The 65,309-nt window shown below is 41.5% G+C and overlaps 2 protein-coding genes across 4 annotated transcripts; both read right to left on the bottom strand.

Moving 5' to 3' along the window:
* Positions 1-25,115: 25,115 nt before the first annotated feature.
* On the bottom strand, positions 25,116-43,622 carry LOC139157533 (mitochondrial amidoxime-reducing component 1-like). Of its 2 annotated transcripts, none has more exons than XM_070734379.1 (7): positions 43,278-43,622; positions 35,614-35,787; positions 31,598-31,760; positions 29,348-29,488; positions 28,804-28,865; positions 28,613-28,684; positions 25,116-27,678 (listed from the first exon to the last, which is right to left on the bottom strand). In XM_070734379.1, exons 1-7 carry the CDS (start codon positions 43,544-43,546, stop codon positions 27,552-27,554), a joined length of 1,008 nt encoding a protein of 335 aa, XP_070590480.1. In that variant the 5' UTR covers positions 43,547-43,622; the 3' UTR covers positions 25,116-27,551. The 2 variants fall into 2 exon arrangements, with proteins under 2 accessions (XP_070590480.1, XP_070590481.1); XM_070734380.1 differs by lacking the exon at positions 43,278-43,622 and adding an exon at positions 41,515-42,346.
* A 1,712-nt stretch (positions 43,623-45,334) lies between these two features.
* LOC139157532 (mitochondrial amidoxime reducing component 2-like) lies at positions 45,335-60,642 on the bottom strand. Of its 2 annotated transcripts, XM_070734377.1 has the most exons (8): positions 60,065-60,531; positions 55,938-56,111; positions 51,648-51,810; positions 50,385-50,525; positions 49,085-49,146; positions 48,933-49,004; positions 47,868-47,961; positions 45,335-45,469 (listed from the first exon to the last, which is right to left on the bottom strand). In XM_070734377.1, the coding sequence occupies exons 1-8, from the start codon at positions 60,325-60,327 to the stop codon at positions 45,365-45,367; spliced, it is 1,074 nt and encodes a 357-aa protein (XP_070590478.1). In that variant the 5' UTR covers positions 60,328-60,531; the 3' UTR covers positions 45,335-45,364. The 2 variants fall into 2 exon arrangements, with proteins under 2 accessions (XP_070590478.1, XP_070590479.1); XM_070734378.1 differs by lacking the exon at positions 45,335-45,469 and having other exon boundaries at positions 47,666-47,961; positions 60,065-60,642.
* Positions 60,643-65,309: the final 4,667 nt, after the last annotated feature.

Consider the following 65,309-nt stretch of genomic DNA (forward strand, 5'->3'; position numbering starts at 1 on the left):
ATCTTTGATTATTTTCATTAACTTCCTTCTAGAGCTGTCTGGCTGCATAATTAGTAGTGCATCCTCTGCATAGCATATCATTTTAAATTATCTTCCTTGAAATTTGATCACAGTTATTTATCTGTCTCCAAGACTTCTAAAGCAGTTATGAATAGTAGAGGGAAACAGCATGCCTGATGACCTTAGGTATTAAATAAAACTTATGAAAAGTATTCAATTTGCTGTAATTTTTGCTGTTTGCTATCGATATATACTTTCCACCTGCACTTTAATTTTTTCCTAGCTTTCTCTTTCCTGATTTGATATACCAGAGGTTTTCTTGGCACATTTGCATTCTCAGAATGATTTTGTTTGACATAATTTTAAAGCTCTTCCATTTCTCATAAGACTAATAGTTGTTTCTTTAGTTATTTCAATATCTGTCATTTGGGTTAGCTTTGTTAATACTTTTCTTTTTTTTCTTACAATTGTGGTTTCAATCTATTTTTCCTGATTTTTGTAATCCTTATAATGATTCCTTTCGTATAAGTTTTACTTCTCTCTAATCTAGTTGTCTCTGACAACCCTGCATTGCATTTATATTTAAAAAAACATTTTAGTTCTTCTTTAGATTTTTGTAGAGTACCATAATACGTTTTCTTGGATTAATAGCCATTCATTCATTCTACATTTGAAAAGCAATTTTTCTCCTTGAAACTATGATATTAAAATTGGATAATGATCTTCATACATCATTGGAGAATCTTCATTTCCCTGATAGATGCTATAAGACCCTTAGAAACCCAACACATATCAATTCTCGAATATGCATGGTGCTTTGCTGAAAAGAACATATAATCCCTTACTTTGGGGATTTTTAGCCTCCAAACATCTGCCAAGGCTAACTAACGTGTTCATGTCTAAAAAATCTTTTTGGGGATCATATGGAAAGAATAAAACAGGATCTTGAAAGATGGAAAAACAGAACTTTCTTGGCTGGGACTGAGCATATTATGGTACTGCAACAATGAATGCAGTGCTCAAGGTGGACTTCTTATTTTTTTTACGTTTTTTTTATTTTTCTGTATATTCATACATATATCATAATTCATAACAAAATATACTTATACATTTCTTGTGAAATAAATCATAAATCAACATCCTAATTTTCCCCTTTTATATTTTTATTTCCCGTCTGTTTCCCCCTCTTATTATTATTATTATTATGTCAATACAACACAGCAAACAAGATCACTATGCTGGATTTCGTATTTCATCACCAGTCGGGCGCTTCCCAAGCACCTAGGACTGCGTGATGTAGCGGCGAATTATGTTTGCCGATCCCAGTAAAGCGGCATTTTGCAATTGACAGATGGAGATTTTGTCAATTCTGATGGTTTTTAAATGTCCGCCAAGATCCTTTGGCACTGCGCCCAGCATGCCAAGTACCACTGGGACCACTTTCACTGGCTTATGCCAGAGTCGTTGCAGCTCAATTTTTAGATCTTCGTATTTCACTAATTTCTCTAGCTGCTTCTCCTCAATTCTGCTGTCCCCTGGGATTGCAATGTCGATGATCCATACTTTCTTTTTCTCCACAATCAGGATGTCTGGTGTGTTATGCTTCAGAATTCAGTCAGTCTGAAGTCGGAAGTCCCACAGTAGTTTTGCTTGCTCATTTTCAACCACTTTTTTGGACTTATGATCCCACCAGTTCTTTGCCACTGGCAAATGGTAGTTCCGGCACAAGTTCCAGTGGATCATCTGTGCCACAGCATCGTGTCTATGCTTGTAGTCAGTCTGTGCAATCTTTTTGCAGCAACTGAGTATGTGATCAATTGTTTCATCTGTTTCTTTACAGAGTCTGCACTTTGGATCGTCTGTTGATTTTTCAATTCTGGCTTTGACAGCATTTGTTCTAATGGCCTGTTCTTGTGCCGCCAGTATCAGTCCTTCTGTCTCCTTTTTGAGTGTTCCACTTGGAAGCCATGACCAGGTCTTTTCTGTTTCCCCCTATTATTATTATTATTATTATTATTATTATTATTATTATTATTATTATTTATTAGATTTGTATGCCACCCCTCTCCGTAGACTCGGGGCGGCTCACAGCAATAATAAAAACAATATACAACAACAAATCTAATATTTAAAAATATCTAAAAAACCCTTATTTCTAAACAAGATACACACACAAACATACCATACATAAATTATATAGGCCTGGGAATCTCAATTCCCCCATGCCTGACAGCAGAGGCGGGTTTTAAGTTTACAAAAGGCAAGGAGGGTGGGGGCAATCCTAATTTCCAGGAGGAGCTGGTTCCAGAGGGTTGGGGCCGCCACAGAGAAGGCTCTTCCCCTGGGTCCCTCCCAGCGACCTAACTGGTCACTGGCATTCGTGCGGCAGAAGGCGGTCCCGGAGATATTCTGGTCCAATGCCATGAGGGCTTTATATCATGTCACTCCTCTCCCTATGTCTCCCTTTTTCCTACAAAATCACTTTAATATGAAGTGTGATTTCACGTTGATTCTCAGTTTTAAAACCTTAAAATAATATTGTCCTATTGAGCTGCCTTTTAAAGAAGAACTGGAACCTGTATCTGAATTTTTACAAAAAAGCACAGCATCTGAAAACATTTCTGCCAGATGTCAAGAGATTCTGCAGGGCTCGGCTGCCCTCTGCAACTGAACAAGGGAAATACACTATAATTCAAATAGACTTTTTAAAAAAACCTTAGCAACAAAAATATTTTTGCCATTTTAAAAACTATGGGTTTATAAATATATCCAGCAACCCTGTATCCTGACCAAACTTTTTTCCTTGTCAACTAATTGCCATTTCCAACTGAAAACAATCCTAAAAAATATTTTGCCCAATAGTTACTCAACCATTGTATGTATATGTACATCAGTTAAACAGGACTCAGTCCAAAATAAGGTGGGACAAGACAAAAACTGATTATTAATTCAATTAATGACTATTGTTTAAAATATTTGCCTGTACGGTAACATTTGTAAGATGAATTGATCCTCTATTTGTTTCTACATATCCAAATCATCCTCTCACACAGAAATTGGTTTCTTTAACAGAAGTTAAGCATAAATATGTATTTATACAGAGAAAGAGAAATCAGAATATATATTTAAGACTATGCATATCGGAGGATACGCGAGGTGTTGCCCTGTGTCAGCTCCAGCATGCATGCGCATGCTGGACAGCTGATTTTTGACCTTGGGAAAGGCTATTTCGCCCTCTGGATGCCTCAGGGAAGCTTCCCTGAAGCCCTGGAGGCAAAAAAAAAAATTACCTAATGTTCTGCCTGACTGGCTCGACAATGCGTAATAGTCCAATGAAAAGAAATCAAACACACACATGCTCTGCTAATCAGCAAACTTGTATTAGATAAACAAAAATAGCTTACACAAAAACAGTTCTTAATGTCCGAAAACAATGCAAGGCTTACTTCAGCCGCATACAAAAAACACAGGGAAAAACAAACAAAGACAACCTGGAATGAGCAAAGACGTTTCAGGAGTCCTTTTGAATCTTTGAAGCAAACAGCAAGTCCCAGAGTTTTCACCTCCCACTTGTCTGAAAAAGCTGGGTTGAAAACTCCAACAGCACAGAAACTTCGAAGCAGGAACCACAAAACAACACAGATAAACAGCCACAGTTTGCCTTGGCCTTTGTTCCCTTTTATCCCTTTAGCCCTCATTAAGGGAACCACACCCAGCCCAGGTGCTCCTATAATGATTTGTAATACTCCTTAAAGCGATCCCTTCTTTGCATAGCTCTTCGGCTACGTAGATCAATATATTGATCTGCAGAAGAACTCAGGGAGGAAAGACTGTCTGAGGGACTGCAGGCCAAATTCCCTGGGCTGTCTTCTGAATCCTGTGTCCCAGTGGCCTCATCCTCCTGGCTGTCTGCCACATCTTCCTGGCTGTCTGCCACATCTTCCTGGCTGTCAGCCAGGCTTTCATATTCACTTTGTGCCGCATCTCTCCCATCTGTGGGAGCAACGGCTGGCCCAGGCCCAAACACAACACCTAATGGACAAATTGGAAGTTTGGAAAAACGCACATCAGGTTTTTTTCACCTCCATACAGTAATGGTAGGTACTCACTGATACAATTTCTGGTGATTTTTTTCTGGTGTCCCCCATCAGAAGAAGCCTTCCTGCCCGCCCCCATCTTAATTCTGACCTTTGTTCTTCATCCGAAGCACAGCTGGAAAGCTCCTTTTCAGGAGATGCCAGGGAAAAAAACATCGAAAATTGCATCATCAGTGGGTTCCTACTGATGCAGGTCTCTGTACCACGTCAGTAGAAACCTACCATTGCCCCCGGGGCTTCATAAAGGCCTGTGCACATGTGTGGAAGGCAGTGCAGAGGGGTTTGCATGCATGGGGGGAGAGGAAAGGGGAGGCATGTGAACGCATTCTAGCATACCCATGCACCCCCTTTGGGCACGCGAACCAAAAAAGGTTCGCTATCACTAGATAGGGATTCCTGCATAAGCAGGAAGTTGAACTAGAAGACTTCCAAGGTTTCTTCCAGCTCTGTTACTGTGTTAAATTTTGGTGTACAGCCCATAATCAACATTTCTCTACAGATGTACACAAAGAAATGAGAATAGAAAACATGCTAGTGAGGTCAACTGGTAAACAGGAGAGTCTGGGGTGATTAAACAAGGATTCTTGTAATTATAATTAGGAGTGTCATTACAAGAGAAAATAGATAGATCTATATTTAGACTATAGAAAGCATAAAGCAAAAAGCAAAAAGGCCAATGTTTGCATACTAGTCATGGCAATTGAAAGGCTGGGCTCTCTTGGCACTGGGCTGACATTTGCGTTGGTGCCAATAATAATAATAATACTGATAATAATAATAATAATAATAATAATAATAATAATAATAATGATTTATTGGATTTGTATGCCGCCCCTTTCCGTAGACTCGGGGTGGCTAACAACAATAATAAACACAACATATACAATCCAATAATAAAAAACAACTAAAAACCCCTATTATAAAACCAAACATACACACAAACATACCATGCATAACTTGTAATGGCCTAGGGGGAAGAGCTATCTCAACTCCCCCATGCCTGGCGGTATAAATGAGTCTTGAGTAGTTTACGAAAGACAGGGAGGGTGGGGGCAGTTCTAATCTCCGGGGGGAGTTGGTTCCAGAGGGCCGGGGCCGCCACAGAGAAAGCTCTTCCCCTGGGGCCCGCCAAACGACATTGTTTAGTAGACGGGACCCGGAGAAGGCCAACTCTGTGGGACCTTATCAGTCACTGGGATTCGTGCGGTAGCAGGCGGTTCCAGAGGTAATCTGGTCCATTGCCATGTAGGGCTTTAAAGGTCATGACCAACACTTTGAGTTGTGACCAGAAACTGATTGGCAGCCAATGCAAGCCATGGAGTGTTGAAGAAATGTGGGCGAATCTTGGAAGCCCCACGATGGCTCTCAATAACACAGCACTGACTTCCTGCGGCTGTATGAGACCTCCCAGCATGCTTCGCACAGCCCTCGCGGTCTGGGAAGTGAGCTGGGTGGAGCGAGGGGCCTTTTTAAAGGCCTACAGCCACCTAGCTCTTCCCTTTTCCTGCCTGGCTGCAAGCGAAAGCAGGCATCCACCCACCCTCCGCTCAATCCAGGGTGATTAAGGGGGTCACCCAATTCCTACTGGGAGCCGAGTAGGAATTTTTGCAATCGCAGCACAATTGAGTCTAGATTCTTTTTTGCTTACTCCACCCTGTAGGACGAAGAAGTGAATTTGTGGTTATGTGGTGTGTCTGGGGATAAATAAGTCGGTATGTAACAATTGACTAATTTTCTCTTCGGTCACTGTTTTGACAGTAACGGGGCAGAAAAGGGTATCATTAGCAACTGTGTGTTCTCCCTTGGGCATCTTTTGGAAGATGATGGGCTGTCCCTTTTCACAATTCAAGCTGTCTACACGACCAGAGTGGTGGAGAGGGGGTCCCTTTGGGGCTCACTCACATCATTTCCAGTTCCAGGTCATGGGGGTAAGCCCTCCCACCTGCTTGAGGTGTGGCTTATATGGCTGGGTATAGGCTAAAGATAGCCTCGCACTGTCCAGGCAAGGAGTTACACCCATTTAGTTGCCCAAGTATGTTGTATATAGGAACCTTAGCCCCATTTAGCGACCTCTGCACCTCTCTATGTTTATATTTTAATAAAGTGACCCTTATTACCCAGTTTTCGGGTTGATGTGTCATTCTGCATCCAATGTAATGTTGAGGCAGTTTCCACAATGGTATAAACTAGCTAGTGAAAATTAAATCACAAAAAAATGTATACCATGCCCCAAAACCCACCACCACCACTAAAGTAAGGCAATTTCTCTGTTGCATTATTTCCTAAACAATCTTCCTCAGCTCCTCAGAGAATATAAATGCAAAAGGAAAGTTACACATAAAGGTTCTCTCTATTTGATCAGAAGATGCCTTAAGAAGCATCATGCACACAAAATACCCTGTTTCCCCGAAAATAAGTCACCCCTGAAAGTAAGACGTAGGAGAGATTTCGTAGAATTGCCTAATATAAGGCATCCCCCAAAAGTAAGATGTAGGAGACGTTTCATTTCTCAGCATTCCCAAACAGAACATTAGAATAGAATAGAATAGAACAGAACAGAACAGAATAGAATAGAATAGAATAAATTTTTTTGGCCAAGTGTGATTGGACACACAAGGAATTTGTCTTGGTGCATATGCTCTCAGTGTACATAAAAGAAAAATATACATTTGTCAACAATAACACTGCTGTCCATAAATTGCATCCCAAAATGCTGCATCAATCAGATTTAAAACACATCCAACACGCATCCAACATGCAGCTGCATGTTTGGATGCATTTTTTCTGCAGCAGGATACAGGATACAGGATACAATTCATTGGAAAAAAATAAGACATCCCCTGAAAGTAAGACATAGCACATCTTTGGGAGCAAAAATTAATATAAGACGCTGTCTTATTTTCGGGGAAACATGGTACATGCTCTCTTTCTGGCAACCTCTAGCTGTCATAGCAACTTGACAAAAGCTACCATTGCCCACTGATTGATTGTGACAAATATGTTGCTGAGCAATTTTTTTTTTCAGATTCCAACTTGCATCCCATTGCTGTCTCATAACCCTGGCTTATGTATATTGTCTGTTGCTAATAGATGGAGACTGCCTATTGTTCCTATCACACAAATCTGTGTCCAGCCACTACCTTGCAAATATCAAGTGACAAGTTGGTATAAATGTTAAATAGCCATGGGCCCTGGAAGCTGAGCTACCCAAACATTATACCAACACCCAGGACCCCCACCTCCTTTGTTGGAAAATATGCCATTGCAAATATTTACAACAGCTGATTTAGAGTTATACAGTTTCCCTTCAGCCATAAACCAGAACAAATACTAAAAGATTTATTGCATCCTTCCCTCCAGGGACTTAAGTAACTGTAGTTAAATAATAGAGCAGTTAAATAACACAGAGTCCCATTATTTTACATCCAGGATTCCTGAGAGGCATATTGTTTTCCAAAAGGATTAAGGTCTAAAAACTAAACCTCTAAATATGCCCTTTGTCATTCTCACTGAATAAAAGGGCCATTTGTAAAATTTTCTTTCATTTGCTACAGTATTACACTCTGTTGACTCTTGAACCAATCTTAGAGTCTTCTAGGCTTACTAATATGTGATTTGTAGATTTTCTTCTACATTGAGGAAACCTCTTAAAACAAAGTCTTTATGATGACTTCCTCCAGTAACTGTAATAACTCCAAGTCAATGGTAATCATTTTACCACACCCAAATTTAGTACCTGTATATACATCTGATGTATAAGGTTATTGTTACAACTGACCTTAGCATTAAATGCTGCAACTGATACAATGTGACTGAAGTTGTAAAGTAGTGTTTCTGTCTTACTGCCCTGTTTTCCCAAAAATCTCCCTTTTTGAAGATGGGGATGACAATGGCTAGTGACCATAGGTTTGTTTGGGAACCGGTCCTGTAGGATTTTTCAAAGATGATGCTTAGTGGTTCAGCTATGGCTGTGGAGAGCTTTTTTAGGAAGTATAGCATTGCATAGCCCATCAGGTCCAATTGACAGGGAAGGTTAGTGCTTTTTAAACATTATCTTCAATGAATTTGTATTAAATCGTTGTGAGTATTTGTGGTACGACTATGGAATTTTGAGTATGAACCATTGCTGTTTACAAAGGCTGAGCCAAATAATGTGTTGAAGAGGTTAGCTTTGTCTGTTTCATCATAGCATTCTTTGCTGTTGGGTCCTTTTAGTAGTGGAGGGATCTTGAGTCCTTGAGTTTGTTATTCATGAAGTTGTAGAAGGCGCTGTTGTGTTTTGTGCGCAGAAGGTTTTCTTCTTGTTTGCTGTGATAGTTGGAGAATTCTGTCTTTATTTGGTGGCATATATTTTTGTAGCAGTTACATAGCCTGTTTGTTCACCAGAGGGGGGGGGGGTTTATTGTAGCTTCCTTATTGATATGGGTAGTTTGTTTTTCTTGATTATGGTGATTATCAGTGGTACGTGTAGTCTGATAGTTCTTTTGACTTCAACCAAGATGTTATAGAGGTCATTGGCAGTGTTACAGCCAGAGAGTAGAGTTTGCCAGTTAAGAGTTGAGAAGTTGGCGTCTATGAGTTTATAGTTGGCTTTTTTAAAGTTGTACTTGGATGTCCCATTATTAAGGTGATTCTTGCAATGGTGTAGATGGTATAGATTTGATAATAATCATAATCATTTTTATCAGGTAGTTGTGGGCTGGTGATAGTTTCTTGTTATACAAGAAATTACTTATTACTATAATAAGTAATAAAATTGAAGAATCTCATATCAGTTTTGGGGGAATTTGTGCAACATTTTGCATGAATGAAATTAAGAGGAAACAAAGTGATAAATTGATTGGCCTAAAACTTAAATTAGGGAATATGGAAGAAATAGTTTATAAAATTGTATAGGACTAATACCAATATGGTCAAAGAGAGTAATTGAAATAAATATGAGTGTTAATCAAAAATGATGAAGTGAAGTCTGTGGGAATAGAAGGGGTAGCAGAACAAATGTTAAGGCCTGTTTATTTTATAAACTCTATCTTGGATTCAGGATTCAAAGGACGGCATTATTGTTCTCCTAAATAAAAAATAAATGAAACTACAGGAGGCTTAATTGAGGCTTGAGAAGTACATGGCAAATTTCTGATTAAAAGTGTACAAGAGTTAGCATTATGCAAAATGTACAAAATATAACATAGCTTTATGGCAGAGAAAGACCGTGGATAAAATTTCAAGTCTTCAACAGATCACTGAGAAATATAGAAACGTGGGAAAGAAGATTTATTGCATATTTGTTTTAAAAGAACATATGATAAAAATAGGTTTGAACTATGGGGTTGAAAGTTGGTTACTGAATGCAATTATCATAGTATATGATGGCGTAAAACGTGAGAAATGGAATTACAAAAGCTTTAACTTTGAACAGAAAGTAAGACAAGGCTGTGTGGCATCCACTTGATTTCATATACTTATGCATAAATGTATATAAATATTTGGGGGTTGATATCAGGGATATGTTAGCTGAAGAGCAATATGGATGAATATGACAAGCTGTTGGCTGAAAACTGAAATCATTTGCACTGAAAAATGATACAATAAAGCACGGATCTAAAAATTAATGTATCCCAGATCAATGTAAGCTGTGTTTGACAAGGAATGTGAAGTGAATAATTGCAGCCTATATTTAACTGGCAAAAACATAAAGCAAATACATTAATTTGCACTTTGGCAGAATGTTTACTAAAGATGAGAAGTGGGTAAATTTTAAGATGTGCAAATACAGCAGAAAGACAGGGAATAGCATGTGGTTTGTTACAAAAATGAACACTTGTCGAAGGAAGTAAAAATGCTTCTGTATAATTGTGATTGTACCCTCTTTATTATAGGGAAGTGAGAGTTGGTGTGTTAGCAGAAATACAAACATTGAATGCAATGGGAGTGGGATATTTAAAGAATGTGTGTGATAAAACAAGGGGAAGGTCAAGAGTGAATTGTTTAATGTAATAAATAGAAAGAAAAGTGAATACAGTAACCAGCATAAACAAGTATATTATGATCTATTCATAATATAGAAAGAATTAATTATGTTTTAGCAAAACAAACATATAAAGGAAGAGTGAGTGGATCAAGAAGAAAGGAGAGATTGAAAAAGTCAAACTTAAATGGATCTGAGGTGAATCTCAAAGACAAATAAGAGATTTAAAGAGCAAGGAAACTGCTTTGGTCATGTTGATGGATGATCTCTGGTGGACCCGGGACAGGGGTTTATCCTCTGTCCTGGTGCTTTTTGACCTCTCAGCGGCTTTTGATACCATCGACCATGGTATCCTTCTGAACCGGCTGGAGGGGTTGGGAGTGGGAGGCACTGTTCTTCAGTGGTTCTCCTCCTACCTCACTGATCGGTTGCAGTCGGTGTTAGTGGGGGGTCAGAGGTCGACCTCTAGGCTTCTCCCTTGTGGAGTGCCTCAGGGATCGGTCCTCTCCCCCCTGCTATTTAATATCTACATGAAACCGCTGGGCGAGATCATACAAGGGTATGGGGTGAGGTATCATCAGTACATGGATGATACCCAGTTGTACATCTCCACCCCATGTCCAGTCAACAAAGCAGTGGATGTGATGTGTCAGTGCCTGGAGGCTGTTGGGGTCTGAATGTTTATGTTTATGTTTATGTTTGTTTATGTTTATTTAGATTTGTATGCCGCCCCTCTCCGCAGACTCGTGTCAACAGATGGGTGTCAACAGACTCAAATTCAACCCTGATAAGACGGAGTGGCTGTGGGTTTTGCCTCCTAGGGACAATCCCATCTGTCCATCCATCACCCTGGGGGAGAGGATCATTGACCCCCTCAGAGAGGGTCCGCAACTTGGACATCCTCCTCGATCCACGGCTCACATTAGAGAAACATCTTTCAGCTGTGGCAAGGGGGGTGTTTGCCCAGGTTCGCCTGGTGCACCAGTTGCGGCCCTATTTGGACCGGGAGTCACTGCTCACAGTCACTCATGCCCTCATCACCTCGAGGCTCGACTACTGTAACACTCTCTACATGGGGCTACCTTTGAAAAGTGTTCGGAAACTTCAGATCATGCAGAATGCAACCGCGAGAACAATTATGGCCTTCCCTGGGTATGCCCATGTTACACCAACACTCCGCAGTCTGCATTGGCTGCCGATCAGTTTCCAGTCACAATTCAAAGGGTTGGTTATGACCTATAAAGCCCTTCATGGCATCAGACCAGAATATCTCCGGGACCGCCTTCTGCCACACGAATCCCAGCGACCAGTTAGGTCCCACAGAGTTATTTATTTATTTATTTATTTATTTATTTATTGGATTTGTATGCCGCCCCTCTCCGGAGACTCGGGGCAGCTAACAGCAATAATAAAGCAGTGTACAATAGTAGTCTGATGTTAGAGTTGGCCTCCTCCGGGTCCCATCGACTAAACAATGTCGTTTGGTGGGACCCAGGGGAAGAGCCTTCTCTGTGGCGGCCCCAACCCTCTGGAACCAGCTCCCCCCAGAGATCAGAACTGCCCCCACCCTCCTTGCCTTTCGTAAGCTCCTTAAAACCCATCTATGTCATCAGGCATGGGGGAATTGAGATATTCCTTTCCCCCTAGGCCTATACAATTTATGCATGGTATGTTTGTGTGTATGTTTGGTTTTTAATAAGGGTTTTTTAATTATTTTAAATATTAGATTTGTCATATGCTGTTTTATTATTGTTGTTAGCCGCCCCAAGTCTACAGAGAGGGGCAGCATACAAATCTAATAAATAAATAAAATAAATTAATAAATAAAGTGTGTTGTAGCCAAATACATGAAACTATGCATGAGTGTAATGGGAATAAGGATGCTTTGTGGCGGGGGGGGAGTTGAGGTGAGATATACCAACTGTTGCTGTTGTAAATTAGTTTTAGTTCTGTTTAGTTAAAGGCCAATGGAAAACCATATTATTGCCATGAATTCCCCAGGACCAAACTTGATTCAAGGGAATCTTTAATCAGGGATACCAATACAGCAAACTCAAAATTGCGGGAACTAAATTCTACTTAGTTTGACTCCAATTAAAAATTAAGATTGTCAATAATGTATCCAATGAGGAGTTAATTTAGAAAGTCTATCTGTATTCCTGAATGTTCTGCACTTTGGACTAGAACTAGTGATCCAGTGAAGGCCCTAATTATATTACAATAGATCTGTAACCTTCTTTAACAACTATGAAGGAGGTAATTACTATTCCAGGAAAAGAAAAAGAAAAAGAAATAATACAGGGCGAATAGGAGGGAGATCATATTCTGACAACAATGTGTTTCAGCTGACTCAAACATTCTCTTTCTCACACAAACACATAAGCATACAGACCCTAACGTTATGAGCTTCGCTTGGTTTGAAATATAGCCTAGCATTTATCTTGGCTACATTAACAAGATCTGTTTTACCAATACATTTATATTTATGATGACTAAGGGTGGATTATAGCTGTTAAAGTTGGTCCTCCTGACATGAAAACACGACTTTGTCATTAATACATTTTATAATATAAACTGTGATGTCAGGTCAGTGGAAAGGGTGAAAACTTTCCTAAAGTATGCGCCCACCACTTTTTTTTTTCTTTCCAAGCAATTGAGCACTAATGGAATAACAAAAGGTCATAATAACAAACCATTACAGCTTTGGTCTTGGCAACGGAGCCCACAAAAGAATCTGCAAGAAACAGCTATCATTTCTGCAGTGTTATGGCATAAGGTTGACAGAAATGGTACACAGACGTGAGTACAGCATGGCGGTAGCTATGTGAAAGCTAAACGATCAATTAGTCTGTTGTTTACCAAAAGCTTTCTTAAGTGATGCTAACCAGAGCTCAAGGCAAGAAAGAAGATCCCAGAGACTGTCATAGGAAGCTCTCGGAGGCTTAATATGGCACTTTTATTCAATCTAACATTTCAAATGAAACACCAGTGCAAGAAGCAAGAAAAGGATGGGATTGAATTATGCTCCAATATTCTTATCCTGTCTCACAAATTGAGTGCATGCAACCTCTAAAGTTAAGAACACAAAGGAAAAGCAACTTCACGTATAAATTATCACACTCAACATTTTGCAACATTAAATGATGCTACAAAATGTCTTTCCTATCTTACACTTTTCAAACATTAGTTGCCATTGGAGAGGAGCTGGCAGACACTTCAGAAAGTTATGATGAGGCTCACAGTTTTTAGGAGGCTAAAGGCTGCAAAAGAGTTGGAACCATTGTGGGAAATACATACTGTAGCTTTCTTTTCTTTTTTTCCTTTTTGTAAATATGCTTTTACGCTTTTTTTAAATAAAGGGGTGCTTATTTGAGGATTCAAGCTACAGTTCCCATATGTTTTCCAATTCAAAATGATAGGTGTTGTGGTTAGCTCTGGCCCAGCTCATGCCCCAAGGAATGTGGAGGTGGATGCGGGGGAAACATCCACATGCCGCAGGCCTGTTTTGCTCCCAGTAGAATCTGCCGATGAAATCTCCTCTGACCAAGGAAGCGTGAGTGACAGGGAAGAGGGGAGTTTGGCAGACAGCCCAGGAAGAGATCAGTCATCTGTATCATCCCTGGATTCTGAACAAGAATTAATGACACATCCACGCATACATAGAGTGATGCATAGGAGACAACAACTGAAGAATTATTAGAAGAGAAAATGAGGCCACCTGTGGTTGGGTGGGGCTGCTGTAATTAATGCTACAGATAAAAGTGCAGCCTGGTGTTTTAGCCTCATGGCAGTTTATCTGATTCATTGTTTCATCAAGATCGTGGTTTTTGCTCTTCGGGATTGTGTGTGTGGACTCTCTGGACTTTAGAATTGGACTCAATTTCCCAGTTATTGGGTGAGCAATTGGACTGCATTTAACCTGTGCCTTGTGTGTACCAGAAAATCCCTTTTGACATTTAAAAAGGGAGCTGTTTCTGTTTTTCTGTTTATAAAAACTTTTGGGTTTTCCTTTTATCGTGTGGTGTGTGTCTTCCTGGACTAATTACCCTGTAATTACTGGCGGTTGAGACACGCCGGCAGAACAATAGGGAAATATGCTTAATATTTAACTATTATGACTGGGAGGGGAACTGTAAGGTCCAACACTGGAAGTTTTAAAGAAGATGTTGGATAACCATCTGTCTGAAGTAGTGTAGGGTTTCCTGCCTAAACAGGGAATTGGATTAGAAGACCTCCCAGGTGCCTTCCAACTCTGTTGTTGTTATTGTTATTTATTGTAAGTGTTGTGTAATGAGGTTGCCTATTACTGCACTAAAATACATATTGGAGATGAATACATATTTCATCTCTTTTGCTTGTGAAGCTCTCTTGTCCTTCTCACTTCTGAAGACTTAGCAACACAGATTCCAGCAGCTACATAGAATTAGAGGAAATGTTACACTTCGAGCACAATCTGATGTCATTCTGAGGTTTCTGTTATATTGTGTTTCAGAAATAATATAAAATTTACTTCTAGGAAGATGGTTCTTACTTCGAATTCATACTGAATCTCATGTTCTAATTGATAAACTGTATTACCCTCAGTGATTCTTAATATATAAACTGATATATATACTGTATACAGTATATCAAAATATATACAGTATATTTCTGAATGGACTAAGATATAATTTCTATCCCTTTGGCAAAGTTAATAATTTAGTCTTTTTGGTAGCCTTTTCCAATTGCTTTCAGCTGTCTTGAAAATCAACTTTTCATTTTCATACTGTATTAAGGAATTCTAATACTATATCACTTGCAAAACATTAAGATATAAAACATTCTATTATAACATTAAAACAAAGAAGCCAAGTAATTTATATTGAATCCAGATGTTAACATTTGTCCAAGTAACCGTGCACTTACAGGAGTATGTTGCACAATACTGTAAATTCACATGATTGCTCCATGCACACTTAAACAAAAAATCATCCCCACCTTTGGTAGATGTTCTGCCCTCTCTACTATAATATTCTGGTATTTTATGCACAGGGTTTTAAAGACTTTTAAACATTCTAATCTTATCAACTCCAAAAAAAGTTTGGAAAAAATGGAGCTATTTTGTAAGGGTACTTCAGAACCAGATCATACATGCCATAATTGCAATCAACGAAAGGTGCTTATTATTGAAAATATTAGGGGGGGGGAGATATCTACATATATAAGCATATGAAAACACTTATGCATTCATATTCTTCTCAAAAGGATTATACATCAAGAATGAGATACATTTATTTTTGAATGCTTATTTCAAATTTTGGCAACCCCAATTGAAAAGATTGTGTCAGGAAGGATATGCATGCGGGATACAGTATCAGATACCATAAATTTAAGGGCTGGGTTCTTCCCAAAACTCAGCCATAATATTGTTGCATTGTGGCCTACTGCTTTAAGTGATCCCAATAATTGTGGCTTGACAAATATGGCTTTTGGCCTAGTAAATGAACCTAGAGTGGTACCTCTACTTAAGAAATGAATTTGTTCTGTGACCAGGTTCTTAAGTAGAAGCATTCTTAAGTAGAAGCAATTTTTCCCATAGGAATCAATGTAAAAGCAAAGAATGCGTGCAAACCCACTAGGAAAGAAATAAAAGCTCAGAATTTGGGTGGGAGGAGAAGGAGGAAGAAGAGGAGGAGGACAGTCACTGCCGAAGGAAGAAGGTGAGGTGAGGGGAATCAAAAAGATCCAAAACTTTAAGGCTTAAAAAAAAGAGGGACTCTGGGGCGGTGAGGAGGAGCATGTGCCTCCCATACACCCGGTGAAAGGCTGCCTTCCATACACTGCGCCAGAGAGAGAAACCCAGGGGGAATGGCAGGAAACTGGCCGGGCCTTCATGCCACTCTCAAATTTCCTGGGAAATTTTTCCGGGCTCAGGTTCTTAAGTAGAAAATGGTTCTTAAGTAGAGGCAAAAAAAATCCTGAACACCTGGTTCTTATCTAGAAAAGTTCTTAAGTAGAGGCATTCTCAAGTAGAGGTACCACTGTAATTGTAGTTTATTCAACAATCCATAGTTAAGCAAGCTATGGTTTAGCAAATATGAACCACATCATAATCTCAAACAGCTCAGTATTGCTTTAGATATCAAAGGGAAATTATAAAAAATTGAGTTCACAGATTTCAAGTTAGTTCTACATTGATCCAAACTGATTAGACCTAGTGAATGTTACTCAGACTAAGAAACTCACAGAAATACAAGGAGGAAGCAGTGTGTTGGTTCTAACAGTTCATCTAATCTGTTTTATCAATAGTTTGTTTAACTACAGAATTTCTGTAAGTCATACCTGCCTAAATTTACAAATATATTAAGCCAATATACATATACCAAGATTTATACATCAAAATGGCTAGATCCATACAACATGCTAAGCTAAAATCCATCTCTTTTTTTAAAATAGTGTCTCATTTGACTCTCCTGGGTGGCTAGAATTAGAGCAGAAAGCATTAAAAATGCTCTTAAATTAAGTTGCTACATCTTAATTTATTTTCGTGGCAGCAACACTGTTGTCAGATTAAGTAATGAGGTTGTAGGGGCAAGGATATTTTCTGCTATTTGGACATCTTGGAGATAGACTGGTAGAAGAATTATTTTCTTTTTGACCATTTACCCAGCTGAGATTTAGTATCCTGTCGTGCTAAACTCTTCCCACACAGGCATGGAAAGCACTCTGCATTTGCCAGGAGAGCTTTTGGGATGATTATGGAAGATTTTCCTCCACCCAAATTTATGATGCCCCCCCTGAAAAGTTTACACTTAGTTATATTTATAATGGCTTAAAGGCTCTGTAAAAACCTAGACTTTGACTGTGCTGTGTTAAGATCCTCAGACTTTATTACACAAAATGAGGATGGATGCTCTAATGTTAGAAAACAGATGACAGGAAGGGAGCTTGTAGGGTCTTTGGTGTTATCATTAGACTTGTCAAGCAATCAAAGAGTTATTAGTAGCTTAAGGGGATTTTAAAACTGTTGATTAAGTAACTAATAAAACTAAATAGATCTGTCTATTACCAAAAGCCTGATACCAATGCCTTCTTGAGTTGGTGAAAAGTAAATTAACTTGCAGTGGGGTAAACAAAGCTACTTGCTGTTACAACTATTATATTTAATATAATCTTTTACATTGTTTATTAGATTAATCCATCAGAAGAAACGTAAATTTTAAAACATACACAAACGTTTAGTGAATTAATTGATAAGATTAATTGCTGATTCTTAAGCCCTGTTGTAGAAAAATATGGAAATGTAATGAATTGATGCATAGTTATTCATACATAATTATTTTTAATCAGAGATAGGAACTTGTTTACTTTCCTGTTATTATACTGAAAAAGGCTATTGATATTCCACTCTGCTAAGAATGCTGTTCATCACTAGGCAAAATGTTGTCAGTAATAAATGTAAATCCAACAAAAAGCAGCTTCAGGCATAACAGCAGCCCTTGAGACAAGCCTACACACTGGTTATCCATAATCTGATGAGGCATTTGCTTAGATTATAAGAAAATATTTATTTGTTGTTGTCAATATGTAAAGGCAAACTTCCCTTCCCCAGTGGGCCGACCTCTAGGAGGGCACAGGGTGCCATGATTGCCACATCAAAATGAAGCAAGGCAGAGAATATTCTCAATGAGACAACCTCGGTTGTATCAAGATCGCTCCTTTTATTGTATTTCACTTTTCCTGACATGTGGTACAGAATAACCAATTCGCGAACGCCACATACATTAAGCCATCCCCCAACTACCATTCACTTCCCTATAGGTAATTAACAGAAACTCCATTCTTTGCCTTTTCCTGGATTGTGTGTTTACTGGTGATTGGCAAAGGAATGAGAGTAAGGCATATATTTCCTTATATGGAAGTTAGCTATAAGTTTTCTTCATGGTGTATATCAAGTTAATTATTTTCCACATGGTCATGGATTCTGCAGCTTGCTTGCTCAGCCTGGATTTTGCTGCTTTTCATAGAGGAAGAATAAGGTTTTATTCAGCACCCAATTAGGCTAAAACATAACCCTCCAGTAATATTCCATCCCAAATTTCAGTGCCTATAAACCTATGATTACAACAAATATGGTTCTTTAAATTAATACTAATGCCTTGATTATTACAGGAAGAAGTCCATGTTGTTTTCTTAGCAACCTTTTTCTGAAGTTAAAATTGCCACTGCTTTCCTAGGCTGAGAAAGATAAAGCGAGCAACTGGCTCAAAGTCACCCTGTTCATGCTTAAAACAGGATTAAAACCCATGGATTTGGCTTCTAATCCAGCACCTTTAATCATCTCAGGTAATCCTCCCTTAACCACCGCAATTGGGACCAGCAACTTCATCACTAGGTACCGAACTTGCTAACCATAAAATTGTATGACCACAATGAACTTGTATCCTTTTCATTCAATTGTTAAGCAAATCACCTTGATTGTTAAGCAAGACATCACATGACCACAACTTGCAATTTTACTTTGACATTCTGCATGAACTCTGCACAAGCCAGCTGGGAAGCATGGAAATGATCACATGACCATGGGATGCTACAATCATCAGAAATGAAAACACTAGTTGCCAAGCTGAGTGGGGGAGGTTTCCTTTGTTGTAACTTTTTTTCCCAATAAAAGCTTTTTATATTTTTCCTCCACATCAAAAATATAGATAACATACATCACATATGTTGTGGTTGGCTCTCAGCCAGGCTCTCTGGCCACGGACTTTGAGCCTGATGAGCTGGGGCCCTCTGGGTATGTTCTGCCGGCGTGTCTCAACCGCCTGTAATTACAAGGTAATTAGTCCAGGAAGATACACACCACACGATAAAAGGAAAACCCAAAAGTTTTTATAAACAGAAAAACACAAACAGCTCCCTTTTTAAATGTCAAAGGGATTTTCTGGTACACACAAGGCACAAGTTAAATGCAGTCCAATTGCTCACCCAATAACTGGGAAATTGAGTCCAATTCTAAAGTCTAGAGAGTCCACACACACAATCCTGAACAGCAAAAACCACAATCTTGACGAAACAATGAATCAGATAAACTGCCATGAGGCTAAAACACCAGGCTGCACTTTTATCTGTAGCACTAATTACAGCAGCCCCACCCAACCACAAGTGGCCTCATTTTCTCTTGTAATAATCCTTCAGTTGTTGTCTCCTATGCATCACTCTACGCATGCGTGGATGTGTCATTAATTCTTGTTCAGAATCCAGGGATGATACAGATGACTGATCTTCTCCTGGGCTGTCTGCCAAACTTCCCTCTTCCCTGTCACTCACGCTTCCTTGGTCAGAGGAGACTTCGTCAGCAGATTCTACTGGGAGCAAAACAGGCCTGTGGCATGTGGATGTCTCCCCCACCTCCACCTCCACATTCCTTGGGGCAGGAGCTGGGCCAGAGCTAACAACAACAGGGTCTGCGTGGCTGCAGGGGGAGTCAGAGAGCGAGCCAGAGCAAGAGGGAGAGTCTGCGGGTGAGGAGCCTAAGAGGTTATAGATCCCCAAACTAGGGATGTGCAGCCTTCAACTGCTTCTTCTGCTTCTTTTTCTTTTCTGCTGGACTCTTGTTCCAAATTTGTTCTGGTTCCATTCCTTGTTATTGTACTTCCAAAGTCTTTATTGTTTTTTAATACTTTCTCTATTTCTTTTATCACTCCATCTACAAACTCCATAAAACATCTTTGTAAATCCTTAGAGCAGTCAATACTATCTTTAAAGTCCCCTGCCTCCATGCTGTTAAAATCACAAAGCCACAGCTTTTTGGCTTAAAATCAATCAATCCAGCTGTCAACAAATTTCTGTTTTGCAGCCTATTATAATTAGTCACACCTTTCTTTAAGAGTAATATCCATTTTGAACCTTTAATCCTTCCATATTCATCCTAGGTTAATTTTTTTCTTTGAAGCCAAAACAAGTCATCTACTACTTTATATTTTCTCAGACAGTTCCAAAACTCACATGTTTTCTCAGATAGTTCCAAAACAATTTTCAATTGAAGGATAGCAGTTATTCACACTTGAAGCAATTATAATAATTCCAGCCAGCAGATATCCCTCTTTAGTCATCTGAGAATTCTGGTTTTCCCATTCAGCAAAATACTTTAAAATAATTAAAATATTATTTCAGCCAAATCCAAATGAATAGAATTCCAACCATTTAAGAAAGCTTCAAAAATTTCTCTAAATTAGGCTTTAGTTATCACTCCTTTCATGTATTTACTCAATAATCTTTTATTAATATTCTATACACTTAGCCTCCTTTACCTTTTGTTCTCCTTTTTTTTCTACTTGGTAAAGAAGTCTCAAAGCTTCATCTCAGCAATGTAACTCACCAACTTTAGTTTCAATTCTTCTCTCCAGCACTTAATTTTTAGTCTTTCCAGATGACATCCAATCTTTAGATTAACAATCCTGTCCATTGCAGCCACCGCAGCTAGGACAAGTCATTTCATGGCACCATTGGTCGAGGGGTCTTTGTCAGCTCCCTGGCGGGGTTGCCACCCCTCCCAGGAAACCTGATGAGGTCCCCCTTCTTCACCACCCCTTCAGGGTGGTTCAGACTTGGTTCCTACTCAAGTGGCGTGGGTAATAGAATTTCCCATGGAGCGCAGGAAGCTTCCCTCTCCTTTGTTGTAACTTTGAATGGTTGCTAAATAAGGCAATTGGAAAGCAAGGACAGTCTAGACACCAAATTAGCTCTTCCAAAAAGGATGGGCAGATGGCAAAAATAATAGCAGTGATCAATAGATAGCAGCAAAATATTACAGTATAGCTTTTTATATCTGTTTGCTGACATCAATGGTTGTCCAATATGCCTGTGCTATCCAAAACCTTGATTCCATCCTGTAACAAGGGGTCTTTAAACTTTTTAAACAGGGGGCCAATTTACAGTCCCTCAGACTGTTGGGGGGGGTGGCTAGGTGGTCAGGTGACTGGGTGGGTGTGGCCAATTTAGCAGTCCATTAAACCAGTGATTTTCAACCTTTTTTGAGATGCGGCACATTTTTTACATATACAGTACAAAATCATGGGGCACATTGAGCAGGGGGGGGGGGCTAAAAAAAATTTGGACAAAAAAATTCTCTCTCTCTTCCTCCCTTTCACTCTATTTCTCTCCCTCTTTCTCTCTCTTTCTTCCTTCCTCTCTCTCTCCATCCCTCTTTCTTTCTCTCTTCCTTCCTTCCTTCCTCTCTTTTTTGCTTTCTTTCTATCTCTCCCTCCTTCCCTGCCTCTCTTGCTTTCTTTCTCTTTCTCTCTCTCTTGCTTTCTTTCTCTCTCTCTCTTGCTTTCTCTTTCTCTCTCTTTCTCTTTCTTGCTCAGCTTCACGGCACACCTGACCATGTCTCGTGGTACACTAGTGTGCCGTGGCACACTGGTTGAAAAACACTGCATTAAACAATACACACACATTTAAATTTGTTATGCTCCTAGGGGTGGAAATCAGGTTAGTGAAGGTATGTGACTCCCTTGGGGGGGGGGATGAGGGGCATGTGTGTGTGTGAGTGTGTGTTTCTTTCTCTCTCCCCCTTTCTCCTCCTCCCTCTCTGGAGGCCAGGAGGGAAGCCTCCCCAGCCTCCAGAACAACTTTGATGCCCCAAAACGGGCCCATTTTTGGTTTTCCGAAGCCTCCGGGCATCCCGTTTTTGGTTTTATTATCCTCCAGAAGGCAAGTAGGGGCTGGCTAGTAGTTGAGGTGATGTGGTCAGGCAAGCCTTGTGGTTCTGTGCAGACTGGATTATTTTCAAAAATGGCTTCTCTTACAAGTTCTAAAAAGGTAGAGGAAAAGACAGCAAGGTCCCACTTTGGGGTTGGAGAACTTAGGCCATGTAAGTACGATTCCTTTTAATAACATTTGAAAATAACTAGACTGCAAGTGTATTGGTGGTTATTGAAGCAGATGTCCAAGTGCCGCCTCTATGTTGGTTGAGGCAGGCAGGATTCCCATGGGTCCCATTTGTTGGGAGTCAAGGGAAAGGGAGGGTTTTGCCTTCTCTTTCTGCTCAAGATCCCCATGTACGATTGGTGGGCCACTGTGTGACACAGATTGCTGGACTTGATGGGCTTTGGCCCGATTCATCATGGCTCTTCTTATGTTCTTATGCTGCCATTCTATTTGAGAAAATCAGGGGACATTTTTGTACTTTCCTGCTTCACAAGAACTCTGAAATGTATGTTTCTCTTTAAATGCAGCAGCCCTGCTTCTAATCATTGCAAAGTTCAGAAAATAATAAGGGAAAGAGGTTGTTTAGTTCCCAGTTTCTTTACACTTGTCAGTTTCTATCATGTTCCACGTCTCTCTTTCAGACAAGAGACTTGTTTTCTGGGCAACTAGTCAAATTAAATTTGACAGGATCCAGTTAGTTGCATAATTATGGCCAGTCTGCTTCCCTCCATTCTTAACTATTTCTCCCCTAGTTGGATTCCCATGTTATTTCTTTGCCGCAGTATTGACACTTGGGAGATGTTCAAAGGAAACATGGGAAGAAGGGCAGACCAACCAGCCTTTTCCATTCCTGCCAGAGCTTGACTGATGGGGTTTTTTCTCTTGATGATGACATGCTGAAAAGGGATGGCAACAAAGCCAGAAGAGAAAACAAATTACCTTACCTGTAAGTCAGCGGTGCCCAAACTATGGTCCGCGGGCCGGATGCGGCCCGATGAGGTCTTTTAACCGGCCCGCGGCAGCTCATGAGATTTTACTGATGGATATAATAAGCTCCCGAATCTCCTGCCCACTCACCGCGGCCGGCTGCTGAGCGAGGAGAAGGTGGAGAGACAAGAGGGTGGGGAGGAAAGCGGGCCTGCAATTGGCCCCTTCCTTTGCCGCCTTTAGGGAGAGAAACTGTTGCTACCCTATGGCAGAGCAGCAACAGTTCCTCTCCCTAAAGGCGAGAAAGAAATTGGCCAATTGCAGGCCCGCTTTCCTCTCTGCCCCCTTGCCTCTCCACCTCTCCACCTCCTCCTCCGTGGTGAGTGGACACGAAATTCAGGAAAAGGCGATTGGCGATTGAAAAACTGTCCACTGAAAGTCACAGCTAAGTGCACCATGGCTAAGTGTATGTGTGGGGGGGAGGCAGCTGCTTGAAAACCCCTGACCTCCATCGCCAAACCCCCCCCCCCACTGCACAGGGCAAGCACACCTCGCCGCTGACACAGGTGGCGGGGACCGCCCTGTCCCCCCTGCGCAAAGCTACGCAGTCCCGGATCGCTCGCTTCTCCAGCCAGCAAAGCCGACTGCCTGGCTTTGCTGGCTGATGCGGGAAAGCGTCACATTTGAAAAGCACACATTTAAAAAGCATGCCATTTTCCCAGACAGCCAGCTTTGCTGGCTGGAGAAGTGAGTAATCTGGGACTGCGGCGCCGTGGTGGCCTTCAAGCGCGGCCCTTTGCGGCGCCCCACCACCCGTTCCTGCAGTTAGAGATTGGGGTGCGTTACCGGGTAGTGGAGGCGGCATGGGGACAGACGCTGGGTGCCGAGGACGCCGGGGAGGGAGAAGGAGTGGACGTGCCTCCCAGCTACAGAGCCGAATGGGGGCAGAGGCAGGCACTGGGGCCATGCGGGGCCGCTCATCCAGGGGGGCGTGGACCGGCAAGCCGCCTTCCGCTCTCTTTCTCTCTCATACACCACGCCAGCAACAGAGAAAGAGAGAAAGCGGAGGGCGGCTTGCCAGTCCACGCCCCCCCTGGATGAGCGGCCCCGCATGGCCCCAGCGCTGGACTCCGCCGTTGCCTCCGCCCCCGTTCGTCTCTGTCCCCGGCGTCCCCGGCACCCAGCATCCGGCCCCACGCTGCCTCCACCTCCCGGTAACATGCCCAACCTCTACCTCTCTCTTTCTCTCTCTGTTTGCACATGTATCATCCTCAACAGTCATCTTTCTGTCAAAAGTAAAAGGTCTGATGAAAGTAAAAGGTGTATGAGAAAGAAAGAGAGAGAAAAAGGAGGGGAGAGAGAAAGAGAGAGAAACAAAGAAAGAGAGAAAAAGGAAGAGGAGAGATAGAAAGGGGGAGAGAGAAAGAGGGAGAGAGAGAGGAGAGAGAGAGAGATAAGAGAGAGAAAGAAAGAGAGGGACAGAGAAAGAAAGAGAGGGACAGAGAAAGAAAGAGAGGGACAGAGAAAGAAAGAGAGGGACAGAGAGAAAGGGAGAGAGAGAAAGGGAGAGAGAGGAGAAAAGTAGAGAGAAAGAGGGAGAGATAGAAAGAGAGTGAGTGAGAGAAAGAGAAGAGAAAGAAAAGAGAGAGAGAAAGAAAGAGAGAGGGGGGAGAGGGAGAGAAAGAGGGAGAGATAGAGAGGGAGAGAGAAAGGAAGAGGAGAGATAGAAAGGGAGAGAGAGAAAGGAGGAGACAGAGAGAGGGAGAAAGAGGGAGAGATAGAAAGAGAGTGAGTGAGAAAGAGAGAAGAGAGAGAAAGAAAGCAAGAGAGAGAGAGAGAAAGAGAGGACAGAGAAAGAGAGAGAGAGAAATAGAGAGAAGGACAGAGAGAAAGAGAGAGAGAAAGAGAGAGAAGGACAGAGAGAAAGAGAGAGAGAGAAAGAGGGAGAGATACAAAGAGAGTGAGTGAGAGAAAGAGAGAAGAGAGAGAAAGAAAGAGAGAGAGTGAAAGAGAAAGAGAGGACAGAGAAAGAGAGAGAGAAATAGAAAGAGGGAGAATAAATATTAAATATTGTATTTGTTCCCATTTTGTTTTTTACTTTAAATAAAGTATGTGCAGTGTGCATAGGGATTTGTTCATACGTTTTTTTTATAGTCTGGCTCTCCAACAGTCTGAGGGACAGTGAACTGGCCCCCTGTGTAAAAAGTTTGGGGACCCCTGCTGTAAGTAATAACACACTTACAAATCATGCCAATGCAGTGATTTACAGCAACAGAAAAAGCAGAAAGATTGACACTGGGACAGTCAAAGTTGGAGTGTTAGAATGGTTCCTTCCATCGATTTTTTTTTACTAAACGTTTTTTAGCTTATAGAATAGAATAGAATAGAATAGAATTTTTATTGGCCAAGTGTGATTGGACACACAAGGAATTTGTCTTGGTGCATATGCTCTCAGCGTACATAAAAGAAAATATACATTTGTCAAGAATCATATGGTACAACTATAATACAGATATATAGAACACGAGAAGTATCCATACTTGCACAATAACATAATATTTGTAAATTGTTTCTTATTTTTAAAGCTTCTTAAAGACTTAATGCAACTAAACCTCCTGGCACAATTAAGATATTTGGGTGTACCAAGTTTCTGCATGGACTACAAGACAATTTTAACAAAACGCATCAGCACCTCCCATCTTCCTTCATACCCAGCCCCCAGCCCAGTGTTCCTGTAATTGATTATATTTCTGTTCAGTCACTTCCATTCCATTTCCTCGGAGAAGGGCGGCATATAAATCCAATTAATTAATTAAATTTCTATTATATAAAATTAAGAGCATTTCAATATTTCAAAGCTTATTTTCACATGTCGCCACAAGGTGGCAATATTACCACTCTGTATTAATCTGTCTGCAATTGTCAATAGGTTTTTAAAACATCAAATATAGAATTTTCTATAAATTAATTTTTTGTACTTCTATCTGCATCAAATAAAGTCAGAAGTCACTTTTTTCTATTTTCTTTTTCTGTGAAGGATAGCGTTCATCTAAAGGGTTTTGGTGTTGGTTGCTAGAAATCTGTTTTCATTCCGTGATTGCTGAATTCTCACCAGAACTGTCTTTACAGATCAATTTAGCAGGAAGTGAAAACATTTTTCTTAATTCCCAAGGCAGCTTCCCAACTTGATGCTGCAATGTCTGAGTTAGATGAATTTCATGCTAGCACTGGTGTCTTTAGGGAAGCACACAGGACCAACTCTGAAGGCTTCCCATTTAGGGAGGTAGCAAAATTTTGTACATTTAACTAAACGAGCTTGAGTTACCTAGAGTAAAAGTTCTTAGAATGTATTTATTTATTGTATTCATAAAGATACTCTTCAGTACTGAAATAGAAAATATATTTACATATATTTGCATATTATACATTAAGCATTGCTTAAGGATTTTGTAAATGTTAAATATCTTCATGGCCACATTTTTTATCAATTAGTAATTAATTTACATAAATTAACCAGTTAAATTATGATTTTTTAATGTTTAGCTTTAGTTTTTTTAAATCTTTATGGGACAAAATACATCTTTAAAAATGAAATTCAATAAAGCTTGATCTAATAGCACTGATTGTAAAATTCCCATATTTATTTATTAGAAAATTGATATTGCCTCCTATTCGCGCATGATGAGTGAAAACAGCTTACAGCGATAGCTACAAGTTTAATCATGGCAACATAGACATACAGTGGATATATAAAGTCGGCACACACATGTTAAAATACTTGGTTTTTAATGTTAATTCTAGGCAGCTCAACATCTGTACACTTATTTTTACAAATGGCCAGTCATTAATCGTATAGCAATAAGTGATCCAAGCATTATTATTATTATTATTATTATTATTATTATTATTATTATTATTATTATTTATTGGATTTGTATGCCGCCCCTCTCCGCAGACTCGGGGTGGCTAACAACAGTGATAAAAAACAGCATGTAACAATCCAATACTAAACAACTAGAAAAAACTCTTATTATATGTTGTGGCTCAGTCACATTATAAAACCAAACATACATACAAACATACCATGCGTAAATTGTAAGGCCTAGGGGGAAAGAATATCTCAGTTCCCCCATGCCTGACGGCATTTATTTTTATTTATTTTATTTATTTATTTTGTCCAATACACAATGAGGGTTTTAGTGAGTATATATCAATATACACATAGTAAAATACATGATGAATGTTATAGAGGAGATACTCATAGTAAAATATATCTAAGAAATACTGTAATAGAAAAGAAGATATAGGAATAGAATATATGCTATAGGCATGGTAAAGAAGATTTCCACTTGTCCACATAGTTTCATTATATCCATATAATGAATATAGTATATCATTATATCATATTATATCCATATATTTAGCCATTTGGGGAAATAATTAAATCCAAGGATATCCAGAAATAGATATACAGTACTGTACATCCATGTAATCCATGTTTTAAAAACAGCACTGTATTCTAATATGATACTTTCACTATCACCACCTCAATAGTCTTCAGTCAGCAAAACATGCTCCCAGCTGTAGAGAATTAACAATACTGACTGGAAAAGGTTCTAACGCTTATTTGTTATTCATTCAGTTTGCCTTTCATTTGAATTTGTTTCAATTACAATGATGATGTATTGATGAAGATTTCCAGTCATGATGACAGTAATGATTTGCCAACAAACTGGTGATGACCCTTAGTGACCACATGCAACTACCTACAATGGATAAGTACCCAAATAAGAAAGAAGGAAGAAAATGATCTTTAAAAATGAGCACAGATTTCATATAGAGAGAAATTTCACACCATGCATAGCTGCCTCCCATCATGAGATTATCTTGTACACAGGATCCCCAACTTCAAGTATTCCCATTTCCTCAACTCCATAAAACCAACCAAAAGGAGGATTATCCATATAATCATGTTTTTCAGAAGGATCACACTTGCGATAACTGAAAATAAAGGAAAGAAATGGAAAAACAGAATCAGAAATTATTTTGGAATAAAATAGATCCTATACATTGCATGATATACTGTAGAATAGTGAACTTCAATTTTGCAGCACTGGAGATAATAGATACAGTATTTATCAACAGTGATTATGATAGCACAATCATCTAGTAGAATGGAATTAAGCTAGAGACATTGCACAGAGGAAGTAATTATTTAGTTTCTCTTTCTCTTTTTTTCTTAGTTATCGTGGTTATCAGTGGTACTTGTAGTCTGATAGTTCTTTTGACTTCGAGCAAGAAGATGTTACAGAGGTCATTGGCAGTGTTACAGGCAAAGAGTAGAGTTTGCCAGTCAAGAGTTGAGAGGCTGGCGTCTATGAGTTCATATTTGGCTTTTTAAAAGTTGTACTTTGGTGTCCCATTATTAAGGTAATTGTTGCAATGGTGTAGATTGAGGTTGAAGTCTATCAAGCTATGGGAAAAGGGTTCTTTTATTTGTAGTCCATTAATTACATTTTTGATGTTGCAGAGTATGAGTTCAAGGCAGTTGTTGAGTCTACTATTGTTTGCTACTAGTTGGTTGAGTTCCAGATTGGTAACAGTGCTGTGGATGAGTTTAGTCATGCATTTGTTTAGGGTGCAGTTAACTGACTTATAAAAAATTGGATCTTAACAAATTACGTAAATGGTTTAAATGTATACCATGTGAATCTGTTTGCATAACATTGTATGTGTGAGCTACAAAAGATTTGTTGGAAAGAGAGCTTAAAGTGCCAAGGTATTTGAATATGTTAAAACAGTAAGAATGTTTCTTATCAAATATGTGGTCTGGTTTCTGTTTGTAAATTGTTACTTTATGCTGAGTAGCATTGTGAACATGTGTAGAAACATCCAAACATCTAAAGAAGGAGCATTCATAAACATTATCTGCTACCTTTTCAGGGCTCTAAGCACTTCCTTTTTACCGATGATCCCAGAATCTGGATCCACTGCTATGAAAAGGCACCTACAGACATAGATGTTGTCACATTTTAATTTCATTTAATAATAGGAACGTCTTTAAAAATGAAATTATTTGTTTTATGTGGGAAATGAGATCAAAATACCTTCATTAAATTCTCTTACCTTGGACATGACATTTTTCCTTTCAACCTAACAGTTCCAATTAATATATCAACCCAAGAATCCTATATCAAAAAAATTGAGTCCCATTAGATATTTTGCAATTGCATTATTTAACTATTTTCCAATAATATAGAGCATCATTTCTGCAGTTTTCTTTTTAAACCAATATACTCACAAGATCATATTTTAAAAGCTATTATTATTATTATTTATTAGATTTGTATGCTGCCCCTCTCCAGAGACATTAACTTGATGTTAATTAAGTTTAACATCTCAATAAAACTCTCTTGAGGCATATCTGCAATAACATAAATTAGAACTCAGACGGAGAAAAATAGCAATTCAAACACCCAGTTAAGATAGACCTGTAAAAGCAAGTTTGATCTAGCAGTTATGACGCCGGGCTTGAAAATTGGATAATAATAATAATAATGCTGCTGCTGGTGGTGATGGTGGTGGTGGTGGTGATGATGATGATGATGATGATGATGATAATAATAATAATAATAATAATAATAATAATAATAATAATAATAATGCTTACTTCTTCATAAGGACTACAGCCTTTAATAACAATATTCGGCCGGAAGATAGTTATTGAAGCTTTCTTTTTTAACCTTGTATTTAGATCATCCAAGGAAGCTTCAGAAATCAGCAAGAGTGGACTGGCTTCAGCATAGGCAACCTTTAAAAATAAATACAAAAAATGTCTATCATTGATAATCATAAAGATTGGGATTTGTTTCAAAATGCCACCATTGGCCAACTGAAATCTTCAGTTGTGACCATTTCATTCCAAAGAGCTTATTGCAATTTGATGAAACTACATTTTAATTTCATAAAACACTTTTAATTAAAGCATGATACTATATATCTATTTCATATTTTAATTGTGAACATTCTTAGATTGCATTAAGCCATGATATATTTAATTATGATTTAATACTGTAATCCTAACTGGTAGGTTTCACAGAAATTGCTAAATCATAAATCATAGCTTGCACCACACATGAAGTCAAATCTCATGAAGTGATCTTTGTTTATGTATTTAAGTATCAATTTAGTATAACATGCATTATTATTTATTATTCAAAGTTTTAAAAATGTGTGCAAAGGGAAATAACTAAGATATTTTCTAATCATGATTATCAACTAGATATACATTCAGTGCTTAACTAATCACTTAACCCTTATTACAAACTCAAATATATAAGAATTGATTCTGCTAGCAACATGCATGATAATTCAGTGAATTAATTCCTGAGTTATTCTACATGTACTGAAGAAACTAGTTAGAAGATATACAATATTTATTAAGAAGTCTCAATAAACAGGGACAGTGAAGAGAAACATTCTTGGCTCCATTTCTCTTCCTTGATTACATATTTTGACACAAAGATGGTACAAATTCTGCAGATATAAATTTTTCTCTGATTATACATAATTTTGTAATTTATACATAATTATACATAATTTGGTAATACCATAAATAATACATGTACAGTATATGTATAATTACATATATGTGTAATTTTGTAATACCAAATTTATACATAATTTTGTAATACCATAAAGAAAGAAATGGTTATATGATATAAAATGGTTATATGATTTAGTCTGATCCCAGAGAAAATATTCTGGAAGTCACAGCGTTATCATACATTTCCAAGTTGACAAAAACACACTGAAACTTCCATACTATTTAATAATCCCAATTCATTTAACTAAATACAAATCATAATTATTTCAGTGGAACACAATTCTAAGCATACTATACAGTGATCCCTCGATTTTCGCGATCTCGTTCGCGAAACGCTATATCGCGATTTTCCCACCCGATGACGTCACTCTCTTCCTTCCTTTCTCATCTTTCTTTCTCTCTCTCTTTCTCTATCTTGCTTCTTCCTCTCTCACACTATCTTCCTCCCTCTCTCATCTCTTTCTTTCCTTCTCTCTCTTTCTCTATCTCTCCCCCTCTTGCTGGCGGGCGGCGGGTGGGCGGGCGGGCGAGCGGGGGCATCAGCGAGGAAGACCCAGGGAAGGTTCCTTTGGCCGCCCAGCAGCTGATCTGCTCAGTAGCGCAGCAGCAGCGAGGAGCCGAATCAGGGTTTCCCCTTTGCGTGGGCGGTGGGGAAACCCCGATCTTCGTCTGCTCGCTGCTGCTGCGCTACCGAGCAGATCAGCTGCTGGGCGGCCGCAGCAGCAGCGAGCAGACGAAGATCGGGGTTTCCCCACCGCCCACGCAAAGGGGAAACCCCGATCTTCGTCTGCTCGCTGCTGCTGCGCTACCGAGCAGATCAGCTGCTGGGCGGCCGAAGGAACCTTCCCTGGGTCTTCCCCGCCGCCCACGCAAATTCCACCATCTGCGCATGCGCGGCCATCAAAAAAAGGGTGCGCATGCGCAGATGGTGTTTTTACTTCCGCAACCCTACATCACGAAAAATCGATTATCGCGAGGGGTCTTGGAACGGAACCCTCGCGATAATCGAGGGATCACTGTATAATATAGGGATTAGCAGGATGCGACTGGGGAGATCAAGGATGAAGTCAGTCTCAGAAAATTACTTGGGTGACTTTGAGCCATACAATCTCAACCCAATCTACCTAACAGGAGCTTGCATATAAGCAACCTTGAATTACTGGAGAAGGAGGAAGAGGAGACGGAGGGAGAAGGGAGAGGAGGAGCTGAGACATTTCAGCCATTACTATAGAAGTATTCTTAGATACAGAAACTTATGGAGTTTAAATAATGCAAATATTAAAAATATATTTTTGAGAGAAACTGTATTCTTACCTCATCTTTTGGTAGGAAAGCAGATAAGAAATCTCCTGGCTTTCTTGTCACCATATTTGTTTCATAATGGATCAATCGATAAGGCTCTACGTTCAGGAAAGTACTGATCCATTCAGCTGCTTCATCTCCACAGTCCCTGCCTTGAGTCTCGAGCCCATAGCGTCTAATAAACCATAACAGACATGTCTACAATTTCTTGGAAGCTACACACTCAATACATATTTCAGTATTTAATGTTCTTCCATGCTTCATCTTTCTGTGTTCTGCTTGCATATAAAGCAGCTTAACTACCACACCACCCATGCAGGGGTGAAATTCAATTTTCCCCCCTACCGGTTCTGTGGGCCTGGTTTGGTGTCAGACTAATCTCATTGATTTCTTTGACTATGTCACAAAGGTGTTGGATGAAGGTGGTGCCGTGGATATTACCTATCTGGACTTCAGCAAAGCCTTTGATACAGTTCCACATAAAGAGATGGTAGATAAATTAGTGAAGATTGGACTTAATCCCTGGATAGTTCAGTGGATTTGCAGCCGGCTGAAGCGTAGACATCAGAGAGTTATTGTTAATGGCAAGTATTCTGAGCTGAGACAGGTTACAAGCGATGTGCCACAAGGGTCTGTTCTGGGTCCTATTCTTTTTAATATGTTTGTGAGTGACATAGGGGAAGGTTTGGTAGGGAAGGTTTGCCTATTTGCCGATGACTCTAAAGTGTGCAATAGGGTTGATATTCCTGGAGGCGTCTGTAATATGGTAAATGATTTAGCTTTACTAGATAAATGGTCAAAGCAATGGAAACTGCAGTTTTAATGTTTCCAAATGTAAAATAATGCACTTGGGGAAAAGGAATCCTCAATCTGAGTATTGTATTGGCAGTTCTGTTTTAGCAAAAACTTCAGAAGAGAAGGATTTAGGGGTAGTGATTTCTAACAGTCTCAAAATGGGTGAGCAGTGTGGTCAGGCAGTAGGAAAAGCAAGTAGGATGCTTGGCTGCATAGCTAGAGGCGGGCAAACAGGGAGGGTAGGTGGGGGGATTACTTACCTACAGGCTGCTTTTCACTGTTTTCGGCTTTTTTGCTTCTGCGCATTCATGGAAGCAAAAATCCAGAAATCGCATGTCCTCATGTGAACTTCTGCGCATGCGCATGCACAGAAGCTTAATCACACATTGTACATGTGCTCCCAGCACTGTTCTGGTAGCACTGGGAATGGTAGCCCATTGCTGGATATACTGAATTACAGTAGACCCCCGCTCGTTGCGAGGGTTCCGTTCCAGGACCCCCCGCAACGAGCGGGTTTTCGCGAAGTAGCGCTGCGGAAGTAAAAACACCATCTGCGCATGTGCAGATGGCGTTTTTACTCCCACAGCGCTAGCGAGGAGCCGAAGATTGGGGGCGGGGCGGCTGTTTGCCGCCGGCATGGAGGGCTTCCTAGCAGCCCCCCAAACCCGGGTTGGGGGTCCGGGGGGCGCTGGCTCTCGGCGCTTTCGAGCTGAGTCCGGGAGCGAATTCGCTTCCGGACTCAGCTCAAAACCGCCGATAGCAAGCGGCAAGGAATGGCTTGTCTCGGCGCTTTCGAGCTGACCGGACTCAGCTCGAAAGCGCCGAGACAAGCCGTTCCTTGCCGCTTGCTATCGGCGGTTTTGAGCTGAGTCCGGAAGCGAATTCGCTTCCGGACTCAGCTCAAAACCGCCGATACCAAGCGGCAAGGAACGGCTTGTCTCGGCGCTTTCGAGCTGACCGGACTCAGCTCGAAAGCGCCGAGACAAGCCGTTCCTTGCCGCTTGCTATCGGCGGTTTTGAGCTGAGTCCGGAAGCGAATTCGCTTCCGGACTCAGCTCAAAACCGCCGATAGCAAGCGGCAAGGAACGGCTTGTCTCGGCGCTTTCGAGCTGACCGGACTCAGCTCGAAAGCGCCGAGACAAGCCGTTCCTTGCCGCTTGCTATCGGCGCTTTTGAGCTGAGTCCGGGAGCGAATTCGCTCCCGGACTCAGCTCAAAAGCGGCGAGAATGAACGGCGTGGGCGGGCGAAGGGCGGGCGGCAGCGAGGAGTTTGCGTGGGCGGTGGGGGAAACTCCTCGCTGACGCCAGCAAGAGGGGGAAGACCCAGGGAAGCCGCTGCCATCTACGCATGCGTGCCCGGCACGCATGCGTAGATGGTATTTTTGACTTCCGGGTTGAAAAATAGCGAAGTACCCTGTTCGCAATGGTTGGGGACGCAATAAACGGGGGATCACTGTACTAACGAGATCATACAAAACATTTGTCAGACCAATTCTTGAATACAGCTCACCTGTATGGCACCCAAACTGCGTAACAAGCATTAATGCAATTGAAAGAGTCCAGAAATACTTCACAAGAAGAGTCCTCCACTCCTCTTCACGTAACAAATCACCTTACTCCTCCAGACTTCAAATACTACATTTAGAAAATTTACAACTATGTCGCCTCCGAATTGATTTAACTGTTATTCATAAAATCATACATCATAATGTCCTCCCTATTAGTGATTACTTCACCTTCAACAACAACACAAGAGCATGTAATAGAAACAGACTAAATGTAAATCACTCCAACCTAGACTGCAGAAAATACGATTTCAGCAATAGAGTGGAATTCCCTACCTGACTCTGTCGTTTCTTCGCATAACTCCAAAATCTTCAACCTTAAATTATCTACAATCGACCTCTCCCCTTTTCTAAGAGGTCTGTAAGAGGCGTGCATAAGCGCACCATTGTACCTACCGTCCCTGTTCTACTGTCTTTTTATCCTTTCTATCACTACTTTCTACTTATGTTATGTTAATACAAACTATAATTCTATACTTGTTTGACAAATAAATAAATAAATAAATAAATAAATAAATAAATAAATAATAAAGCCTACACCCCAAATATTGTAATCTCCACATTCTGTGGTATTGTTACCACCACCACCACCACCCTCCAAATTCAGTTGTCCCAGACTGCCTTTTCATTTAGAAAGCCTGAAAGGCTCTTGGGCCTCCAGTACGATTGTTGGACAACCAGCATTTTTATTTTGTTATTTCATTCATTCATTCATTCATTCATTTTGTCCAATACACAATGAGGGTTTTAGTGGGTATAGAGGGATCAAGGTCTGGTGGCTCAACTGCTAACTCTCTGCCTTACAAGGCAGAGGCTGCCAGATCGAATCCCAGTAAGGAAGGGTGTGGCTAGCTGATGAGGCCAGAACAAGGCCGAAATGGTACCATCCTAGTCTCCCTTAATTTTAAAATTTTAGCTAAAAACATTTGATACATACATATATATATATACATACATAGTAAAATATATGATGAAGGTTATAGAGGAGATATTCATAGTAAAATATATCTAAGAAAGAATAGAAAAGAAGATATAGTAATATAACATATCAATGAAAGAATAGAAGAAGAGATATAGGAATAGAAGAAAGGTATAGGAGATATAGGAGAGCAATAGGACAGGGGACGGAAGGCACTCTAGTGCACTTGTACTCGCCCCTTACTGACCTCTTAGGAATCTGGATAGGTCAACCATAGATAAAGTGTTGGGGGTTTGGGGATGACACTATGGAGTCCGGTAATGAATTCCACGCTTTGACAACTCGGTTACTGAAGTCATATTTTTTACAGTCAAGTTTGGAGCAGTTAATATTAAGTTTAAATCTGTTGTGTGCTCTTGTGTTGTTGTGGTTGAAGCTGAAGTAGTCGCCAACAGGCAGGACGTTGCAGCATATGATCTTGTGGGCAATACTTAGATCTTGTTTAAGGCGTCTTAGTTCTAGGCTTTCTAGGCCCAGGATTGAAAGTCTAGTCTCGTAGGGTATTCTGTTTCGAGTGGAGGAGTGGAGGAGGATCCCCTCCCCTCCCGTTTTTGCTTATTATGTTCCACACAATCTGAGTGACCGGGGAAACTCATGGAAACAAATAAATGGAAAGAATAAAATTTTATCAGAATAAAGTTGGAAAAAAATATTTAATCGGGAAGCAAGGAAAAAAAACCTTTTCATACCTGCAATTCCAGATTGAATTTGTCTGTGGGAGCTCAACAGGAATTTGCAGTGTCTTCATTCCTGGGCCATTCAGGGTTAAATAGTCATCTTCACAGGATACACTAATTAGAACCATCCGAGGAACTTTCTTAGCAGATATCATTTGTCCATCTTCTTTTATCACAGTCCAAAATCTACATAAGAAAGAGCACATATTGTTTAAAAACACTTACATACGAAATTAATAAGCAACAGAAATACACTGCAGCCTTTAAAATCAACTACGTTCAGCGTTATGCTGGACCCGTCTGGGGAATTCAGAGAGTCCACAAGTATTAAAATTTCTGTGGTTGAGTAATACTGCTCTAGACAAAGAATTGAAACATTTCTATTGTAAATATTGCTAATGATACACTACTACAAGTAGTAGGAAAGAAAGAAAGGGAAGAGACCATGGCCTTAGAGAATTTTATCATTCCCCTGCCCCAGGAAGGGTGAGCTGAGTTGGGTTGGGTTGGATTTGGGTTTGTTGTTCTCCATATTATGAACTCTTTCTAATGCAGTGGAATATTGGAGTGGAATTTTATAAATTCTGTGGCTCTTAATGTATCTGTCTACTATCTGTATAGTCTGGACTCAATCTGTATAGTCTGGAGGACAGAAGGAAAAGGGGGGACATGATCGAAACATTTAAATATGTTAAAGGGTTAAATAAGGTTCAGGAGGGAAATGTTTTTAATAGGAAAGGGAACACAAGAACAAGGGGACACAATCTGAAGTTAGTTGGGGGAAAGATCAAAGGCAACATGAGAAAATATTATTTTACTGAAAGAGTAGTAGATCCTTGGAACAAACTTCCAGCAGACGTGGTTGGTAAATCCACAGTAACTGAATTTAAACATGCCTAGGATAAACATATATCCATTCTAAAATAAAATACAAAAAAAAAGTATAAGGGCAGACTAGATGGACCATGAGGTCTTTTTCTGCCGTCAGTCTTCTATGTTTCTATGTTTCTATCCATTAAATGAACCAAACAACACCAAATGTGCTATGACGGGGAAAGTTGGCTAAAAGCATTGTTTTTAAAAGCCAGATACAGTAGAAACTGTGTGTAGGAAAACATTCCAGGGAAGAATCCAAGAGATGCAATTGCTAAAAATGCTGCCCCATTCAAAGCTAGCCACATCACTCTAGCCAGGGCATAAGCAGCCCATCCTGTGCTTTCCAGCGCATGTAAACAAAAACGCACCATGAAGACACTGAAACAGAGGGAAAATACCCCATTTGATTTGAAGGAAGAAAATGCAAGCACATTGGTACCTCTATTTAAGAACGCCTCTACTTAAGAACTTTTCTAGATAAGAACCGGGTGTTCAAGATTTTTTTGCTTCTACTTAAGAATCATTTTCTACTTAAGAACCCCAGCCTGGAAATTTTTTCCAGGAAATTTGAGAGCAGCACGAAGGCCCGGCCAGTTTCCTGCCATTCCCCCTTTAATCCTGGCCATCTGGCTGCCAGAGGAGCCTTTTGGTGGTGCTTAAGGGGGCTTTGGCAGTCCAGAGTGAACGAAGCATTTTCGTTTCCCTGGGCGCTTGGACAGCGAATAAAACTCTGCCAAAACTAAACTTTATAAAGGAATTCCCATCTGGTACGCCCCTTTAGAAGCCTATGTACACCCTAATTTACACAAAAGAAACAATATAATAAGATATAAAGACATTCTAAATCCAAACGGGGCAATTAGAACAAGGCTAGAACTAGAAAATCTTGGTCAAAAAGTGGAATGGTGTGAATACCTTCAGATTCAAACTAAATTTAACAAAGACAAAAAAAAAATCCGGGATAAGCAAAAATGCCCTGCTAGATAAGCTATGTACAGGCCCTCAAGACAAGCTAATCAAAAAATTTTACTGCTACTTAAATTACAATGAATTGGACAACTTTAGCACAAAAATTAATGTTAAGAAATGGAATCTGGACCTTAAAAATGAGATTAAAGAGGAGGAATGGCAAATACTCTGGACTAGGAACTATAAATTGACTATAGCCACTTCCTATAAAGAAAACCTGGTCAAAATGTTTTACCGATGGCATATTACCCCAATTAAGCTAACCAAATTAAATAACAAACTCTCACCAAATTGTTGGAAATGTCAACAAGAATTGGGCACCTACTTCCACCTATGGTGGCAATGTCCCAAAGCTAAATTATATTGGAATAAGATTGGAATTTGGATCGACGAAATACTAAATCTATCATTAGACAAAACCCCTGAATGTTTTTTATTAGGTATAATCAGACAAAATCTACCGAAACCCCAAGTCCATTTAATTATTCACATAACAACGGCAGCTAGACTAACTTATGCGCAGTGGTGGAAAAATGATGAGCTACCCCCAAATGAAGTAATAATTTAAAAAATTGTATACTGCGCAGAAATGTCGAAACTGACTATACTAGTTAGAAATGAATCGTTGGCTACGTTCAATAATTGTTGGAACCCTTTTTATAATTGGCTAGGAAGCAAAAGCGAGACCAATAGGCTACAAGATTGAAATGTCAGATATAACTTTGAACTGTTACAAATCTGGTATAAAGTAACCTATTATCTTATATAATAACATGAGACTGTATATTTATTTGGATATGAATTTTATTATTATTTGTTAACTTCTTTGCAATGTGTTTATTTCAACTTTGGCATTTAACATTTTAGATAAATTAATCGAAACATGGTAATGAGCAAATATAATTGGACCTAATTTTCGTTTTCATTACAACTCCCCTGTATATTCGCCGATACTTTTATTCGTGCTACCTGTTTGGTTTTTGTTTGTTTGCTTTGGTTTTTTTTTCGTAGTGTGTGTTTTATGTTTTGTATTGTATTATAAGTTGTATTACATGTTTCAATTTTAATAATAAAACTTTATAAAAAAAAAAACTCTGCCAGCGGTCAGAGGAAAGAAAGGCTCCCTTCGCTCTGGGCAGCCGAGGAGTCACCACAGCGAAGGAAAGGAGCGGCTACAAAGCGAAGGAGCGAGAGGAGAGGGAAGGCCTTCAGCATGGGAAGAAAGAGGCAGCAGGTAGCAGCAGCAACCGCCTTTCAGTCAAAGGAGCAGGAGGTTCCCCCGTCTCGCCTGCCTGGGTTTCTCTCTCTAGTGCAGTGTATGGGAGGCAGCCTCACGCCGGGTGACAGGAAGGAGCGTGCTCCTCTTCACCACCTCAGAGTCCCTCTTTTTTTTTTAAGCCTTAAAGTTTTGGATATTTTTTTTATTCCCCTCACCTCACCTTCTTCTTTCAGCAGCAACTGTCCTCCTTCTCTTCTTCCTCCTCCTCCTCCCACTCAAATTCTGAGCTTTCATTTCTTTCCTAATGGGTTGGCACGCATTATTTGCTTTTACATTGATTCCTATGGGAAAAATTGCTTCTACTTAAGAACATTTTTACTTAAGAACCTGGTCACGGAACGAATTAAGTTCTTAAGTAGAGGTACCACTGTACTTGCAGTAATCACTGCTTGTAAAGAGGTTGGGAAAAACTCCTAAAGCAGTGCTTTTGCTAGTTTACTTTATCTAATGCTATATACAAAATGTCCAGAAAAATATTTATTCTCACTCAGGGTTTTGCAGCTAGCATTTCTATAACAAACAAGGCAACATAATATTATTAAGAGAAACCATAGGCAAGGAGAGATTGCCATCTAGGCAATGCAATTAGGGATTTCTTCTGAAGAGGAGTAAGACATCCCTCTAAAATGAGGATAAAATGAGGACCTGGATTGTGAGGGCAATATGCTGGCTGTTTTTTTTTTAAAGTGCTATTGTTAACATGTTGTAAGCCACCCTGAGATTAAGAAGGGCAGCATAGTTTAACAGATGGATTGCTAGAGATGCAGCCATTACTATAGAGAGAGATGAGAAATGGAGAGATCACACAGCCTTGGGGGGGGGGGCTGTTCTAATTGTACAGGTATCTGAGGTGACTCTGCTTAGCTTCCTGTTTGTTAGGAAGCCTGTGATCTATTTACAAGTATGTTCAGGTACCGCTAGCTGGTCCAGATTAGTTAGAAGAGTGTCTGGAATGGTGGTATTGAATGCTAAACTAAAGTCTACAAAGAGGACCCTTGCGTAGGTCTTTGGAGATTCAAGATGGTGTAGGATGTAGTCAGGGCCACCATCAGGAATTTTGGGGCCCCATACAGCCTAAGTGTCTGCCCCCCCCGCCATTTTAAAACTATTTTAAATCGCCAAGCCACTCCATCCCCCGGGGATCATTTCCCGCTTCACGCCAAGCGAGGCGGTCCCATAGGCCAGTGTTTCCCAACCTTGGCAACTTGAAGATATCTGGACTTTAACTCCCAGAATTCCCCAGCCAGCGAATGCTGGCTGGGGAATTCTGGGAGTTGAAGTCCAGATATCTTCAAGTTGTCAAGGTTGGGAAGCACTGCCATAGGCTATTTCAGGAACTGGGTTAAGCCGATTGTGTGGACTCGTCCAGGAGAAAGAAAGAAGCGGGAGTGACAAGGGAAAGAAAGATCCTGGCATCGGTCAGGTGGAGCGAGGCTTATTTACGGCTCCTTGGCACTTTTCCCTTCTTGTGGACAAAACCATGTGCTTTCTAGCGAGGGGAGAGGGGAGGGGGATCCCACACCCGGCAGCCACCGGAGAGGAGCTGGAAAGGACGAGGGGAGAGAAAAAGCAGGGTACCAGCAGTCAGGCGGGTGTCTTGAGGGGGCACTCCCATCTGGAAGGAAGGGAAGAAAGGCGAGGGCGAGCTAGGAAGGAAGGAAGGAAGGAAGGAAGGAAGGAAGGAAGGAAGGAAGGAAGGAAGGAAGGAAGGAAGGAATGGTAAAAGGGGCGATCAAGAGAGGAATGGGTGAATGAATGGACAGAGGGTGGGAAGGAAGGAAGGAAAGAGGGAAGGGACAGGAACAGAGGAAGGGTGCAAAGAAAGCAAGGAAAGGTGTGAAAGGGGAGAGTAAGAGAGGAAGGAGTGAAAGAAGGGAATGAGGGAGGAAAGAAGGGAGGAAGGAGAAGGAAAGCAAGAAATGGAGGGAGGGAAGGAAGGAAAGAAAGAAAGAAAGGGGGAAGGGACAGGAACAGAGGAAGGAAGCAAGGAAACTTATGAAAGGGGAGAGTAAGAGAGGAAGGACTGAAGGAAGGGAGGGAGGGAAGAAGGTAGGAAGAAGAAAGAAAAGAAGAAATAGAGGAAGGGAAGGTAAAAGAGAGAAAGAAAAAGAGCAAGAAAGAGAAAGAAAGAAAGAAAGAAAGAAAGAGAATGAAATAGAAATAAAAAGAGAGAGGGGGAATGAAAGAAATGGAAGGAGGGAAGGAAGGAGAGAAAGAAAGAGGAAGAAAGAAAGCAAGAGAAAGAAAAAAAGAATGAAAGAGAAAGAGAGAAAGAGAGAAAGAAAAAGAAACGAAAGAAAGAAAGAAAGAGGAAAGAAAGAGAATGAAAGAGAAATAAAAAGAGAGGGGGAATGAAAGAAATGGAAGGAGGGAAGGAAGGAGAGAAAGAAAGAGGAAGAAAGAAAGCTAGAGAAAGAAAAAAAGAATGAAAGAGCAAGAGAGAAAGAGAGAAAGAAAGAAAAAGAAACGAAAGAAAGAAAGAAAGAGGAAAGAAAAAGGAAAGAAAGAGAAATAAAAAGAGAGGGGGAATGAAAGAAATGGAAAGAGGGAAGGAAGGAGAGAAAGCAAGAGAAAGAAAGAAAGCAAGATAAAGAAAAAAGAATGAAAGAGCAAGAGAGAAATAGAGAAAGAAAGAAAAAGAAACGAAAGAAGTTGTGATTTTGACACTGCCGGCTCATTCCCTCCCCCGCTCCCACAAACCACCTACCCCTCTACCGCACGAGGGAAGCGCCCGAGGCGCTGGGTTCTTCCCTTTCTCCCTCGCCCGCATCCTTGCCGCGGTGACTCACCAGGAGAAGGCTGGAGACCCACGCAGCTCCTCGGGGGGCCTTGCGGAAGGCGGCGGCGGAAGACCCCATGGCCGGCGCTGGATGCGAGGAAGGATGCTTTCTGCGCGGGCGGAGGCCGAGAGCTGAAAAGGGCGCGCCTTGCCCACCCTCGCCGGAAGAGCTGCCCATCTAGCAGTCCCGCTGCCCCATTGCCCGGCAGGGGATGATGGGCAAGGGACACCTCGGGGAAGGAGGGCAGGGCGGGAAGGGAAGGAGGGGGCTGGTGGGGGTTTAGGAAAGGGGAGCCCGCCGGGCACGAGGGAACGCTGGCCGTGCGGGACTCCGAGGCCAGCCTTGCAGCTCCTCGGCGGGAGGAGCCAAAAGCCACCGGGAGAGGACTGGGCTCAGCAGGAGAAGCGCCGGGGCCCCCCCCCCCATTATTCAATTTTCCTGGGCCCGGTACGCCCCTCCCAGTAATACCCGTCTATCGGCGGCCCTGGATGTAGTGCAGAGCCATATTAACAGCATCATTTGTTTGCTCAGTATGCAAATTGCAGGGGGTCTAACACTAGATTCGTGATGGTTTTCAAGTGGAACAGCACTAGTCTTTCAAAGGTTTTCACAGCTTCAGATGTTAGAGCAACTGGTATGTAATCATTCAGTTCCTTGATGGTAGGCTTCTTCAGCACTGGGATGATTATTGAAGATGAGGGTAAAGATGAGGGCCAATTGGTCAGCACAGACTTTTAAGCAAGGAGGAATTAACTTGTCTGGGCCTGGAGCTTTTCCTGGCTTTTGTGAAATAAATTTTGCACTTCCAGAAATCAAGATTTCTTCCTAATACTGTACCCATTTCCTATTACAATTGTCTTTACTTTATCCTATGTTTACTATTTGTTTATATTTTGCCCAACTTTAACATGGGTGGACTTCAACTCCCAAAATTCTGGCTGGGAATCTGGGAGTTGAAGTCCACCCTTCAAATTACCAGGTTTGAAAAACACTGTGTTAGGCTATCCTTCCATATTCCTGAGCTAGCAAGAAACTTTCCTAATGCAGAACACTACTTCGGTATTGTTGTTTTTTAACTAAATCTTCTCCATTCCCTCCCTCCCTTGGAGTAGTAGCAATCACTTATAAAAGTCTTGGTAAGTAGGGATGGGACTGGTGACTGTTACTGATTTGTTACCAAGTGCACCAATGCTTAAGATTACACAACACCTTTCCATCAACTTGGATAAACCCCGGACAACTTTAACTTTAGGTTGCCTACAGTCGACCTCTCCCCGTTTCTAAGAGGTCTGTAAGGGGCGTGCATAAGCGCATCACTGTGCCTACCCTCCCTGTCCATCTCTTGTCCTCTTATTGTTACTTTTTACTTATGTTTATACAAATTACTACTATCCTATATATGTTGGGTGGGTGGGTGGGTGGGTGGGATAGATAGATAGATAGACAGACAGACAGACAGACAGACAGACAGACAAGACAAGACAGACCGACAGATAGCCCAGAACAATCCCTCCCAGTCCCAAAGGTGCACTTTCAAGAAGCAACGGGACTTTCTGGTTTTTCTCTTGCACCTTTGGGACAACCATGACCTGGATGACTGAGAATCTCCATATAGACAATCCCTCCGGGGTTTACTGGGGATTTCCTACAGGCTCCTAGCGGGATCGGGAGTTGATGAACTCCAGCCCCAAAGAATCACCCTGAAAGAAGCGGTCCTTCGTGGAAAGGGAGCCCGCGCCTCCAAGGCGGCCGCTTTTCCGCGGCCAGCTTACCGGTCCCGCAACTTCGCGCTCCCGAGACCCAGCGAGGTCATCTCGGCTCGCTTCACAGTCACCCCCCGGCAGGATTTGACCGGGTAGATGAAGAGAGCAGCCACTGTGCCCACCAGTTTCAGCCGCGGGTGACTGCTTCGACGGCTCCACTGCCAACGCCAGGCCGCCACGAGCCCGCAGAGGAGAGCGGCGGCGGTGCAAAAATAGGTGAGCAGAAGCGGAGACAGCGGCAGTCCTGAGAAGGGGGGAAAGGCGGCGGAGCCAACCATAATGGTGTCTGCGAGGGAGAAACGGGCCTGTTTGCTGGGAGTGCTTCTTGGTCCGAGTCTCGAAACTAGCCGTCGGCCTTCCTTCTTTTCGCAATAGCAATAGAAGGCGGGAAAGGAGGGTCTCAACCTTGCTCATTGCCCAACCCATATTGCCTAGAGGAGCAGAGCTTGAACACACCTACCCCTCCATTGGAAATTCCGGGCAGAACCAGCTTTGCAACCTCCCTCCTTTCTAGGCAGATGGTCACCTCAGTTCCAGTCACGAGACAAAATCAAGCGCTTTTTAAAGGTAGTTACTTATACTTGTGGGCAAGCAGTCCTTTAAGAAAGCTTTGGATTAAAGGAGGGTCATTGGGGACTGAAATTGCAGGAGAATAAGGGAACTGGGAAGGCATTGATCCTTGAAAAAAGAACCATGGTGTGAAGTATGTTTTTTGTGGTCTGGTAACAAAAAGTAGTGAAAAGCTGCCAAAACTAATCACACATACATGTAAGGCCAAGTGTTTGGGGGGGTGGGGCAACACTTGGCCTTACATGTATGTGTGATTAGCTTTTACACTACCAGAAAGGCTGGTTTTTTCAATTTAGTATTTTCCCAACTAATCTTTATTTTAAAGAATTTATACTATTATTATTATTAGTAGTAGTAGTATTAGTATTATTAGTATTAGTAGTAGTATATTTGTATGCCACCCCTCTCCGAAAACTAGCCGTAATACAGAATCTGTGACAATGCACTTTTCAGTTTTCACCAGATATGTATGATTCAGACCACAGTCGTCACAGCCAGACCACAGTCAAAAAGCCAGACAATATTATATTTTAAAGCAAAGGCTGTCAGGAGGTGGGCATGAAGACAAAAATGATGACATATCACAAATGTTTGTGTTGGATGTCTGGTAACTTTTTATTTTATGTACGCTGAGAGCATATGCACCAAAACAAATTCCTTGTGTGTCCAATCACACTTGGCCAATGAAATACTATTCTTTCTATTGTAACTTTAGTTTAAGATCAGGTTACTGGGACACAAGTTTCCAAAACTGTGTTAGGAAAAGTTAATCATTCAAAATTATATCTTAAAAATGGACAAAGGTTGACAAAATGTTGAATACTTAGCATACTAATTGAGGAGGTATGAGCTAACAATAAGTTGCTTTGCAAGATAGTCTTGGGATTCCAATTTCCATAGAATAATATGAGCATACAGTACTTGAAATAAAATTGGAGTTTTATTAAAGTGTACGGCCTCTATATCTCAGAACTAACTTATACTCTTCTTCCCTTTATCAGGGACTGCTGCATGCGGCTTGGGGACAACCAAGGCACATGACCCATCTCACTAAAAAGATTGTGTGAAAGTTTCAATTGATCAAAGCTAAGAATGGTGATAGAGGTCAGAATCTATAACCCATTTTGTAATTATCATTGCATAGGGAAGGTTGTAACTGGGATGGTAAGAAGACTGCATGAACGAATGAACAAAATGGAAAAAATAAAAGAAATATGTACTTTTGTATTCACATAATACCAGGTTGTTGATTGAGAATCCAAATTATTGATATGTAAGGTTATGTAATGTTACCTAAACATTAGGTAGCTGACTGGATTTGACATGAACAGTTTGAATTCCTTGGCCCTGAAAAATGTACAGGATTCTTGGCACTGGGAGCCCAGCCACCTGATCTTTAGATCCATGTCCCTCCTGGCTTGTTAAACGGCTCAGGAGATGTTGCATGAGTAGGTTCTAGCTGTGACTGACCTCAATAAAATAGTTTCATCTATGAAAAAGGTTCATATTATTTATCATTTATTATTTTATGGGAACACAGCAGAGCAGAATTTGAGAATCCTTTTTTTCACCTTTAAATTCCATAGTACATTTTCCTGATGCTGCTGATGTTTGTCCATCAAGAACATATACTGCAGAATAAAGGAAGAATACACTCTAAACAAGGAATTACATTTTTCTATCAAATGCATAATTCTATAATACATATAATTTTAGTAATTATCCTTAATCAGACTATTAGATAAAATAAAGTTATTAATACTTTTTCAAATATATTCTTTCAATAACTTCAGATAATTAATTACATGGAAAAACACTTGCACATTTTATATTTTTATTTTTATAAATCAAAAAGTAATTCCCGTGTCACTTGCAAAGTTTACATTTAGTAACTTGATAATATTCTTATAACAACATATATTACAAATGTTAATAATTTGATCTCTTAAAATAAATCAGATACAAATTATGATGCAAAGAAAGCTTATTGATGCATATTTTATCTATTTCGTGATTAATATAAAAGGGGTTAGGAAACATGAGGCCGATCCAAACTTGATATTATCGTATTATAACAAATACCATATTGAAATCAATACAATTTGGTTATTTAGAATTATAATATATAATAGTTATTTAGAATTATAAGATATATACAGTGGTACCTCTTCTTAAGAACTTAATTCATCCCGTGACCAGGTTCTTAAGTAGAAAAGTTCTTAAGTAAAAACAATTTTTTCCCATAAGAATCAATGTAAAACCAAATACAGATGTGTGCAAACCCACTAGGAAAGAAATAAAAGTTTGGAATTTGGGGGGGGGGAGGGAGGAGGAAGAAGAGGAGGAGAGTCGCTGCCGAAGGAAGATGAGGTGAGGGGAATAAAAAAAATCCAAAACTTTAAGGCTTTTTTTTTTAAAAAAAAGGGCACACGCCTCCAATATACCCAGCGTGAGGCTGCCTCCCATACACTGCCTCCCATACACTGGCTGCTGCTACCTGCTGCCTCTTCCTATGCATGCTGAAGGGCTCCCCTCTGCTCTCGCTTTGTAGCCTTTCCTTCGCTGTGGTGACTCCTCGGCTACCCAGAGCGAAGGGAGCATTTCTTTTCTCTGGGCGCTGGCAGAGGTTTATTCCCTGTCCAAGCGCCCAGAGAAAGGGAAATGCTTTGTTCGCTCTGGGCTGCCGAAGCCTCCTTAAGCACCACCGAAAGGTTCCTCTGGCCCAGATAGCCAGGATTAAAGGGGGAATGGCAGGAAACTGGCTGGGCCTTTGTGCCGCTCTCAAATTTCCTGGGAAATTTTTCCGGGCTCAGGTTCTTAAGTAAAAAATGGTTCTTAAGTAGAGGCAAAAAAAATCTTGAACACCCGGTTCTTATCTAGAAAACTTCTTAAGTAGAGGCGTTCTTAAGTAGAGGTACCACTGTAGTTAGTTAGAATTGTAAGATATAAAAAAAATATGGACTGACAGTGAAGAATTTGGAACTTAGAATTACAATGCTAAAAAAACTATTTAGGCTATTAAGTCCAAATCCTTGTCTGGTGCTGCAATCCAAATTAAATCATATCAGACAGATGGCTCTCTGCATGAACACATGCATCTCTCATTTCACTGGTTCCATTGTCAAACTAGTATTGATTCATTTATTTCTTGATTCTCGATTCCTTGATTCGTTCAATCATTCATTCTTCAAATTTATACAGTATAGATACCCTTCTCACACACAAAAATGAACAATAAATGTATAAAACAGTAATATATAAAATAATTACAAAGAAAATTTTTAAAACCATGATTAAAGGTTAAGAGAAGGCAACATATGTCAATAACAGTAAAGCGATCTAGAGTGTGTTTATGACACTTAATGGGAACCTGCCTTCCTATAACTTAAATCAGTTATTATTTACGGTAATTAAATCCACTAATAAGAAAGGTAATGGTCTTCCACGTGACATACTTTCAGGTATATGAACAAGGTATGTCCCTCAACCACCTTTTCTTATGGTGATCACACCACCTTCTTCCATCTCTCTTCAAAAATCTTACTTTCTCATCCTTTGATCATCATGCTAACCTTCTCTGAACCTGTTTTTAACTTCTCTGAAACCTTATGTGTGCTGCCCAGTCACAGCACTGAGCCAGAAAAAAAACAGTGGATTGATTATAAATCCCATGATTTGGAAATTATATGTCAGCTTGATGTAGCCTGAAATTGCATTTGTCTTCTATGCAGGATATCACATTGATGGCTCATACTTCGGTATACCTCTAATAAGCTTTCCATAATCATTATGTATTAATTACTATACAGAGTTGAACTAGGACAATGTTTTTGACTCAACTCTAGACAGCAGAAAATCATTTATTTATCAGCAATACAATTGACATTTAAAAAGTTACAGATGCATTAAAGATAGACAATTTTCATTAGAAAGATAGCAGCTTCAAAAAAGATATTTAAAAGATGTAAAAAAATGTATTTCCAAGTGAAATTTCTGTCACAACATTATCTTGTAAACATGATCTCCAACCTTAAGTGTTCCTGTTTTATCAACTCCAAAGTACCATCCAAAAAGAGGGCTTGATTTATATATATGCTTTTCAGAAGGTTCACACAAGCGGTAACTATTAGAAAAAATAAGGTCATAATGAATTACTCATAAAATAATTAAAATAAGCAGATAACATTTTATTATAAAAAGCTAACAAGCTAGGTTTCTTACATGCCTGAAATTCCAGATTATTACAAAAATCTCACAATCACATAGTAACAACTATTTTGAAAGCCTAAAATTAAAGCTGAAATCTAAACATAATTTGGACTATTGTTAAACTGAACTCAGTGGGACTTTAGTATAACATACATCCTTAAAAGTTGCACTGTACTTGAAATTGTATTTTTCATTTTTTAAATTGAATAATATTCATTTCAATTATTAGGATTAAGAACATTAAAGAGGAAAACTAAGTGAGACAATTTAAACATTGAAGATGAACTGCCTACCTATATCCTGGGACACATATATTTGCCTTCATTCATGAAATGCCTAATATTATTAACTAACTCTGAAGTAAAAAAAATTCAAAAAACAAGGAAATTTTGCTATTGCAATTGCTTCACTTTCTCCAACCTGCTTTCCTCAAGGCACACTGGGAATGTAATTGCCAGCCAGGAAACCGAAGTCGCATCTCATTTGGAGGGTACCAGTTTGTGGAAGGTTGTTCTCAATAAACTTTAGCCCTCTCATATGTGCAAAGATAATTGTCACCACATTTGAAAAACAAAATGAAACACAATCATTCACAAAGTACAGAAACACATGTACAATCAAGTACACGTGTTTGTGTACTTTCAGATCAATTTTGGTTCCTGGTAACTGCCTAGAGAAATCCCTGTAGGGTTTTCTGGCAACATTGCTGGAATTGGTTTACCACTGCCTTCATTCTAGGGCTGTTCCAGTGTATGACTGGGACAAGATCACCCAACTGCTTTGTGCCTAAGATGGAACTAGAATTCACAGACTCCCAGTTGCTAGCCTAATATCCAAATTACATTAAACTGGCTTTCATCAGAAATTCCAAAATATTTTTGTTACCTTTTCAAAGTATTAAGAGGTTCTTTTCGGTCTATGATGCCAGTATCTGGATCAACTGTTGTAAGAATACACCTACAATGAGAAAGTTGAATGAGGTAACAACAGCCTTAAATTATTTGCAGCCATGAAATACAATAATAAAAATTTCATACCTGGGACAGGCCACTACCCCTCTCATTTGTACACTTCCAATTATAATATCATTCCAGGTGTCCTACAAAAATATAATGGTTAAGTCCAAGACAATTCAACTGCTCATATGAATTTTAAATTATTACAAACTTTCTGACATGAATGTAAATGTTATAAAAGAGACCAATTAAAAAGAAAGAATAATACTTCTGAGTGATGCATTTAATAGATGAAGGTCAGATTATATTCCCTGCTTTGAGTTTTAACCATGCAATTTTACAGAATATCAATTTATATAAAGTCTGAAAATAAAGTGAAAAACCTGGTAGTAACTTAATATCTGTACATTATAACTACTTACACTTGTATCTGCAAAACATTAGTCAAGCTTTCCTACTTGAACAGCCTGAAATTCTGTTCCGTAAATGGTATTTGCTTGCCCATTTGAGGCAATTTTATTTGGAACATTCCCAGCTGCAGAAAGTATGGGGACAATTTCCTTACCTTTTTCAATCCCCTGCACCAGCTCCCCAATTTTCAGGAAGTCTCCTAACCCAGGTGTCCTCAACTCCTGGCCCATGGCCCACTACTGGACGGTGGCCTGTTTGAAACTGGGCTGCACAAGCGATGGGCAGGCACGCACGCACAGCTCCACTTGTACAAATGTCAGGTGCTTGGGCTTACGTGTGAAGCTCCTGTTGTGTTGGTGCCTGCCACTCACACAGAACCATCCCCTCTCCCCACACTCCCCATTAGGCTGCCAAGCCAGAAAGCTTGGGGTCTGCTATCCTAACCTTCCAGAGATGATTTTGATGAAGGGCATTGATAAAAGAGAAGAACCAGAAAAAAATCATGCTGGATCAGAAGCCTTTTTGCAAATCTGCCAGCAAAGAAAACTTTGAAATTATCTATCTGTCTATATATGTGTGAGTGAAACACAACAGTATGGTGAATATGCCTGGTTGATATAGGAATCATCAATACTGCTTTTTCCTACATATTAAAATGACTATTGTTTTTGGAATTAATTTTACTTATGAAAACCAACCTTTAACCTAATCTTATAGTTGTGAAACTCTATGTTGCCTCACAAGTTCTAAAGGAAAAAAAGCTTCCTTTCCCTGCAAAGACAACTGGCAATAGCATGAACTTTTCCCCAATTTAGTGCCTGCAATATGTTCATTTTCTAGACTTCCAGCCAACTTCATGGCTGATTCCTGTGAGAAGTACAAGTTTTAAAATGTTTTATTAAATGGTTACATGCATAGGTAACTGCAAAATTATTCTACATGTATACTAAAAAGTTATGTCCAGCCTTACCTCCTCATTAGGACCACAACCAGTGACCAAAATGCTTGGCCTGAAGTTATTTATTTTAACTTTCTTCTCCAATCTGGAATTAAGTTCTTCCAAAGAAGCTTCCGAGAGTAGCATGACAGGACTACAGTCAGAATAGGCTATCTAGAGAAGCATGAGAAAGAGAAGAACAATGCCAAAACATTTACACAAAATACAGAGAGATGGTCAGTTTGTAGCACAAAACAAGGCAGCCTCAAAATAATTGTCTGTACAGTGGTGGGGGGGGGAATCTTTGTTTAACAATCACTTGTTCAACAATAATTCAAGGTTATGACAACTTTGAACAAATGGTAGTTAAGATCAGTCCTTGCAGCTCCTGGTACTGCAGCATCTCTATGGCCCAGGCATTTGGCATGTGGCTCAATATTATGTTGCAGTGAGCCATGGTCACATAGTTCCAATTTCCAATGCTCCCTGCAACCTTCTCACAAGCAAAATCAAATGGAAAAGCCGGCAGGAAGTCAGATGTGATGTCATGTGAGGTCCCTGTTTAACTATGTTATAATCCCAGGTCCTATCACTAAGCAGCATAGTCATATCACGTTGTGGCTTATAACTCATGGCTTGGCAATGGCAATCCCAATCTGAATTGCCATTGCTAACCAAAGACTATTTGTGTTATCCAGAAGCCTCATTAAATGATGTATTAAAATATCTGATCACAGCCATTTGCTGAAGAAGTAGTAGATTTGTCACATGATAATCAAATCTATTCAGGTTTTACAACAAAGAATACAGCCAGCCACCACTTGGAAACTGATTACAAAGGCTGCTTTTCTTGCAAAAGGATCTCCCATACAGTGGTATTTTTTAAAACATGTATTACATTATATTTTTCTTTTGGTATCAATCGTCATTCCTATGCAGAGAATGTATAAGTGTACATTTTTTAAAAAGTAATGACATATTTAAGGAAACTCAGTTGCCTTTTTCTTGACAGAATTATAGAAATAGTCTAGTATTCCCTTCTTATGGGATGTTTTTGATTTTGCACTCCTCTCTATTGCCCTGATTCTGCCTGGTAACCTTTCATTAAAATATTAATCACTATAGGTCCAATTGTGTATAGTGTTTGGAGATTAGCTGTGTTTGTATGTGCATATATTATTGAATATGACTAATAATTACACAGTTAAATATACTCACAGTTTTGAGTACATATTAAAAAAGAATATGAGTTGGTTGAAAAACAGATCCATTTATACTATAAAATGTACCACTCACCTTATCAGTGGGACGAAAAGGTTCCAGTAAATCTTTTGAATTCCTTGGAATCATATTTGGTTCAAAACAAACCAAGTGGTATGCTTCTGACTTTAGGTAGGCTGTAATCCATTGAGCGGCATCTTCTCCACAATCTCTGCCTTGAACATCAAAGCCAAATAACCTAAAAGAATTGTGAAAGGCATTAATAAGATTTCTACTAGACACTACATTTACATTTTCTTATTTATACCCATTCAAACAACAAGCATACATTGTATTTGTCAGCCGGGGGCCAGTGTTCCCTCTAATTTTTTTTCGGGGTGAGCGGAAAAATATAGTGTCTGAGCGGCAGTCCCTTTGGGAATGGGCGGCATATAAGTATAAAGAAAGGAAGGAAGGAAAGAAAGAAAGAAGAAAGAAAGAAAGTGTGGGCGTGCGCTATCACACATGAGCGAGTTCTTGCATCCATAATCCTATGTCTCCCTCCCTCTTTCCTCCCTCCCTCTTTCCTTTCTATCTCTCCCTCCCTCTTTCCTCCCTTCCTCTTTTCTTTGTATCTTTCTCTCCCCCTGCCTTTCTCCAAGCCCTTCCTTTTCCCTCACCTATCTAACTACCCCCTCTCCCTCCTTTCTATCTCTCCCTCCCCCTTTCTCTCTCTCCCTTCATCTTTCTTTCCCTCTCTCTCTCCATCCCTCTTCCTTTCTCTCTTCCTTCCTTCCTTCCTCTCTTTTTTGCTCTTTCTCTCTCCTTCCCTCCATCCCTCTATGTCTTCCCCTCTCCCTCCTTCCCCCCTCTCTCTCTTGCTTTCTTTCCATCTCTTTCTCTCTTGCTTTCTTTCTCTCTCATTCTCTCTCCCCTCCTTTTTCTCTCTCTCTCTTTCTCTCTCGTTCACCACGCCAGCAACAGAGAGAAAAAGAGAGAGAGAGAGAGTGGAGGGCACTGTTGCCTTCGCCTCCACCCGGCTCTGCAGCTAAGAGGCAGCAACCATCAACCCCCTCGCCCTCCCAGACGTCCCCAGCGCCCGGGACTGTGTGGCTTTCCGCCATGAAGAAAAAACAGCTCCGGCAGCAGGGAAAAGTCGGCCGGGCTTCGGGAGCGCCTGCCCTGCCTCTACTGCAGCCCCCTTGCTGGAAGTCTGGGACGAAAGCGCTCCCAGCGAAGGGGTTGCGAGAGGGGCGGGGTGGGCATTCCCGAAACGGACAGAGAACGCCCTCTCTCGCAGCGAAAGCGCTCCCAGCCAGGGGGCTGCGAGAGAGGGCTTTCTCCGTCCGTTTCGGGAAAGCCCGCCCCGCCCCTCTCGCAGCCCCCTGGCTGGGAGCACTTTCGTCCCGAGGAGCTGAAGCCGCCGCCGCCGCCGCGAGAGAAGTCGCGCCCCAAGGCAGGGGGTGGCGGAGGAGGAGAGGGGGTGGATCGCAGGGCCGAGAGGCCAGGAGCGCGAGGGGGCCGGAGGCACCATGGAGAGGCAGGGGCAGCCGCAGCTCCCTTCTACTGCCCGCGCCTCCCAGCGCGCCCCCCCCCGCGGGCTGGCAGGGGGATGGGGAGCGCGCGACCGAGGAAAAGGGTGCGCGGGGGGGTATTTTGGAGAGAGCGGGCGCTTACGCGCGCAGCTTACAGGAGACAGTGCCGGGGGCTAGAGTCTAGTGGCCCAAAGCCTGGCGGCATAGATGTCTTCAGATTCTTAAGGAGGCGAGGAAGGTGGAAGCAATACGAATCTCTGGGAGGGGAATTGATTCTAGAGGGCCAGAGGCCCCAGAGACAAAGCTCTCCTCCTAGGTCCTGCCAAGCGACATTGTCTAGTTGACGGGATCTGGAGAACGCCGACACTGTGGGACCTAACCAGTCGCTGAGACTCATGCGGCAGGAGGCGGCCCCGCAAGTAATCTTGCCCAATGCTGTATAGGGCTTTATAGGTCATAACCTATAAAAAATTGTGTCTGGAAACCAATCGGCAACCAATGCAGTCACCACCTTCTCAACAACCTTTCCAATGCAGGAAAAGTGGGAGACTGGACAATAGTTGTTGAATCCAGGGAAAGCTTTTTGAGTAGGAAGCACATAATTGCCTCCTTGTAGGGAGCCGGAAAGGACCCCTCCTCAAAGAAGTGTTGACAATCTCCTGGACCCAGCTCCGTGTCACCTCCCTGCCGTCCGAAACCAAGAAACAAACGGGTGGCGGAACTCACAGCTCCCATGGCCTTGTCCATTTCATCAGGTGTTACCAAGTCAAACTCCTTCTCCTCCCTTTGGGACCTTACTAGACCCAAATGGGGTGAAGCAGGGTCACATGCGCATGCAGGGGACAGGACATGGGAAGGGTCAAGTGCGCATGTATGGGGGGCAGGGGGAGCATGGGGGGTCATGCATAATGCATTGCATACTTGGTGCTGGTACTGGCAGCCAGTAACATTTTTCCCTCTTCCAGAAGACTCAGAAAGTCTCTAGAGGGGGTTGGGAAAATGCTAACAAAGTTTATGTGCTTTTCTTCTTCCCCGCAAAATCTTTATGTTCCATAAATAAAATTTTAACTCCTGTTTTCTTTAAATAACTTTCCCCTCTTGTCTCAAAGATCTTATTATCTTCCAAGTCCATTTGTAATTGCATGAAATAACTCCAGTAAATCTCTTATATTTCAGTTTAAATGGGAACCTTTATGAATACAATACTGTATTTCTATTTATTTAAATTGTAATTGTTAAACCCACCTTAGAAATCACTTCAGTTTATCCCCAGAAGGATTTTGTTCATCTTGCTGTAACTTTTGGTTCCAGTAACAAGTCCAAGCACTTCACAGGTCTTAAACCAAACATTTTCTTTAAATTAGCCAGCTTGTGTTCTGCTATCAACTATTGTGCAACTGGTATGTAAACAAGACAGATTTTCCCACGCAGGAACTTCTACTAATTAACTTCAAAGTCTAACTTGATTTCACAAAGTCTTAGCATTTAAAAAAACATTTACAGAAAAAAATCTGAAATTGTCTCCTTGCTATATTTAAAAGAAATTACAAAAAAATGAAGATCTTGCAAAGCTGGAAGAATGTGATGCTGTTCCTTTTTAAAGAAACTCTTTCGATTTCTAAGGTTTTTCAATCTTAAAGGAGCAATGAGAAAAGTAAAATTTCAAAGTGATGAAAAGGGTGAGGTCTGTAGAATCTGGAGGCATAAAAGGCTACATTTATGTTTCAAAGCATGATGGGACCCACAACTTCCACCAATTGTAGTTGATTGCAAAAATGATGGTCTCTATTGTCTACTCACAAAAACCAACTCTCTGAAGTACATATGGCCAATCTCCAGATCTGTTTCTTCCAGAAAACATTTTAGAAGTCCGGATCTCATTTGCAGCTGCCTATTTGAGCCATAATTCCCTTACAAGCAGGAGTGGGTTCCTCCTGGTTTGCCTGAACCTGTAGCAACCCGATGGTGACATCATAATGATGTCACCAAACTGGATTGATTGGTGCCAATCCATGGGCGCCTCCATCTTTTTAAAAATAAATTACATTCGAAAAAATAATTATTCTGAGCATGCTCAGAATATAAGTTCTGGCACTGTGCATGTGGTCACCGTCTTTTTTTCTTAGTTTTTTTCCTGATTTTTCGTTACTGCGTATGTGAGCGCCCACAAGGCACGACCACATGGTGAGGAAAGGAGGGAGCGAACCGGTAGCAAAGTAAGTTGGAAATCACCCCTGCTCACAACCACTGGTTCTCATGCCTCACCAGAAGCGTTCTCCAAATAATCTTTAAGTAAGTACCATGATGTTTGTATATATGAATGAGGATTGAAGAAGGGGATGGAAACTACATCCGTATAAGATTCAAACATAAATTAAATATGATAAGCTGTTGGTGGGATGGGGAAAAAAGACACCATGCCACAAAATCTATAGCAATTCTGCTGGTAATAGAGGGAAGCTTGTCCATCTTGCTTCTGAAATGTAAAGAACTAAAGGCAGGAACAATAATGTGTCCTGCCTCTCCAATGATAAGTTACATTTACTCAAAAGAACAGATTAATTATGTTGAATCTTTGAATCAATCTTGTTGGTCTTTCCATAGGGATACCAACAAGGACATAGATCCTAAACTGGTTTATTATAGTCAGTTGGCCCAAGATTGACCTAATGAGGTTTAAGATACGTGTGACTAGCATCTCTTTAAGCATTCTATAGATGAAATCATGGAGATACTAGACCGGGTTAGAAATGTAGAACTGTGAAGGGTTTTAATGTTGTACTTTTTCTAAATATAAGTCACTTTTTCCCTGTTGTTTGAGAAGTTGAAAAAACATAAAAGAAAAAAGTACCTGCAATCCCGTACTGGATTTTTGGTTGACAATCTGACTGGAATATGACAGTCCTTCATTTCTGGAGCACTCAAAGTCAAATAGCCATTTTGATTGGTGATAGAGACCAATACTAGTCGAGGCTCTTGTCGAGCAGTCACCATGTGTCCATCTTCCTTTATCACAAGCCAACATCTAAGTTAAAAACATATAAAACATATAAATACTGAAAATCAATCCAACCTTTCAAAAGGTATATGCTGACATGTGAACAGTACACAGTAGACTACTAATTTAGCATTAATTTCCAATCTATTTTCAAAGACTGAATGAATAAGTTCGACTTTAAGGACTCAGGTGACTTTAACCTATTCTGAACTGGAAAAACAGTGTATATGCAATTTCTTACCACCAGAAACATATTCGATAGGTGAAAATAGAGTACATTTCTTAATATAAGACTGGCACTAGTAGCCTAGTGGCATTTTCTAGTTCTTCCTGCTCATGACTTATGGGTCGCTTTTCAGCAATGTTCTACAGTTCTGAGGGAGAAGCAGATGCAAAAAGGAACAACCAAGATCTAGCTCTACCCACAATGTCAATTTGATCTCTCAACCCCCTAAAAATGTTAAGTGTAAATTGCTCACTTTTGCTTTTAAGAGAAAAAAGGCTCTTAACTAGGCCTTTTGAAAGCTTATCCAGAGAGTAACTCTGCCAGGAAATGCATCACAGCAAAATGAAAAAAGAAGAAAATTCATCTAGCAGAGCATTTGCATCAGAGTAAGAAAAGGGGAAAGAAATTATTGGACAAACATAAAAGAAGCTGGCATTACAATTAAGCATTCAAAAATTATATCTTTATCGTTGTAAACAATAAACTTGGTCAAATTTCTACAAAGCAACTCACATTTTTCTATTATCTTTATTTTGCTAATTGCAGGAGTCTTAATATCAAGAGGGGAAAGGAATGATAATAAATTGAATGCAACTTTCCAGAAGTAATCATAATTACTTCATAATTTAATCTTGATCAAATCAGTATGGGGTATCCTTATTCATCATATCAGAATTTAAAAAAATCAAATCCTACAAAAGGGGGCATTGAAACAATTAAATCCAATTCTTTGCTTTCTGCAAAAATTCTACAATTCACTAGTCTACAGCCAGATATATCTACAGCCATCACATATCTGAGGATAATTCCCTTATAGTCACTCTTAATTTGAAGTATGGAATAGTGAAATAGTAAAATAGTAAAAACTATTCTTCTAATACTTACTGTTTTAATTCTGAGTCAATGTTTTTTCATCTAAAGCTTTTATGAGATGATCACTGTGTTTTAGCCACATGTAATTTATAGATATCTAAAGGTAACTAGTTGCCACTTTTTCGCTCCATAAGACGCAGTTTTTTTTCCTCCCAAAGTAGGATGAAAAATCAGCCTCGTCTTATGGAGCGAAGATGCAGGCAGGGAGGGGGGGGAGGCTGCGAATTCGGAAGCGCCATCCTGCCGGCTGGCTAGCTGCTGCCTGGCCCACCGTTCCCCGTAAGCTGCGCCCGTGAGCAGGCGTGCACCCCCAAATACACCCGAGCGCCCTTTTCCACGGGCGCGCGCTCCCCATCCCCCTGCCAGCCCGCGGGGAGGTGGGCGGGGGCGGGGAGGTGTGGCAGTAGGAGTAAAGGGAGCCGCGGCCACCCCTGCCTCCCCACGGTGCCTCCGGCCAAATGCGCCCCTGGCTTCTCCACGCTGCCCTATTGCCCGCCCGATCCGCCTCCTCTCCTCCTCTGCCACCTCCTGCGTTGGGGCGCGATCTGCCTCCTCTCCTCCGCTGCCTCCTCCTGCCTTGGGGCGCAATCTGCCCCCTCTCCAACGTCGCTGCCTTCTGCCTTGGGGCGCGATCCGCCCCCTCTCCTCCGCCGCCGCCTTCTGCCTTGGGGCGCGATCCGGGAGTCTGGGACAGGGTGGCTTTACGCCATGAAGAGAAAACGGCCGACTTTTTCCTGCTGCCGGAGCCGTTTCCTCTTCATGGCGCAAAGCCACACAGTCTCGGACTCCGGGATTGCTCGCCCAAGGCAGGAAGCGGCGGAGGAGGAGAGGGGGCGGATCGCGCCCCAAGGCAGAAGGCGGCGGAGGAGGAGGAGAGGGGGCGAATCGCGCCCCAAGGCAGAAGGCAGCCATCTGCCCAGACAGAAAGGAAACAAGAGAGAGAAAGTGAGAAGAAGAGAAAGAGGGGGAGAGAGAAAGAGAGAGGGGGAGAGAGAGAAAGAGAGGGAGAGGGAGAAAGAGAGTGGGAGAGGGGGGAGAGATAGCAAGAGAGGGAGAGAGAGAAAGAGAGAGGGAGAGGGGGGAGAAAGAGGGAGAGGGGGGAGAGATAGCAAAAGAGAGAGAGAAAGAGAGAGGGAAAGGGGGAGAGAGGGGGGAGAGAAAGAGAGAGGGAGGGAGAGAGAGGAGATAAAGAAAGAGGAGAGAGAGAAAGGAAGAGAAAGAAAGAAAGAGGGATAGAAAGAGAGAGAGAGTGAGAGATGCTCAGTGAGCCTTTCTTTGAAGTTGCCTTTCTTTCTTTCTTTCTTTCTTTCTTTTTCTCTCTTGCTCTCTTGCTCTTTCATTCTTTTTTCTTTCTCTTGCTTTCTTTCTCTACTTCCTTCCCTCATTCCATTTCTTTCATTCCCCCTCTCTATTTTTCTTTCTCTTTCATTTTCTTTCTTTCTCTCTTTCTTGCTCTTTTTCTTTCTCTCTTTTACCTTCCCTTCCTCTATTTCTTCTTTTCTTTCTCCTTCCTACCTTCTTCCCTCCCTCCCTTCAGTCCTTCCTCTCTCCCCTTTCATAAGTTTCCTTGCTTCCTTCCTCTGTTCCTGTCCCTTCCCCCTTTCTTTCCTTCCTTCCTTCCTTTCCTCCCTCCATTTCTTGCTTTCCTTTTCCTTCCTCCCTTCTTCCCTCCCTCACTCCCTTCTTTCACTCCTTCCTCTCTTCCTCTCCCCTTTTTGGCTCAAAATATTTTTTTTCTATTTTCCTCCTCTAAAATCTAGGTGCGTTTTATCAGCAGGTGCGTCTTATAGAGCGAAAAATACGGTATACACTTCTCAAGTATTTTTATTATTACATATATTTTATCTTCGTCCAAAACGTTTTTCAAACAATTGCAAGGCACTTCAAACAGTCAGTCAAAATAGCCTGGGGAGAAGATGTCATCTGTTTGTTTTCAAATAGCCGTGCATGTGCACACAAACTTGAAACTATTGTCAAAACATATTCTCACTTTACATATGGAAACCAACTTCAGCCTTGCCAAAATAAACTATGGCAGTAGCCTGGTTTAGTGATGTAAACATTTGGGACTACTACAGATTCTGTAAATCGCTTAGCGAGGGCTATAAAAGCACTATAAAGCAGTATATAAGTCAATGCTATTGCTATTGCTAGTAAACTTTAATCTTAAAATCAACTATCTCATTTTTTTTCTTGCTTAGCAGCGTGGAAATCACTAAAATTCATTTTATCGTTTTAGGAAATCACAATATACAAAGTGAGGATTCATTTTTGATTGATTTTTGTTTGCCTGGCAAGGAAAGAAACACAAGAAGGGGCAGGAAAATATAGATAGGTCACCCAGGAAAGAGGCTTGTCTAAAATTGACAATTTTAACCAGACAAATTAAAGCCCTGACTGGAAGAACCATTAATTAATGCACAAATACACACCAAGAAAAGGAGAACAAAAAATGTGGGTCGCTTCAAACCTTGATGGCTTGATTCTGGATTAATGTTTTACTCCGAGGTTTCTAAACCAGGGGTTGCTACTTCATGTGTTGCCTAATGTCAGTTCTGAGAACGTGATCCGAAATTCAGAGCAGCTACACCAAGTATTGGTAACGCCAGGAATTTGCTTGAAATCAACGCCCCATTTAGGCAGTTAAGAGGGATTCTTTCCCAGCCAAAACAACAGGCTTGTAGGTTGTAAGTCGAGGACTTTGCGTTTCTGGCATGGTTGTAAGTCAAGGACTTAACATTCCTGCTTGAGCAGGGGGTTTAACTAGATGACCTACAAGGTCCCTTTCAACTCTTATAAAAAAACAAACTGACTGACAAACAAACATAGACATAATTTCTCTCATGCCCCATTTCCCACCCCGAACCTCCGCCCCCCCTACCTGTCGCGCAGATCTCCGTCCCGGAGCCCCAGCTTCGTCACTTCGGCCTGCTGCACGGCGACCCCCTTGCAAGACTTGATCGGGTAGATGAAAAGGCCCGTCACCGTGCCCACTTGCTTCAACCGCAGCGGCCTCCGCCGGTCCCTCCACCGCCAGCACCAAGCCGCGGCCATTCCCACCGTAACAAGCGCAGCCAGAGCGGCGGAAGCAGAGAGCGGGCTGAGCCCGAACTTCGTCAGGGAAAACGAACGGGAGCCTGTCATGGCGGCGGCGACGACGACCCCAGCAGAACCGTGCAGAAACAACGCTGTAGCGGGGGCGGGAAGGATTTGAGAGCGCCTAGTTTTGGGACAGGCGGGGCTACCCTTCAACGAGGCCGCTGAGCCGGGCTGGAGCTCAGCCGAATAAGCCTTACAGGGCTAGCAGAGGGGCTGGGTTTACTTAGCGGCTCTTGTTGCGCCTTGGCTGGCCCGCCCATGAGCACAACGTGGGGTTACTTTTAAGGCATGTAGTGTCTAAAAAGCCAACCTCATAACGCCCGTCGTTTAAATAAAAGGCAGGCTGGGACCTCGTTAAACAGAATCGTGCACCAGAATTTGGAACGAAAACAGTTGAATCCAAGCGGGGGGCTGGATTTCTGAGGAAAATGACTTTCGAGTTTCCTTCCAACTTTTATTATTCTGCATGAAAACTTGACGGGTTGCTTTTGATCCTCCAGCTGCCTCCATATCGGTAATGAGATATGTTCATGCAATGTGCACCGGGGGAAATCTCAAAAGTAGCATAAAAGCAACCTAGGTCGGAGTCCAGGTCCTGTGTGCATTTTTTCATGTAAACACCAAGTTATATAACACCTAATCTAGGTGTTTTCTCCACAACCAAAGCATCCCACACAGGTGCAAACCTCCACCACCACCACATGACTTTCTGGATTGTTAATTGATTGTTAATTGCTTGTGGGCTCAGTAAACAAATATTGCTATCCATATTAGTGGTATGCCAACCAGTGATGGACTTCCAAAATTTTTACTACCACACTGGCCTTGGCTTATGCATTTTGTTTCAACATCTTTCAGTGCAAATTAGGTGCTCCGGAGCTCCATTTTTTGCTACCTCACTATGTTCTCTCCTGTCCAGGTAGTAGCCCACCTGATTGAAGGAAAAATCCATTGTGTATAAAATAATTTAAGTTTTATTTTAAGAATATCAGTATTTACTGTCTGTAGTTTGTGTCTTTAACAAGATTAGGATTTCCTGTTTTTCCTTATCTTGTGACTGTCATTTTGGGATCTGTTTTTAACAAGACAAATGTTTGCTGATTAACAAGATAAATGTTTGCTGTTTACCAAGATAAATGTTTGCTGTTTACCCAATAAACTATTCATCTCCGGGAGAGGGAGGCAGGATGTGGACCATATTTGGGCAAGGAATTCTGTGTGATAAGTTGAGGAATTCTATGTACCTTTGTGAACCTATATAACCTGCTCTTTAGCTTCTGTACAAGTGTCTCTTCCCTTGTGAAGAGTACCCGCTTTGCAAACCGTTTTGCGGAGAGGGGCGGCATACAAATCTAAATAATAAATAAATAAATAAATACCCAGAGAGAATAAACATTTCTGTTCTCTTTGTCCAAACGTCTCGTGTGAACTTTTTCATAAAATTTCAGCGCACACGATTATCTACTATATAAAGTATATGTACACACATGTACAAAGTATATGTACACACAGCTCTGCTAAAATTATACACATTCAAACTCATTTATTGCTATAGGGAAAAACATGCCCAGAGCCCATAAGAGGAAAAAAGAAAAAAAATCAAACTTTTGCTACTGGTACTGTGTACCTGACCATGCCCACAGGAGCCCATCACTGATGCCAACATACCACTTATTTTCATTCAGAATTCATTTTCCCTTTCTCAACAACTGATTGCAAGAAACATGCCCACATTTGTCCGTTTGTTTGTTTATTAATTGAGTTGAAAGGGACCTTGCAGGTAATCAAGTCAAACCCCCTGCTCAAGCAGGAAACCCTACACCTCCAGTCCATTCTCCTCTTGAAAACGTCCAGAGTTGGGGCGTTCACAACCTCCGTTGGCAGGTCCTTCCACCAATTGATCGCTCTGACCGTCAGGAAGTTCTTCCGTATTTTCAGGTTGAATCTCTCCTTGGTCAGCTTCCATCCATTGTTCCTCATCTGGCCCTCTGGTATCCTCGAAAATAGTGTGACCCCCTCCTATTGCTCTTATTGCTCTTATTGTTTTCTGTTTTTCTGTACATGCTGTGAGCTGCCCCGAAACCTCAGAGAGGGGTGGCACACAAATCCAATTAAGTCTAAATTAAATCTAAATCCTCTCTGTGGCAACCCCTCAAGTACCTGTATACTGCTATCATGGTGATATTGTAATTTATTTATTTATTTATTATTTAGATTTGTATGCCGCCCCTCTCCGCAGACTCAGGGCGGCTCACAGCAAGATACAGCAATTCATGACAAATCCAAATATAATTTAAAATATTTAAAAAGATTTTAAAAGAACCCCATTTACTAACAAACACACACACAAACATACCATGCATAAATTGTACATGCCCGGGGGAGGTGTTTCAGTTCCCCCATGCCTTACGGCAAAGGTGGGTTTTAAGGAGTTTACGGAAGGCAGGGAGAGTAGGGGCAGTTGGTTCCAGAGAGTCAGGGCTCTCCCCTGGGGCCCGCCAACCAACATTGTTTAGTTGACGGGACCCGGAGAAGGCCCACTCTGTGGGACCTAATCGGTCGCTGGGATTCGTGCAGCAGAAGGCGGTCTCGGAGATATTCTGGTCCAGTGCCATGAAGGGCTTTAAAGGTCATAACCAACACTTTGAATTGTGACCGGAAATTGATCGGCAGCCAATGCAGACTGCAGAGTGATGGTGAAACATGGGTACATCTAGGTAAGCCCATGACTGCTCTCGCAGCTGCATTCTGCACGATCTGAAGTTTCCGAACACTTTTCAAAGGTAGCCCCATGTAGAGAGCATTACAGTAGTCGAACCTCGAGGTGATGAGGGCATGAGTGACTGTGAGCAATGAGTCCCGGTCCAGATAGGGCCGCAACTGCTGCACCAGGCGAACCTGGGCAAACGTCACCCTCGCCACAGCTGAAAGATGGTTCTCTAATGTGAGCTGTGGATCGAGGAGGCCGCCCAAGTTGCGGACCCTCTCTGAGGGGGTCAATAATTCCCCCCCCCCAGGGTAATGGACAGACAGATGGGATTGTCCTTGGGAGGCAAAACCCACAGCCACTCCGTCTTATCCGGGTTGAGTTTGAGTCTGTTGACACCCATCCAGGCCCTAACAGCCTCCAGACACCGGCACATCACTTCCACTGCTTCGTTGACTGGACATGGGGTGGAGATGTAAAGGTGGGTATCATCAGCGTACTGATGATACCTCACCCCATGCCCTTGGATAATCTCACCCAGTGGTTTCATGTAGATGTTAAATAGCAGGCGGGAGAGGACCGACCCCTGAGGCACCCCACAAGGGAGAGACCTTGGAGTCGACCTCTGACCCCCCACTAACACTGACTGCGACCGACCGGAGAGATAGGAGGAGAACCACTGAAGAACAGTGCCTCCCACCCCCAACCCCCCCAGCCGGTGCAGAAGGATACCATGGTCGATGGTATCGAAAGCCGCTGAGAGGTCAAGGAGCACCAGGACAGAGGATAAACCCCTGTCCCAGGCCCGCCAGAGATCATCCATCAACGCGACCAAAGCAGTTTCCGTGCTGTAACCGGGCCTGAAACCCGACTGCTGGGGATCTAGATAATCGGCTTCTTCCAAGGACCATTGGAGCTGGAGCGCCACCACCTTCTCAACAACCTTCCCCATAAAGGGAAGGTTGGAGACTGGATGATAGTTATTAAGTACGGCTGGGTCCAGGGAAGGCTTCTTGAGGAGGGGGCGCATGAGCGCCTCTTTATAGAGTGTTGGAAAAACTCCCCTCCCCAAGGAAGTGTTGGTAATCTCCTGGACCTAGCCCCGTGTCACCTCCCTGCTGGCCGAGACCAACCAGGAGGGACACGGATCCAGTAAACAGGTGGCAGAACTCACAGCTCCAATGGCCTTGTCCACTTCATCAGGTGTCACCAGATCAAACTCTTCCCAGACAGGTGGACAAGTACGTGCCCCAGTCACCTCGACTGACTCGTTGTCAGTCGACTCTGTTTTCCAATTGGAGTCGAGATCGGCCCGGATCTGAGCGATTTTATCAGCGAAAAACGTATTAAAATCCTCGGCACTGCTCTGCAAGGGCTCCCCAACTCCCCCCTGGCCACCCTAAACAGAGCGGCCGGGTGGGATTCTGCTGATGCAATCAAGGTGGCATGGTACGCACATCTTGCCACCTTGAGCGCCACTTTGTAAGTCTTAATAAAAGCTCTTACAAGTGTTCGATCAGATTCAGACCTACTCTTCCTCCATCGCTTCTCTAGACGTCTCTTCTGGCGTTTCAACTCCCGGAGCTCCTCGTTGAACCATGGAGCTCTACAGGGTCTAGCGCCACGGAGAGGTCGCAAAGGCACAATCCGGTCAAGAGCCTTCGCTGCAGCCTTGTTCCAGGCCTCCGCAAGAGACTCCGCCGAACTGTGGACGAGTGCCTCTGGAATAACCCCAAGCGCCGTCTGAAAGCCCTCTGGGTCCATCAGGCGTCTGGGGCGGAACATCTTAATTGGTTCCGCCTCCCTGTGGGGAAGGATTGGAGCCAGGAAGTCAAGCCGTAGTAGAAAATGGTCTGACCATGACAAAGGCAATGCTTCTAAGCCCCTTAGTCTCAGACCATTACTCAATTGCTCGGAAAGGAATACCATGTCAGGTGCGTGCCCTCCCTCGTGAGTCGGACCCTGTACTACTTGACTCAGGTCCATGGTTGTCATGGTGGCCATGAACTCCTGTGCCAACCCAGAGGTTTCGCCGAGTGACGGTAGGTTGAAGTCCCCCAGGATAATAAGTCCGGGGAACTCCACCGCCAACCCGGCTACCTCCTCGAATAACACAAGCAGGGCTTTTGACACGCAGCTGGGAGGCAGGTACGTGAGAAATAAGCCCACCTGAACCCCTAAGTCCAACTTCATCAAGAGAGACTCGCAACCCGCAATTTCCGCAGCAATGAGTCCACGTAGGCAAAGGCTCTCCCTGGCTATAATAGCCACTCCTCCCCCCCTTCCCTGGGGTCGAGGTTGATGCCATATCTGAAACCCT

The sequence above is a fragment of the Erythrolamprus reginae genome, chromosome 1 (genome assembly GCF_031021105.1).
Source record: "Erythrolamprus reginae isolate rEryReg1 chromosome 1, rEryReg1.hap1, whole genome shotgun sequence".
Classification (NCBI taxonomy): Eukaryota; Metazoa; Chordata; class Lepidosauria; order Squamata; family Dipsadidae; genus Erythrolamprus; species Erythrolamprus reginae.

Excerpts from the sequence above, each read along its gene's own strand:
- LOC139157533 (XM_070734379.1), bottom strand. The coding sequence starts at position 43,546 with ATGGTTGGCTCCGCCGCCTTTCCCCCCTTCTCAGGACTGCCGCTGTCT. Across the intron at positions 35,788-43,277 it reads AGCGCGAAGTTGCGGGACCG|ATTTTGGACTGTGATAAAAG; the intron begins GTAAGCTGGCCG and ends TTTCTTATGTAG. Across the intron at positions 28,866-29,347 it reads GCTGTAGTCCTTATGAAGAA|GATTCTTGGGTTGATATATT; the intron begins GTAAGCATTATT and ends TTTTTGATATAG.
- LOC139157532 (XM_070734377.1), bottom strand. The coding sequence starts at position 60,327 with ATGACAGGCTCCCGTTCGTTTTCCCTGACGAAGTTCGGGCTCAGCCCG. Across the intron at positions 56,112-60,064 it reads GACGGAGATCTGCGCGACAG|ATGTTGGCTTGTGATAAAGG; the intron begins GTAGGGGGGGCG and ends TTTTTAACTTAG. Across the intron at positions 51,811-55,937 it reads AATCCAGTACGGGATTGCAG|GTTATTTGGCTTTGATGTTC; the intron begins GTACTTTTTTCT and ends CAATTCTTTTAG.